Source organism: Peromyscus californicus, unplaced genomic scaffold (assembly GCF_007827085.1).
Source record: "Peromyscus californicus insignis strain IS unplaced genomic scaffold, ASM782708v3 Scaffold_20__1_contigs__length_68692818, whole genome shotgun sequence".
Lineage (NCBI taxonomy): Eukaryota > Metazoa > Chordata > Mammalia > Rodentia > Cricetidae > Peromyscus > Peromyscus californicus.
Window position 1 is genome coordinate 67180980 of NW_026294503.1, and position 56086 is coordinate 67237065.

The following is a 56086-nucleotide window of genomic DNA, read 5'->3' on the forward strand; positions in this document are numbered from 1 at the left end:
GCGCAAAGCTACACAGAGAAACCCTGTCTCGAAAAAAAAAAAAAATCTACCACTCAAGGTACACTCTCAACCCCTAAATGCTAAATACTCTTAATAAATTCAAAGATGATGAGCTGGGGATGTAACTTAGTCAGTCAGTAGACTGCTTGCTTGGCATGCACAAAGCCCTGGGTCTGATCTCCAGGACCACATAAAAACAACCATGTCATAAATAAATACTTTTTTAAAAAAAATTAAGAGGGGGCTTAAGTTTTTTTTTAATGTGTGTTTCTGCTTTGCCTGTATGTATATATTTGCACCACATACATGCAGTGCCCACAGAGAACAGCAGAAGACATTGGACTCCCTGCAACTGGAGAAACAGATGGTTAGGTATCATCATGTGGATGCTGGGAACAGAACCAAGGTCCTCTGCAAGAATGGTAAGTGCTCCTAGCCACTGAGACATCGTCTACCCCCAAATAAATTTTATAACTTTTTTGAGGGGTGGGCAGGAGGAAGTGAGACAGGGTTTCTCTGAGTAACTGCTCTGGCTGTCCTGGAACTCTCTTTGTACACCAGGCTGGCCTCGAACTCACTGACATCTGCCTGCCTCTGCCTCCCGAGTGCTGGGATTAAAGGTGTGTGTCACCACTGTTCAGCATAAATAACTCTTTAAAAAGTAAAACAAAACATGTTAGCCTGGCCTAGTGGTACATGCTTTTAATCGCAGAACTCAGGAAGCAGAAGTAGGTGGGTCACTGTGAATCCAAAGCCATCCTGGTCTAACATTGGAAGATGCAGGCCAGCCAGGGCTACATAGTGAGACCCTATCTCAAAAAACAAACAAACACAAAACACACAAAATGACTGGAGATCAGGAATTCAGGGTCATAAGCGTACTATGCCTTGGCTGCAAAAGACCGTGTCTTAAATCTACAGGACGGCTTGGCGGCGGTGGCGCACACCTGTAATCCCAGCACTCGGGAGGCAGAGGCAGACGGATCTACAGAGCTAGTCCAGGACAGGCTCCAAAGCTACAGAGAAACCCTGTCTCGAAAAACAAAACAAAACAAAACCAAAATAAAAAATCTACAGGATGAAACTAAACCTGGAATATAAAGAAGAATGGGAGGTATGACAACTAAGTACTTAATTAATTTTTGTTTGTTTTTTTCCGCAACAGGCTGAGGCTGACATCTAATTTGCTGGGATCTTCCTGCCTCAGCCTCCTCAGTGCTGAGAATTAAAGACATTGGTGATTAGTTAACCTTGATTGTCAAGCTGGTACACAGTGAACTTAAGAAGCTAGCCTCATATACATAAGACCCCATCTCAAAATAAATAAATAAGAGCCTGGCGGTAGTGGCACATGCCTTTAATCCCAGCACTTGGGAAGCAGAGCCAGGTAGATCTCTGTGAGTTCGAGGCCAGCCTGGTCTACAGAACAAGATCCAGGACAGGCTCCAAAACAACACAGAGAAACCCTGTCTCAAAAAACCGAAAATAAATAATAAATAAGTAGGTAGGTAGATAGATAGATAGATAGATAGATAGATAGATAGATAGATAGATAGACAGACAGACAAATTCGGGCTGGAGAGATGGCTCAGAGGTTAAGAGCTACTAGCTGCTCTTCCAGAGTTCCTGAGTTCAATTCCCAGCAACCACGTGGTGGCTCAATCTGGCGCCCTCTTCTGGCCTGCAAGGACACATGCAGACAGAACACTATACATAATAAATAAATCTTTAATAAATAAATATAAATAGATTCAAAGCTATGTCAGGGCTCAGGCCCCACACCCCAGAGCTCCCAGTCTCACTGAAGAACACAAGAGCAATTATGGAATTCTTCTTGTGTCCTCAGCCTCTGTGTCTGCCTCTCCATTCTAAAAGGAGAGGTTCCCATGTCAGAAGACAAAGACATCCATCCGAAAGGTGCCTGCAAATACGCTTCATCTGAGAAAAGGCAGTTGGTTTGCCTCTATTTTATTTTACTTTATTTCATTGAGACAGGCTCTCACTCTGCAGTCTTGGCTGGCCTGGAGCGCACTGTGGCTGTCTTCAACTCACGGAGATCTGCCTTCCGTGTCCTGAGTCCTGTACCACCACCAGTCCTATACTCCTCAAATGTTAAGGAATGTAGGAGTCTCCTGAGGTTTTTTTTTCCTTTTAACGTTTAATTAAAATGGTTAATGGTGGAGCTGAAGAGAAGCTGGCTCAGCGGTTAAGAGCGACCGGTGCTCTTCCAGAGAACCATAGTTCTGTTCCCACAACTCACATCAGGCAGCTTACAACCACCTGTGACGCCAGCTCCTATGCATAAAATAAAAATACATGAATCTTTAAAAACTTTGCTGGAGCCGGGCGGTGGTGGCGCACGCCTTTAATCCCAGCACTCGGGAGGCAGAGCCAGGCGGATCTCTGTGAGTTCGAGGCCAGCCTGGTCTACAGAGTGAGTTCCAGGAAAGGCGCAAAGCTACACAGAGAAACCCTGTCTCGAAAAACCAAAAAAAAAAAAACTTTGCTGGACATGGTAGTGCACATCCTTAATCCCAGCATTCCAGAGGCAAAGGCAGGCAGATTTCTGTGACTTTGAGGTCAGCTTCATGTACATATTCAGGACACCTAACTAAGGCTACATAGAGAGGCATGTCTCAAAAAAAAAATTAACATTACTTTTATTATTTTTATATGTGTGGATGTTTTGCTTGCATGCAGAAGAGGGGGCAGGATCCCTTAAAACTGGAGTTATAGTTAGCCTGCATATCGGTGCTGGGAATCGAACCCGAGTCCTCTGCAAGAGTAGTAAGAAACTCTTAAGCACTGTGCTCTTTCTCCAGCCCATGAATTTAAAAAAAAAAAAAAAAAAAAGGCAGATTCTAGGTTCCCAGAATTATAGTTCCAGAGAATCCTCGGGTAACTCTGCTCAGACCTTTAATTTTTCTTTCTTTCTTTCTTTCTTTCTTTCTTTCTTTTTTTAAGTATGTAGCCCAAGGTGACTTCACACCTTGTAGCCCAGGCCGACCTTAAACTCCGACGTGCTAGGATTACATGCCTGCATCTTGTTTTAAGTGACCAAACTCTAACCTTTTCCTACTAGGCAGGCTAATCCTTGACAAACCAGTTCTCTGTCATCTGGGAAGTCACTTAACGGGCGCCCGGCTGGGAAAGTTCTCTGAGAGAAGGGCAATGGGTCAGGCTTGAAGAAAAACAGGAATGGACAATTGTCGGATGACCGAGGAGTGCTGAGACAAACCGCGGGCTGCTTTTCTTTGAACCTGCATCACCACCCAACCCCTACCCGAAGACATCATCACCCCTGCCTGCAGTTTCCAGCGCCGTTGGTTGAGGACGCCCCCCACCCCCTTTCCATCCTCAGGTTATGTTATCTGCTCCATGTCTGAGTCAACCTTGAATGCGCCCTGGGATGAAGCTCCAGTGCCATTCTGTCCCGGCTCGGCCTCGCTCAAGCACGGCCCTCCTCTTCCACGCTGCTAACTTAACATTTTTTAGAATCGTTTGTACAATTTGCGGGTTCAGGGGAGGCCAAAGTCCAGGCCTAGCACGCTGCCCGGCTAACTTCACTAGGGGGCGCGACGGCCCCGGCGACGCAGCGACTGTGGCCCAGGGGCCCCCACCCGCTAAGGCCGGAGCCTCTGGCCGTAGGTTCCCGCTGCTGCTCCTCCTACGACCCGAGCGGGAAAGCCCGGGCAGCGCTGGAGCTGCGGCCGGAGACTTCTAAGAGGCCCCCCACACAGTTCGGGAGGCACGGCCCGGGCCTGAGCTCGCTCGCCCTCCTGCGCCGGGCGCCCCGGGCCGGTAACCAGGCGCACATGGTCCGCCCGGCCCTGTTTGTCCTGGCAGCGCGCCGCCGCTATTTGAGGCGGTTTTTATCTCCCAGAAACCAGCAAAACCCCAAGCCGAGTCTAGGAAGATGAAAGGAGCCGAGGGGCCCGGGAGGGGAGGACCGCGAGGCTGCGGCGAGCGGGAGCTGGCACCGGACAGGCGGAGCCCGGGAGGCGACACGGCCAGCCCCTGGGGGGTCCTGTGCGCCACGGGGCCCGGGGTCCGCCCTGGCCCCCCGCCTCGGGCGTGCGCCCCGGCGCCCCCACGTCCTGCCCACTCTCCCGGGTCTCCTGCGACCCAGCCCCCAGCCGGCTCGACACGTCCTCGGGTTTCTTCAAAGCGCCTTTGAAAGCCGCGCGCCGGGCCGGAGGGCTGGGGATCTTGCACCTGGGCCCAGGCGCGCGCGAGCGCGGAGCGGGGTGGGGTCGCCTTCGGGTCCCCGCTCCTCCACCCCGGCGGCGGCGGCGGCGGCGGCGGGCTGGACGGCGGTCCGGGCGCCGCGGCCCGGGGAAGCGTCCCGTGCACCCCCTGAGCCCAGCGGGGGAGCCCCGGGGGCGGGGGCCGCACAAAGCCCTATTGTGGCTTGGGGACGGCCGTCACAGAGTGGCTTTTGTTCCCCCGCTCACTCCGAGGCAGGCACGACTGATTGCAGGCCCCGGGCAGGGGGCGGGTTACGTGCCAGGCGGGTCAGCCCTGCCGGGAGTCTCACCGGCTAATCCATACCGTGACCACAGTTCTGATGATACTCCGGCCCCGGCACCGCCCGGACCACGGTCCGGGGTGCCGACGGAGAAAGAGCCCTGGAAGAAAGCACTCGGCCTTCCTGCACTTGGCGACTAAAATCCCAACTCCAGTAGAGAGTATGGCCGACCACGTTTTCTTTTCTTTCTTTTTTTTTTTTTTTTTGGTTTTTCAAGACAGGGTTTCTCTGTGTAGTTTTGGTGCCTGTCCTGGAACTCACTTGGTAGCCCAGGATGGCCTCGAACTCACAGAGATCCTCCTGGCTCTGCCTCCCGAGTGCTGGGATTAAAGGCATGCGCCACCACCGCCCGGCCTTTTTTTTTTTTTCTTTTTTACTTTGAGCGTGAATGCAACCGTGCCGGATTAAGTATCTCCCACAGGAAGTCCCCGCTTTGCTAAGGAAATGTCCCGTGGGCCATCCATCTCCCTCCTCTTCCCCTTTTCTCACCAGACACAATTTCAAATCGAACTTTTATTTATTAAATTAAAAAAAAAGAAAGACTCCACAAGGGGATGATCCTTTCAACAATGTTATGATGCTCTTCCCAGACTCCACTGGCTTTACCCTTTGTCTTGGGGCCTCGAAGGAGCAGGGACAGAACAGGAAGATCCAATAGTCTCAGGAAAGGCATTCAAAGGCACAAGCGGCTTTTAAAAGTCATTGGAATGGAGTGGAAACTCCTAGACTGGGGGCCTGTGATGTGCCCCAAATCCGTTTAGGGACCTCTGTCCTGCTATAAATTCTTTCTCATGGCTTCTAGGCACCAGGCCTTGCACATAGTAGGCGTTCAATAAATACTTGATGTACTTGGATTTGATCCCAGAGAAAGCCTTTCCCCACCTGTTTCTCAGAAGGGGCACCTCCAAACCAAAGTCCTCCCGTTAGGTGGGCTTCCCCCCAAAGGACATCTTTAACATGGCAGCTGCAAGTTCTCCATAACCATGACAACAGGGGACGAGCCTGATGAGGTCACAGGGTATGAGGAGAGGGTTAGTGGAAGAACCTGCCCTGAGGTCAAGAGAGCTGGGGTACAGTCCAGTCCTCCCCTCCGTACGACTTGGAGTTTCACAGCTTCTGGCGGGGGCTGGGGATCTTAGTGACCTTACTGAGAGGCACCCACATAAACTCAAACAACCCAATTTTAAAAACTCCACTGAAAAAGAAACCACACTGAGACCTCGATGACAGAGATCTATGAACAAGATCTCCACTATCGTTTTGTCTATGCAGAGATGCATTTGACTAGAATTTCCTTAGCCAAAAGAAAGAAAAAAAAAAGATCCCCTTCCCTCTCCAGCTCACTCTACCTGACCCGTCATCATAACTTAGATAAATAGAATTATTATTATTACTATTCTTTACTCCTGGGTGCATAGGGGCTAAGTACTCAAGGCTGGGGGCAGCCTCCCTGACCCTGGGGTCACCCCATCTTTGGGATCCGATCCCCGTTGGTCTGCCCCCTTCTTGGCACTCTGCTCCCGGCCAGGTTACTAACGCCAATCTCCCTAACTCGGCTTCCTAATGAAGAACCACCAGGGGGCAATAAATTATCATCATCATCATTGTGTTCGTTTAAAAAAAAAAAAAAGGCTCAAGGGACTGGAAAGCCCAGGGGAAGTCTGGAACAGCCTGAAGCTGCGGGGGTGGGGTGGGGAGGTGGCAAACAGGGTTGGGAAGCAGAAAAGAAAGAGTGACGGGAAACCGGAGGAAAGTAAGAGAAGCTGTGAGCCGGGCAGGGAGGGGAAAGTTCAGGAAGCCAGAGCACAGGACTAGACACAAGCAGGGGCTTGAGAGGAGTTTGCCTAAGACTCGCGGCAAAGGGAAGCGAGCTAAGGAGACAACCAAGCTAGGAAGGTCCAGGGGAAGGCAGAGAGCCCCAAAGTATAGCATGCATAGGAAAGAGCGGGGGGGGGGGGGCAGCAGTGCTCCCCCACACCAAGAGAGCCTGGCAAGAGGACCCTGGAGCTGGAGACCTTCCTCTACCCAGCTCAGATCTCTAGCAGGTTACTCTGCTCCGGGCTGCCTCCAGGGGCTTTTTCTGGGGGTGCAGGCGAGGTGGAAGATCGGGGAGGCTGACTGGCTTCTTCTTCACCGACGCTACGGCCCTCCCCCAGCTCCTTAGGGCCACTTGGGGGCGGCCCCGGGCCTGGTTCCCCGTGGGTGCGCTGGTGTTTGCTCAAGTGATCGCTCCTGGTAAAGCGCTTGGAGCAGAGCAGGCAGGTGAACTTCTTCTCCCGGGTGTGAGTGCGCACATGGCGCTCCAGCTCGTCCGAGCGGGTGAACCTCTTGCCGCAGAAAAGCCAGTTGCAGACGAAAGGCCTCTCGCCAGTGTGCCAGCGCAGGTGGGCTTTCAGATGTGAAGCCTTGCCGTACACCTTGCCGCAACCAGGGATGTGGCAGCTGTGAATGGGCTTCTTCCGCAGCCCAGCCGCTGCTGCCCCGAGCCGCTCTAGCTCCTGACAATTGGGGCAGTCGCAAGTGGAACGCCCTGCCCCACTGCCGGCATATCCACCACTGCCCCCGGTGCCCGCACCCCGAGGGGGCTTGCCCGCACCACTTCCCTCCAACTGCCCACTATTGCCAACTGCCTTGGGCTTGTAGACATCTTGGGGTAGGACATGCTGGGGCCCTGGTTGCAGGAGGTGGGGCGCTGGGTAGGGTGCTGGATTAAGTGGGGCAAAGTCAGATGGGTACGTAGGCAGCTGGGGGTTCAGTGGAGGCTGAGTAGGGCCTGTGGACAGTGTCCCTTGCAGCCCATCACCCTGGCCCTGCCCTCCACCTAGCCAGTTACCCCCAGGGTGCATGTCCCACCAAGGAGTAGGTGTGTTGCCTGGACCTGGTGAGATACCTGCATGGATGCCTGCCTTGTACCAGGAGCCATAGGGGTGTGCCATGTCCAGAGAGGTGTAGACACTAGGCAGGCAGTCAGAAGAGCCGTGCCCCTTGGGTACCAGTAACCCAGGGTCCTGGGCGCCAGTGGGCCCAGGAAATGAGTGGGGAAAGGGTGGATAGTCATTGGCATAGCCAGAGGCTGGGGCTGGAGGGCTGCCTGCCGGTGAGAGGAGACCGTTGGTGCTGGAAAAGGGAGCTGGGTAGGCATCCCCCATGGCTTTGGGGGCTGAAAGGTCAGAGTATGGCTTCTTTGTGCTTCCTTTTCCCAGTGCCGCTGAGTCCCGCAGAGGGCTGGAGCCGCCAAACTTACTGCAAGCCGCCGTCAGCATGGCCAGGGGACTGGAGCCATAGTGAGCTTCTTCCTGGAGAGAGAGGGAGAGGCACGGCTTAGGAGGACGTGTGAGGAGTGAAGCGCGCAGCAGCTACCTGACTGAGACCCGCAGACACGGAGAACGGAGCACGCACAGAGGCTAGGGAAAGGTGAAAGGGAGAGGCGAACCAGAGGGAAAAGCAATGTGCCAGGGCAGAACTAAGACTGAGTCAGGAAGGGACAGGAGAGGCCCGAACCCCACGCTCTAGTCCAGCAGACCGGAAGAGCCCCCTGTGGAGTCAGTAACAGTGTGCCAGTGTCTGAGGAAGAGCTGCCTGGTTTGTCCTGACCTAGAAAAGTGGATTCGAAGCAGACAGAAGCCAAGCCATGGCCAGGGACTCAAAAAAGATGTTCCTCAAAGAGGACCATGGTCTGAATATGGTGGCTTACACCGTAATCCTAGCACTTAGGAGGTGTAGGTAAGAAAAATCAGAGGCTGGGGTCATCCTCAGCTACATAGCAATTCCAGGCTAGAATAGGCTACATAGACCCTGTCTCAAAAGCAAACAGGTCAGGTGTGGTGGCGCATACCTTTAGGCTTGAACTCTGTAAGCAGAGGCAGGAGGATCTGTATGCATTTGAGGATACGATACCCTGTCTACACAGTAAGTTCCAGTACAGCCAGGGCTATGTAAAGAGATCCTGTCTCGAAAAACCAAAACCAAAGCAAACAAAAAAGGCCTAGCTCCTCAGGATGCTGAGGCAGGAGGGTGACTTGAGCCCAGGAATCTTTGAGATGAGCCGGGTCAGCACAGCAGGGACACCTCCCATACCCTCTCCACAGAAAGCAGTAGGGGGGCACAGAGAGAGGCAACAGTACTGGGACCACATTTGACCCCAATCCAGATTTTCCTGGCTTCACCTCAATTCCTCAATTCCGTTTCCTGTTTCTGCTTCAGCCCCCGACTAAAGAGCCGAGCCTCATCTCCTTGAGGTCAAGTCCACATGTACCTGGTAAGAAATCTCTTGGCATGGACTTTGGAGCTGGGAAGCTGGAGGAAAGGACAGCAGAGACACTGGGACATTGAGAGGGAACAGGGCTGCAGCCAAGCCGAGACTGTGGTGAAGCAAGAATGTCTTTCAAACAGGCATTGGGCGCCTCCTGCTTCTTGGTCCTAGCTAGTATCCCTCTGGGCAATGGAAGAGTCCAAAGTCCTCAGGACTCTCCAAGACGGAGCTGGGTCACAGCCTTACTCCTCTAGGTACATGGGGTTGGTCTGCACCATACCATCCAAGTGCAGCGAATGGAAGAAGACATGAAAGTGGGCTGAGGAAGGTCTTTTAGAAACACAGAGGTAGAGGCCAGCCTGGGCTACAGAGTGAGTTCCAGGACAGGCTCCAAAGCTACACAGAGAAACCCTGTCTCAAAAAAAAAAAAAAAAAAAAAAAAGAAAGAAAGAAAAGAAAAAGAAACACAGAGGTAGCCAGGTGGTGGTGGCGCACGCCTTTGATCCCAGCACTTGGGAGGCCGAGGCAGGTGGATCTCTGTGAGTTCGAGATCAGTCTGGTCTACAGAAAGAGTTCCAGGACAGCCAGGGCTGCACAGAGAAACCTTTTCTTGAAAAACAAACAAACAAAAATCAGGGTTATCTCCTCAATGCCTACCAATCTGCTGTGACCAATCTGGCCACCCTCACGACAATCGTGTCTCGGGAGCGCGTGATACCCCTCCTTAGGTCAGACTCAGAACCTCTTGGGAAAAAATGCACTCCAGCATCCTTGGCTAGTATGTACAAGGTCCTGGGTTCAATCAAATTGCCTCATCAAAAAACAAAAAAAAAAGAGAGAGAGAGAGAGAGAAAATAAAAGACATCCTTCAAAGGCTTGACCACATGGGGCCAGTGAGGTGGCTCAGTGGGTAAGGGCATTTATTACCAAGCCTGGTGACCTAAGCTCAACCCCCAGAACCCACGTGGTAGAAGGAGAGAAGTCCCACAGGTTGTCCTCTGACTTCCACACATGCTATGGCATGGCATTCACATAAATAACCTCTCTCTCCTCTCTCTCTCTCTCTCTCTCTCTCTCTCTCTCTCTCTCTCTCTCTCTCTCTCTCGTGTGTGTGTGTGTGTGTGTGTGTGTGTGTGTGTGTGTGTAACATTTTTTTTTAAAGTTAGTCATTGGGGCTGGAGGGATGGCTTGGCAGTTAAAAGCCCTTATTGTTCTTCCAGAGAACTGGGGTTAGGTTCCCAGCACCCACATGGCAGTTCCAACACCCTCTTCGGGCTCCACAGGCACCAGGAACACTGTGGAGCACATGCATCTATGCAGGCAAAACACCTATACACATAAAATTAAAAAAAAAAGTACTAGTTGTGGTGGCGCACGCCTTTAATCCCAGCACTCGGGAGGCAGAGGCAGGCAGATCTCTGAGTTCAAGGCCAGCCTGGTCTATAGAGCGAGACCCAGGATAGGATAGAAAGAGCTATAGAGAAACCCTGTCTCAGAAAAAAAAAAATAGGAATGGAAGGAAGGAAGGAAGGAAGGGAGAGAGGGAGGGAGGGAGGAAGGGGGGAGAGAGAGAGAGAGAGAGAGAGAGAAAGAAAAAAGAAAGAAAGAGTCAATTGTGTAATAGTCTGGTGTCTTCCTAATAAAACTTACAAAGGCAAGAATCTAGGGTTCTCAGACCTGCCTAGTTGCTCCTGGTTCAGTATGTATGTGTGTGAGATTCGATGCCAAGTCCTATAGGTGAGGCTCGTATCTCAAGGTTTCAACAAAGGAGTTTGCAATCACAACCTCTTCACTGCACCCCTGCCCAGCTCTCTCTTTCTGAGGTCTGTCAATCCTATGGGCTCCCAAATATGAGCCATCAAAAGCCACCCAAATAAACGGTTGCATATTGTCCAACAGTAAACCCCTGGGCTTTCCCAGAAAGGGAATGGTCCAAGCAGAGAGGAGGCTAGGCTGGAGAGCTGGTGGGGCAGGAGTGAAATCCTAGCATGACGGAGGGGTGGCAGCATGGGAGCTCAGAGACACATGGAGATGCATAAACAAGGGGCACAAAGGACACTGTGCCATGCCAAGCTCCATAGGGACAGAGGGGGGGCCATAGAGGGAGATGTTTGCATTAAGAGACAGAAATGGACAGGAAAGTTTAAAAACAAAAGGGTGGGAGAGCGAATAAACCAGAATAAACAAAAGAGAGGTGAAGAGATCCTGGGCCAGGAGAGCTAAGGAAAACACAGGAAAGGACGGGAGAAGGAAGCCGGAGGAGGAGGAGGAGGAGGAGGAGGAGGAGGAGGAGGAGGAGGAGGAGGAGGAGGAGGAGGAGGAGGAGGAGGAGGAGGGAGGCACACGCTTCCTACCTAAGAAAAGCCCACCATGGTGATGGGCCCCAGAAAACCCCGACCAGGCCATTCCTCCCTCCTCCTCCCCCTTAGCTGCTGCCCCCTCCCCCTCTGCCCAGCTCGGCCCTGCTCGGCTCCGGCTCCGGTGGCTTCCCTGCGGTCGGTTTATTTTTAAAAACGCCGACGCGGTCCCCCGCCTGCCCGGCCCTCACACTGTGGCCACAAGGGCCTCAGCCAAGCCCAGGGACCCCACCCAGCTGTGGGGAGGCAGGGAGGGGTAAAGAAGACAGCCAACCCTAGGCTGACATGAGACCCCGACTTTGGGGGCCAACGGGGCCCCTGAAGGCCAGAAAGAAAAAGCAAAGTCCTGGACTGCTCTGGGGGTCCATCACCTCACACCCTCAGTTTCCTTTTCTGGCGGATTGCTCTCCGTGAGAGCTGGGGGAAAGTGTTCAGGATTCTGGGCGGATATATCTCCTATATATCTGATCATATGTATTACCTTGTAGAAACCAAGATACCCGCTTTCCAGTTTCCCTGTGCCCCATCCCTACCCCACCACCCTTGAAAACAAAAGTCTTAGCCAGGTGTGCTGGCTCATGCCCTTAATCCCAGCACTCAGAAGCAGGCAGGTCTCCGGGAGTTTGAGGCCAGCCTGATCTACATAGGGAATTCCAGGACAGTCTACATAGTGAGACCCTGTCTCAAAAAACGAAAATAAACAAACAAAATAAAAGGCTTAAAATACTGAACGAGGGAGGGCTCTCTAAACAAAGCTCATGTTAGGAGCTGTCTCAGCTTTTGTCCTGATGTCAAGTGGAGCAAGGGGACCCCCTCTTTCCAGGTAACTCACACTGGGAACCCTTACTATACATCTGACAGCTGGGACTAGCTACCGAGGCTGAGCACCCAAGGTCCCTGTTCCTAGTTCCTGAGTTTCTCCCAAGTTTCTAAATTCACCCAGCTTTATAAAAATTAAAAAAAAAAAATTCTTGCCAGGCAATGGTGGAGAATGTTTTTAATCCCAGCACTTGGGAGGCAGAAACAAGCGGGTCTCTGTGAGTTCAAGGCCAGCCTGGTCTACAGAGAGGGTTCCAGGACAGCCAGAGCTACACAGAGAAGTCTTGTCTTGAAAAACAAACAAACCAAAAAAAAAAAAAAAAAGTATATTTTCTTTTATTATGAGTATTTTATTTTTATCTTTTGGCATCCTAGGAATTGAACCCAAGGTCTCATCCCTGCTGAGCAAGCACTGTGGCTCTGAGCTATATCTCTACACAAGCTTCCCAACTCCATACCTAGTGGCCTCCCCTCCTCTCCTCTCCCCTCCCCTCTTCTCCTCTGCCCTTCCCTCCTCTCCCCTCCTCTCCTCTCCTCTTCCCTCCCCTCTTCTCCTCTCCTCTCCCCTCCCCTCCTCTCCTCTCCTCTCTTCTCCTCTGCCCTTCCCTCCTCTCCCCTCCTCTCCTCTCCTCTTCCCTCCCCTCTTCTCCTCTCCTCTCCCCTCCCCTCTTCTCCTCTCCCCTCCTCTCTTCTCCTCTGCCCTCCCCTCCTCTCCTCTCCTCTCCCCTCCTCTCTTCTCCTCTGCCCTTCCCTCCTCTCCTCTCCTCTCCCCTCCCCTCTTCTCCTCTCCCCTCCTCTCTTCTCCTCTGCCCTCCCCTCTTCTCCTCTCCTCTCCCCTCCTCTCTTCTCCTCTGCCCTTCCCTCCTCTCCTCTCCTCTCCCCTCCCCTCTTCTCCTCTCCCCCCTCCCCTCCCCTCCTCTCCTCTCCTCTCCCCTCCCCTCTTCTCCTCTCCCCCCCTCCCCTCCTCTCCTCTCCTCTCCCCTCCCCTCTTCTCCTCTGCCCTTCCCTCCCCTCTCCTCCTCTCCCCTTCCCAGCTCCCCTCTCAGTTGGGCTAAGTTTCTTACCCCAGCAGCTGCCTCCCTCTCTGAATCTCAGGTTCCTCCCACTGCTACTCCTGCCAGACAGAGGGATTCCCAGGGCATTACAGAAGAGGTAAAAAAACCTAGGACCCTAAAAACTAGGTAAAAGAAATGGAGAGACTGCCTTATGTGCTGGCCTTTAACCCCAGCACTCGGGAGGCAGAGGCAGGCAGATCTCTGTGAGTTCGAGGCCAGCCTGGGCTACGTAGTAAGTTCCAGGACAGCGAAAACTATGTAGAGAGACCCTGTCTCCAAAAAAAAAAAAAAAAGAGACTGGTGTGTCTTTGGGTTAGGCACCGCCCGTTCATAGGGAGCTGGGGGACCTGCAGGCCTAGCATCCATGACACATTCTTTATGGCCAAATGCTTCCCCAAGTCTGTGTCTTTCCAGAAAGTCTCTGGGCTGCCCCTCCCCCAGGCACAAGTGCCACGCTGGCATGGCTGGGGTGATGTGCGTACCCAGGACACTGTCCCTGCCCTGGGCAGACCCAGGACTTATTACATGCACCTTTTTCCTCCTGCTTCCTCAAAACCATTGTTTCAATGATGGCTCAACATAGAGTCTGTTGAGTAAAAATATGTGCCCGCAGTCATACATAGACATAATAATAAGTAAATAAATTTAGACTCTATTGGGGAAAGGGCCATTTAACAATCTGTACACAATGTAGCCGAGAGCAGATCTCTGTATCTGGGATTCCTATCTGCTTATAGGGTGTGTCCCGCCCTACCTCAAACTCAGTCACAAAGTCGTTATCCCATAGCCTTATGGATACCATTCCTCATTTGGACTAAATACAAAAATAATCCAGTTTATGAGTACACATGCACTCTTGTGTATACACACACACACCTGTACTCACTAAGTCAGCAATATAGGCACTTTAACACTTATACACAGGTCAGTGGACACATAAGTCCACATAAGTCACACACACACACACACACACACACACACACACACACACACACACCCCTCCCACAGGTTTAGCTAGGTGGCTTTCTGATGAGTCAATCACCAAAGACTCATCACTCCTTGGACCTGAGTAAGGGCACCCAGAACAGAGATTCATTTTGTTTGTTTTGTTTTTGAGACAGGGTCTCTCGAGGTAGCTCTGGCTGTCCTGGAGTTCTCCGTGTAGACCGGGTTGGCCTCATACTCACCTGCTTCTGCCTCCCAAGTGTTGGGATTAAAGGTGTGTGCCACCACTTCAGGCTGAGATGGTGGCTTCCGAAGGCCCCAAGAAGAGGGATAATTTGATGCTACTGGAGGGCACTGACATTCAAGGAGGATTATCTCACCCCAAGTTCCTTCAGAGGGACCCTGAAAGCAGCCTAGAGATGGTGATGCAGAAACAGCCTAAGAGATCAGGAAGACCTCAGGCCCTGAGTGGCTGGGGGTCCGCCCTTTCCAGCTCTGTGCCTTGGGTCCCCCAGAAGCCCTGACAAAGTTAGTGATTTCTCAAGATCCTAAATTCATATGGTACCCTAGTTCTCCATCTTCAGAACCAGAGGCAAGGGGTGATGGGGTCCCAGCCTGGAGGGAAGTGGCCCAGTCCTCCCTGGAGCCTCCCACTCCCAAAATAGAGCTTAGTTTGTCTTTGGCTGAAAGCTAAATATTTGTGAGCCGGGCAAGCGGCCTCAGACCCTGTTCCCTCCTCCTTGGTTCCCTCTCAGGCCTGAGCTCAGTTCCCTGGCCAGCCCCCGACAGGCAGGGCTGCCCTCCTCTTCTCTCTCACAACCTACCTCCTCTCCCACACACCAGCTCCCAGGCCAGGCTCCCTCCTCAACACAGACCCGACCAGATCTTGCTTAATGTAGGAGGGAGCCCCAGACATGGGACTCCCCGCAGCCCAAAGAACTGTAGCTGAAGGCTCCTCCATGCCCACTCAGATACCATCTGCTGCCAGCCTACCTGTTTCCCACTGTCCATCTCTTCTCCCTCCGTTCTCCATTGCCTTTTTCGCTCCTCACAGTTAGTACTTAGCTGACCTCAAGAGTCCTCACTTTCTTTTCACCTGATTCTCTCTCCCGCTTCTTTGAGTGCCCTCTGACCCCTGGCCCCGCTTTCCCCTCCCTTTGCTTCTGCCCTCTGCTTGCCCCTCCTGGGACCCTACTCCTCCTCCTCATCAGAAGGACCCTGGAAGTGACAGCCACTGTCTATGTGAGCTGAGGGGGTGGGGTAGGCATGGATTAGGACCGGGAAGAGCGAACCTGGTTTCCTGGGAAGAGGCGGAAACAGTTACCTCAAGCAGAGAGGACGCCATCCTTAGGCTGGGGATCGGGTCCCAAGGAGCCAGGCAGATGGAGAGAATGAGGAGCCAGAGGGAGAGGGAGAGGGGAGAGGGAGGGAGAATGGGAGAAGAGAAGAGATCTAAAGTTAGAAGGGACTGGGGGGTGGGGGTGGGGGGGCTGCTCTCTGTCTGTAGGGATCCACCCTCTAATTACAGCTTTCCCAGCGGAGAAGACTCCGGATCCAATGAGGAGGGCGAGAGAGGGAGGCAGAGGGTCCAAATTTCCTGCTCCATTTGCTGAGCTCCCCAAAGAAGGGATCTGGGAGGGAGAGGAGAAAAGGGGGTGCCCAGGGAAGCGGGTGGGAAGCAGGAATATGGGCAAATTGTCACAGCTTCCTTAAGGGTGCTACAGGGAGAGGTGGAAAGGGTTGGTAGACCCAGGTGTCCTACATACCCCAGAAGTCCAATAGGCATCTGTGGGCAATCCCCCAGGGCTGCTCAGCATCTGTACCTGGAGAGTCTGGGGTTGGCTGTCCCGTCTCCTCTCAAGAGCTCTGGCACGAAGACTACTGGCAATGGGTGGCCCGAGGGCGCTGGGAGGGATCTGCTCCTCTCCCAGGCCAGCTCACTCTTGTTCCCACTCAGATCCAATCCTATAATCCTACTCTGACTCCGAGTCCTTGCAGCTACTCAGTGGCGCGGCAGCAGCTTCTGTTGCCGCCGCCGCTGCTGCTGCTGCTGCCGCCGCCGCTGCTGAGGCTGCTGCTGCCGCCGCCGCTCCTCTGCTGAGGGAAGGAACAGGAGGGAAAAGGAACAAACCCCAAACCACTAATTAGAGATCTGGGGGGGGGGATGGGGGATTGGGGACGACACACAGAGAGACTGGAACACACTGACATACACACTCATGGACAGACACGGGGATGATGCATGCACACGCACATACTGCTACCCACATGGGGACTGTCACGGTGGTGAATGAACACTGACAAACTCACGTAGAGTGAGTATGATGGCACAATGGGGCACCTACACTGCCACCCACCACCCCCAAGGCGGCAACGGAGATGCTTTCGTGTGCTCACAAGATCAGGGTGGCACTGTGCGTGCATGCGTGTGTGTGTGTGTGTGTGTGTGTGTGTGTGTGTGTGTGTGTGTGTGTACGTACATTGTGTGAAATAGGAGGGATACTGGTCTACTGCCCAAACTTTACGTGTCAGTGAGCTGGGCTCTAGAGCCAGCCTGGAGCAAGCGATGGGGCGTGAATAAACATAGCACAGTTTGCAGAGGAGGGTGACCTCAATTTCACTGTTAGGGGATGAGACCTCGGCCCACCTCAGTTTGTAGGGCAGAACCTGGAGCCTGAGGAGACAGATTTAAGGTGAGCAGGAGTGAGGGTCAGAGCAGAAGCCCATTGGGTCAACTCATTCATGCCCACACTTACTTAGCCTCTTGGGATTAATCTCCCCCCAGATTAGTCCCAAGAATTCTCTAGCTTCTCTCCTTCCCTCTGATTTTCCAGTTGCCATTCCTGATGCCCTCTTCCTTCGTCAGGTGGCTCCTCTCAGAAGTCATCATGCTTCCCTGGGTGGGACTTCCTGGCTTCCTTCTCAATGGCCATGTAGCAATTCCCTTTACAGAAAGGACTTACGCTGGTGCTGGACCAGGACTTCCAACTGTGATGGATCCCTCGTAGATGAGAAAGAGAAGGAATGTCGATCAAGTTGAGAGAGCGAAATCTAAAGTACTTATTAACTGATGCCTTGGCCCTAGGATAAGTTCATGGAGAGGACTGGACAGTGGTAAGCATAGCATCTGTCAGGGCTGGAGCGATGGCTCGGTGGTTAAGAGCACTGTCTGCTCTTCCAGAGGACCTGGGTTCAATCCCAGCACCCACATGGCAGCTCACAACTTTCTGTAACTCCAGGGGACCTGCCAACACCCTCACACAGACACATGCAGGCAAAACACCAATGCGCATAAAATAAAAATACATATGTAATTTTTTTTAAATAGCATCTGCCCAGTGAGGGGCCCCATCTGGGAAGGGGGACCTCACAAGTCAGCGCCCCCCCCCCACTCCTCTGTCCTCAACCAGCCTTGCCTGTCCTTTCCTGCTCACTTTACTCTCCAGCAGCCCTCATTTTCTCTTTGTGGGGGGAGAGAACCCACTTTCTTGTTCCTTCTGACCTCACAGCTCTTCAAAGACAAAACGGAGAGAAGGATGGTGAGGGAGGTTCAGGGACATGGCGGTTTGAGCTGCAAGCAGAAACAGAATTCAGGGAGGACTCACGCGTTCTTGGATCCCAACTCCCACATCTGATCTCCCCAGAGAGGGCTGAGGACATAACTCAGTGGTAGAGGGCACGCTAAGGGGTGAGCTGTGTGGCCCTGGGTTTAATTTCATCTCCAGTCTCCTTCTCCTCTCTCTCCCTTTCTCGCTTTTTCTCTAACACATTTCACAAAGGAACCCTGTGAACGAAACATTTAAGGGAATCACTGGGAACCAGGTGGCTGTCGGACAAAGGAGCAAAGCAAAAGAAAAACCAGAAAGCACAGAGGACACAAGAGCACAGGAAATTGTCCATGAGAACCGGAAGAGGGATTAGAGGGCCTAAGAAAGAGAAGAGGAGCCTTTAATCGCAGCACTCGGGAAGCAGAGGCAGGTGGATCTCTGTGAGTTCAAGGCCAGCCTGGTCTACCTGGCAAGTTCTAGGACAGCCAAGGATACATAGTAAGACCATGTCTCAGAATAAATAAAGCTGGATGTGGTGCCACACACCTCTAACCCCAGCACTCAGGAGGCAGAGGCAGGAGGAACTCTGTGAGTTTGAGGCCAGCCTGGTCTACAGAGAGAAACCCTGTCTCAATAAAAAAAGAAAGAAAGAAGAAACAAACACACAGACAAATAGACAGATGCCTGGCTTTGAAAGAGACAAAACGAAACCAAACCCAGAGAAAGCAGAGAGGAAAAGGCAACAACAAAAACCGCCGTAAAAGGAACAAACACAGAGGAACAAAGACAGGCCAGGATGGCTTCAGAGGGCCAAGGGAAAAAAAGCTGGAGGAACAGCCAGGTCTGGAGGAGGTGAAGGGTAAAGCAGCCAGCAGGTGGAGGGCGGGGATGCAGTATAAATAGGGCATAATTGTGTCCGAAGATTACATGGGCCACCCCACCCGTCTGTCTGCCCAAAAGGAAGTGCCCGTGGTGGGACGTTCCTATGACCTCGCAGTCTCCTCCATGGTGGTGGTTGTGGGGGAGTCTAAGGCCGAGTGTTAGTTGAATTTCTAGGGCTTTAACTAAGAAACTGGGAAGAAGAAAAGGAAGCTTAGGCGCACGCCTTTAATCCCAGCACTCGGGAGGCAGAGGCAGGCGGATCTCTGTGAGTTCGAGGCCAGCCTGGTCTCCAAAGAGAGTTCCAGGACAGGCTCCAAAGCTACACAGAAAAAAGAGAGGGAGAGAGAGAGAGAGAAGAAAAAGAAAAAGGAAGCTTTCCAGCAATTACCGTATCATTAGAGAACAGAGGATAGGACAATCAGGAAACTGAGGCTGGAGGAAAATCTAGACTCTAGCAACAAAGTGAGAGAGGGAGTTGGACTCAAACCTGATTGGATAAGAAAGAGAATGAAGCCGGGCGGTGGTGGCGCACGCCTTTAATCCCAGCACTCGGGAGGCAGAGCCAGGCGGATCTCTGTGAGTTCAAGGCCAGCCTGGTCTTCAGCGCGAGATCCAGGAAAGGCGCAAAGCTACACAGAGAAACCCTGTCTCGAAAAACCAAAAAAAAAAAAAAAGAAAGAGAATGAAAGGGTGAGGGATGGATGAAAAGGAGAAAGGAGAGACTCCGCAAGGCGGTAGATGAGGCAAAGGTCAACGCTTCCATTCCCTGTGGGAAGGAAAGTATTTAAATCCAAAGAATGTTATGAAAAGGAGGAGGAGCGAGGTCCCAGGGAGATGCAAGAGCCAGCGCCTGACATAGGAACCCAGGTGTGCAGTCCCTGCACACCAACAAGCCTCCTGGACAAGGACCTGCGTCAGTCAGGTGAGGGGCTGTTATCTTCACCCACTGCCCTCAGGCTCTGGTTTCTGACTTCCCTCACACTCCAATTAAGACAGTATCGCAAGCCAGCTGTGGACCTGGTATTCCTGGGTCCTGCTCCCCACCCACGTCTCCAGTGCCCTCAGGGGCTGGAGGGCAGCAACTGGAATCCCTTCCCAAGGACCTACCTCCACCCTCACAGGCCTCCTTCTGCCCAGCCTCCCAGGGGGTGGGGCAGCCCAGGCAGAGGCGCCATGTGGCAGGGGCGGGTAGAGGCTGCGGCTCTGGCCCTTCCAGTATAAACCCCCTAGGCATCTGGTTTCTATCCACCACCCCCACCACCCTGGGGGCCCCTCAGCCTCCGCCCATGGCCACCCAGACGCTGAGCTCTGAGATGGACGGCTCTGGAAGGGGTGGATGGTGCCTTTCTGATCTCCCAATGCCAGCGCTGGGCTGAACCGCAGGAACCACTCCCTTCCCTCCCTTGAGAGATTCAGGGTGGGCTTCCCTAGACTAGAGAGGGGTTAAATCTGGAACCTGCCTTCTGTTCTAATGATTTTGCTTCTTTTTGGAAGGGTGGAGGGAGAATAAAACTCGGGGAGGATGGGAAATTTTACCCCGTTTCTTGAGGGGAGTTGCCTTCTTCCTCTGCCTGTGCTCACCTGTTCAGGGTTTCTCTCTGAAATCTCTACCCAAGGGGACTCCTAGGCTCTTCCCTTGATGCTGTGATAGATTTGACTGCTTAGAGAGAGACTCACCAGAAAGGAGAAAACAGAACCCTCAAAAGTGACACACCACCCCACAAGCCTGATGAATAACACACTATCAGGTACACATACTAGCGTACTTTCTGGAGAACACAGAACCCATTCACATTACGTAATGTGCAGACATCCACACTAACGCACACCGATTCATAAGTGTGCTATACATACCATGCTTACCTGAAGACTCCCTGATTCCCACTCATACCGGCACAAATACGCACAGGTATACATACACACACACAGATTCAGTGACCCTGATGCCTCTTGTGGACCCACGTAGACTCATATCAACATAGCATCTCCACACAAGCAAATGTCATCATCCCAACACTTGGGAGGTAGAGGTAGAAGAATCACAAGTTTAAAGTTATCCTCAGCTACACGGCGAATTCAAGGCTAGCCTGGGCTACATGAGGCACTGTCTCGAAAAGCAAACAAACAAACCTGAGGATAGACCTGATATGGCCAGCCCTATGTAATGCTCTCTCTGCCTCCTGCTAGGGTAGGAACCACCAGGGACCTTTGATCCCTTCACTACCCACACCCACAGAAGTCAGATACCCAGATGGCCTTAGCAGACTCCTTGGCCCTGGGGAACCCCAGGCATCCCTACCCCCACCCAACTGCCCCCCTGCTCTGTGGCCCTGCTGACTCATCCCTCCCTCTGTGGAGCTCCCCAACCACAGGGGCCTGGAAGAGAAGCTTGGAAAGTTGCGCTCATGTCCCGGGCCCCTAGTCTGGCCACTACCCGCCCCCAAGCACCCAGGCCCAGCCCTCCTCTCCAGTGGTGACTCCGGTGACAGACAATCCTGAGGGGATTAGAAAGAAGAAGGCACCCAGAAACAAGAAAACAGGAGGACACAAGGAGGCAGGCACAAGGGTGTGAGACTATCATCTCAGTTACCAGGAGGCTGAGGCCAGCCTTGATGACACTGTGAAGCCACACCTCAAAGAGAAAAGATGCCAGGTATGCTGGCACATGCATGTAATCCCAGCACTCAGGAAGCTGAGGCAGGAGGATTGCCACAAGTTCTAGACCAGTCTAGGCTCCCGACGGAGTTCTGGTACAATATGAGTTTAATGTGGCATCTGCCTGAAAAACCAAAACAAAGATAAGCCAGACAGTTCAGAAGGGAAAGACAGTTGCTGCCAGTCCTGACACCCCAGGACCCACACAGTGGACAGAAAAGACGGACTCCTGCAGGTTGTCCAGTGACCTCCACATATGGGCTGCGGCCCTTCCTCATAAAGAAGAACTCAAAAAACAAACAGCAACAACAACAAAGGCAGATATATGGTAGGGACGCAGACAAGAATTCTGAGGGGGAACCGCTAATCTGATGGGACCCTTGAAGAGCAACGGACTGGTGACCAGAGAAACAGACTCCCTCACGGGCTCAGAATGTGGACACTGCCTAGCCCGGCAGTTTGATTGGACATGGAGGAGTCTGGAGCTCTAAGAGGCAAATCTGACAGCACAGGAGAGAGACCGCTTGCAAACTCCATCGAGCCGGCGGTGGTGGCACACGCCTTTAATCCCAGCACTTGGGAGGCAGAGCCAGGCGGATCTCTGTGAGTTCAAGGCCAGCCTGGTCTACAGAGCGAGATCCAGGAAAGGCGCAAAGCTACACAGAGAAACCCTGTCTCGAAAAACCGAAAAAAAAAACCTCCATCCGAGACAACTTGGAAAAAGAGACACCACCCCAAGTACTTATACACACCCTGACTTTTAAGAGCTGCAAGGCTCTAGTCTTGTTCCCCCTCTTCTCTGAACCTCAGTTTCCCTGGTTGACATTTGAGCTCTGAAATGAAACAGCAATCTCAGAGGAGACAGATCAGAATCTGAAAGCACTATGGGAAGAAAGAAGCAGGGACAGAAAAGACCATGGGGTGGGGGGCAGGAAAATAGCCTTGGAACACAGGAACCCTCCCTGCTTGGGTATCGATCATGTATGTACAGGTCAGCATTGAACTAAGACCCTATTGGTCTCCAGGAAGGTCTCTTGTTAAAACAGTCCCTGGAGTGTTCCCTTCAGCAGCACCTACATTAAAAATTGGAACAACTCAGAGATCTAAATGGCCCCTGGGCATGGAAGACACACAAATTCATGAAGTGCTCCGTATTTTTATTTTTTAAGTGATTTATTTTTATTTTATGTGCATTGGTGTTCTGTCTGCATGTGTGTCTCTCGGATCCCTGGAACTGGAGTTACAGACAGTTGTGAGCTGCCATGTGGGTGCTGGGAATTGAACCCAGGTCCTCTGGAAGAGCAGCCAGTGCTCTTAACTGCTGAGCCATCTCTCCAGGCCCCATATTTTTATTTTTAGAGAAAAGTATGCCCTGGAATCTTACATGAAATAAATTAGCATCTTTAGGGCTGGAGAGACGTCTCAGTGATTAAGGGCATGCACCGCTCTTTCAGAGGACCTGAGTTCCCACGTCAGGTAGTTGGAGAACACTTATAACTCCAGCTCCAGATCTGATGTCTCTGACCTCTGCAGGGACCTGTTCTCATGGTCACACACACGCACACAGACACAAACCCATAGTTAAAAATAAAATAAACCTTTCTTTTGAGAGGGTTGGCGGGATGGCTCAGTGAGCTAAAGCAAAACCCACCAATCTAAACCCGATCCCAGGACCCACGTAGTAGAAGAAAAAGATTCCTGCAAATTGTCCTTTGGCATCCACACGTGTTGTGACATTCTTGCACCCACACACATACAAACAATAAATAAAAACACATATACCTACATTTTTGTTTTGGTTTATTTCTTTTTTTTTTTTTTTTTGGTTTTTCGAGACAGGGTTTCTCTGTGTAGCTTTGTGCCTTTCCTGGAACTCACTTGGTAGCCCAGGCTGGCCTCGAACTCACAGAGATCCGCCTGGCTCTGCCTCCCAAGTGCTGGGATTAAAGGCGTGCGCGCCACCACTGCCCGGCTTTGGTTTATTTCTTGAGACAGGGTCTCTCTACATAAGTCTGGCTGTCACTCTGTAGACCAGACTGGACTTGAACTCACAGAGAGCACCTGTCTCTTCCTCCTGAGTGCTGAGGTTAAAGAAGTGTGCCACCACCGCCCAACTAAGAAATGACACTTTTGAATAATAAGGACCATATCTTCTATTCCTAGGAACAGGACTAAACAACCCCAAAAACGATCCTTCAAAATCCTGAATACAGGGCTGCAGAGATGGGTTAGCAGTCAGGAGCCCTGGCAGCTCTTCTGAAGGACCCAAGTTTGATTCCCAGCACCCACCTGGCAGCTCACAACCATCTGTAATTCCAGTTTCAAGTAGATCTGACCTTCTGGCCTCTGCAGATACTGAATGCACACAGACACACATGCAGGCAAAACACCCATACATTAAAAATAAGTAAATCTCAAGAAGATTAAATTCTGAATACAAACCAGGCACTCTGGAGACTGAGGCCAAGCTAATGTACGATCATCTTAAATTAAGGTCAGCCTGGACTACTCAGTACGTGAGTTTCATGCCAGTCTAGGTTTCTTGACCTTGAGCTCCAGATGCTCCTTCGAAGTGCTAGGATTCCAAATGTGTATCATGATGTCCGGTCTGTGCAATGCTAGAGCTTTGCACTCATGCCTAGAGCTTCACGAATGCCAAGTAAGGACCCCATCAACTGAGCCACATCCCAGTTTTTACCTTTCTCTTTCTCTGTTTCTTTTTTATCTGTGGTATGGTGAGGGGTTAAACCCAGGATCTCCTGCATGCTGAACAAGCATAACCCTGCTCTAATAGTTGGGATCAGAGATATATGAGATGTGGAATGAGTCTACAGAGCATTGAGTCATTAAGCAAATGTTCAAAGAGCACATAGTTTGTGCAGAGACACAGAGCTAAGCACAAGCCTGGAACCATAAACATGGCTGGTCCAGGCTCTTTGTCTCACAAACTAGTAGCAACTAACAAAAGAAAAGGAATCATTTTAATTAGAGTGAGTATTGGATGCTATAGGAGACAGGGTTAATCTAAATCAGTATTGAAGGAATCAAGGAAGGTTTCTAGAAGAAAAGATGACCGTATAAAGAAACCAAAAAAAGCTGGATGTGGTGACTCATATCTGTGATCCTAGCACTTAGGAGGCCTAAGTAGGAGTACTATGATTTAAAGCTAGCCTGAGCTAGGTAAAGCTAGCCTGAGCTGTGTGGGATGATTCTACGAAAGGAAAGAAGGAAAGAAAAGGAAGGAGGTGATGGAGGGAGGGAGGAAGGGTCAATAAAAATAAGGACTGGTCTGCTGGGCATGGTGGGACACACTGGTAATCCCAACACTTGGGGTGGGAGGCAGAGGCAAGAGAATGGCTTTTAATTCCAGGCCAGGCAGGGCTGCATCCTGAGACTTTTTATCCCCCAAACTAACAACATCAACAAAATAGAAATATTACAATGTGTAGTGTCCCAGGGTAAGAGGACTGAACACCCTTGTGATGCTGTAGTGAATATCACTACAGCATGGAGCCAGGTCTGGTGGCATAAGCCTGTATTCCCAGCTACTCCAGAGGCTGTGGCAGGAGGATCACCTAGGCTCCAGTGTAAGCCCGAGACACTTTAGTGAAACTCTGATCTGTGCTAGGATCACAGATATGAGTCACCACATCCAGCTTTTTTTGGTTTCTTTATACGGTCATCTTTTCTTCTAGAAACCTTCCTTGATTCCTTCAATACTGATTTAGATTAACCCTGTCTCCTATAGCATCCAATACTCACTCTAATGAAAATGATTCCTTTTCTTTTGTTAGTTGCTACTAGTTTGTGAGACAAAGAGCCTGGACCAGCCATGTTTATGGTTCCAGGTGGTGGTGGGTGCTGGGCTGTAGATCAGTGGTAGTGTCTCACAATGGCAACTCCCTTGGGTCCCGCCCCAGTACATGAGAGAGAAAGGCCAGGGTGGAGGGGGGGATGGTGGGAAATGTCTCATCATCCCTGCAAGGTATCTGAATTTGACCCCGAGGACAACATATAGAAATGTTTGTATAGCCGGGCAACATGGCACACGCCTTTAATCCCAGCACTTGGGAAGCAGAGCCAGGTGGATCTCTGTGAGTTCGAGGCCAGCCTGGTCTACAGAGCGAGATCTAGGACAGGCACCAAAACTACACAGAGAAACCCTGTCTGGAAAAACCAAAACCAACCAACCAAACAAACAAAAAACCAGAAATGTTTGTATATCAGAAAGAAGGCCCTGGCTGCAGGGACTGAAATAGGGTCTTAGAGCCAGACATTCTGGGTCAATCAGCCATTTAGTCTGGTGCAAGCTTGGGCCAGCTGCTCAACCTGTGATGCCTAAGATGTCTCTTCTGCAGAAAGGGGAAACAAGACACTAAAGTCCCAGGGTTGTTACAACGATTAGAAATAGGTCTCAGGGGGTCAAGGTACCTGCTGTCAAGACAGAGTTCCTGCCCTTTGACCCACCGACTCCTGAAAGTTATCATCTGACCTCCACACATGCACTGTGGCACAATGCACCCCCCCATAAAAATAACTTTTTTTTTTTTTTTTTTTTTTTTTCGAGACAGGGTTTCTCTGTGTAGCTTTGCGCCTTTCCTGGAACTCACTTGGTAGTCCAGGCTGGCCTCGAACTCACAGAGATCCGCCTGGCTCTGCCTCCCAAGTGCTGGGATTAAAGGCGTGCGCCACCACCGCCCGGCAAAAATAACTTTTAAAAATCCACATAAATTAGAAATGTGTGAACCACCCACCAGGTGCTCAATCCCAGGGTCCTGCAGAAACTAGGCAAGCACTCTACTACGGAACTACACCTTTAAGTCCCACTGGGCTACACCTCTAGCTAGTGTAACTATAAACAGTGTCGGCCACTTAGAATTTGCTTCATGAATGATACCCGTTAGTGTTGTCATAGGCTGATGGAGGGCAAACTGGAGATGAGGAAATGGAGACGTGTCATCAGACCAAGCCGGAGGTGAGATGTGCTCTAAGGAAACAGAACCGTTGCGTCCAAGTGTACGGGGAGGTGATGTGGAAAGAAGAACCAGCCCGGTTGGTCAGGAGGAAGGAGCAGGTCTGCAGGTTTTAAAGTTCAGTTCTGAGAATAGCCCTGGACAGCCGGCAGCTGTGGTCCGCAGAGTGTGGGGGGCGGGAGGGGGCAGCGCCGTCTCTGAGGGGCTTCCCTCAGCATTGCAGCAGGAATCCCCTGAACTCTGCTGGGAGCCCCTCTGAAGAGCCATTTCCCTACCCTTTGACGCCCGTCCCTGCTTCTCCTGTCCCCCCCTTTTCTCCTCTGCCTAGAAACTTTCCCGCTGCTACTGTTAATGAGTCCCACCACTCCCACCTCCACCAGCCTGAGCACGTTATCCCTCTGGATCCTTTTTTTTTTTAATTAAGAAAAACTTTTCATTCATTTTACACACCAATCAATGATCCCCCTCTTTCCTCCTCCCGCCCCCCCCCCAACCTCTGGACTTCAAAGCACTATTCGACTTTTTCCATGTGGAGGCTCGAAGCAAGGTGTACGTGCAATGAGAGTGTCAGAGTGAGTCTCGGCCTCCCGCTAAGGCTGTTGGAGAAACAGATGCAGGCAGGGGACCGCGCGGTGAAATCGGGGTTGGGGCATCAGTGCCCCGGTTCCGCGGGCTGGCGAGGGGCGGGACGCCTGGGGGCGGGGCGCGGGCGGGGCAGGCCGGGCCAGGCGCCCGGGCAGGAGGCAGCTGCATATCTGCGGTCCCGACCACAATTGCTGGGAGTCGCGTCCCGGAGACTGGCGGCGCTGACTCTGCCCGCTGCGGCCGCCGCGCCGATTAGAGCTCGAGAGGGAGCGCCAACCCGGGGAGGGGGGCGGCGGTGGGGGAGTGCCGGTGCCCCTCTCCCTCTGCCCTGGCCAGCATCTCCAGATGCCCAGCCGGGTATTTCTCAGCCTCCGTTATAAACCCAGGAGGAGTCCAGCCTTCCAGCCTTGATCCAGACTGGATCAAAAGCTACCGCTTTGGGACCCTGCAACAACAACCTGACGGTGCTGACATCCTGCAGCCCCGAGGCTGACGGCCTGCCTCTCCTTCTCCCCCAGCACCCACGAAAGAGGACTCGGAACCTACTTTCCTCGGAAGCGCTCTCGGCAGAAGTCGATCCAAGGAGCCCCAGACACAGAGGCCGAGCATTCCGAGGCCAGAGCACCCCCTGCTGGCTGGCTCCAAGCCCCTGCCCCTCCCCCTCCAGCTGTGACCTCCAGCTGTGTTGGTCTGGGAGAGCTGGCCTCTTTGATCTAGGAGCGTGGCCACCCCCTCCAGGCGCCCCATTAACCTCCATTATCCCAATTAGGCATCCCTCCCAGTCCTGGACGCCGGCTTCAAAGCCCCTTTCAGTGTGGTGAGGAGAGGGGCTGACTCTTGCCCCTCTCCAAGCCAAGTCATTTTCAGGCAAGACCCTGGTATCCGGGTCCCCAGTATGTGTTCATGATAATAGAGCTATAAAAAGGATCTCGAGAGAATAAATAGGGAAGGGGACCCTTTTTTCCTCGTCCCCAGTTCTGCATTAAATGATTGAGGTAGTAGCATCCAGCATCCTGGCTGACCCGAGCCTCTCATCAACTTACCCAGTTTTATCCTATCGAGGGGAGCCAAGAGCCACCCTCCTCCATCCTTAATCCTATCTCAACACTCCCAACCCTCCTCCCTCTTGGAACAATTTCCGCTGGGGGAGCCCGAGCAGGGTTCAGCACAGTGGCCGCTTCCTGGAACATTTTCCTGTATCCGAAACCGCGGCTCCCTCCCCAGGGACCCGCTGATCAAGGCCAGATGGGAGCAGGGATGGGGGTGGAGGTAAAGGAGCCAGGCTCTCACCATCACCCCCTCCCAACACATTTGCACACCACAGGGAGCCCCTGCCCTGACACACACACACACACACACACACACACACACACACACACACACACACACCACATGCCACAGTCATACACCCATGGGCATTCATGGCGACACAGGAACCACAGGGCTGAGTCTTGGAGAGCCAACACACCCATAGATATCACCACACACTATCTCCACCCTACCCCACACCCTTCTAACCACTCGTTGGGCCCTCCTTGCCTCAAAAGGAGACCTTAGGGATCCAAAAATACTGGGACAGTGCTGCAGGAAGTTATTAGATCACAAAGGGGACAGATTTGGACAATCTAACGTGCCTACTGCACAGTATCTAGTACCCTATTCCTCTTCTGGACGGCTACTAGGTCTGATCCTTGTCTCCTGGGAAGATGCTTACACGTTCCTGCTTGGGTGCTTCTCTCGGAGCACATTCTAGTTGTTTCCATTCTTACAGAAATGCAAGGTATTCACCAGGTTTATTTAGGACAGCCAGAGTCAAAGAGAGAACAAAAATGAGCAGCTGCAGCCATTCTAGGGTCTGGAGGAGAACACTAGCCTGACTCTCAAGGACAGACAGGAAATCAAGAAACCTCCCTGGTGACAGACCACTCCTCCTTTCTCCCTGCTGCTCCTCTGATACTTATTTATAAGATTTCACTGTGTAGCCCTGGCTGGTCTTACCCTCTCAGAGATCAGCCTGCCTCTACCTCCTGAGTGCTGATATTAAAGGCATGAGTCACCTGGGGCTGGAGAGAGGGCTCACTGGTTAAGAGTACTGGCTGTTCTTCCAGAAGACCAGGCAGGGGTCAATTCCCAGCACCCACGTGGCAGCTTATAGCTGTCTGTAACTCCAGTTCCAGATCTAACAACCTCACACAGACATACACGCAGGTAAAACACCAATGCACATAAAATAAAAATAAATTGCCTGACAGTGGTGGTGCACACCTTTAATCCCACTGGGGAGGTAGAGGCTGGCAGATCTCCATGAGTTCAAAGTCTACAGCCTGGTCTACAGAACGAGTTCCAGGACAGCCAGGGCTACACAGAGAAACCCTGTCTCAAAAATAAAATAAAAAATAAAATAAATAAATATAAATTATAAAAAGAGAAAAGGCATGAACCACAATGTGATATCCAGCTGTTTTGTTGTTTGTTTGGGAAAGGGTCTCTATTATTTAGCTCTGGCTGTCCTAGGACTCACTATGTAGGCCAGGCTGGTTTCAAACTCAGAAATTCATATGCCTCTGCCTCCCAAGTTCTGGGATTAAAGGCATAGACCACCACATGACTTTTTTTTTTTTTGTGGTGGTTGTTTTGACGGGGGGACTGTTTTGTTTTGATACAGAGCCTCCTGTATATATGACTATATGGCTAAGAATGACAATGAACTTCTGATCCTCCAGCCTCCATCAGGTGCTGGGATTACAAAGGTATTCCACCATGCCTTTCATCTGTTTGTCTCTTACAGAGAGAGTGCAGGTTGGCTACAGCTGGATGTGGGGGACCAGCCCCCACATTTATTTACCCTAGGGACTCTTGAGGAATGAGGGATAAGAGACTTAGTTAGAAGTAGAGGGAGATAAAAAAAAAATTAAAAAAAAAAAAAGAAGTAGAGGGAGAGAAACAAAGAGAAAATACAAGATAGTCTCGGGTGGGCCTGGAGCCTTATCCACCGGCCCAGAACTTTATTCTAAAGGTCTATTTATAACAATGCCAAGGGGTGGAACAGAAGCCCTCCCCCTTGCTAGTTACAATCAAGTGTAGACCCTTACAAACACCTGGTACCCAGGCCCGTGGTCCCATCAACCTCCTATGCAGTCCTGCTGGAAACAGCCACTAGGAACCTAGTGGGCTCCAACAGTTGGACAGATTCAGAAAAGCTGAGGCTGGAGATACATAGGTGTCCCAGGCTTTTTCTTTTGGTCCATCAACCCAAATTATTACACAGAGACTTATCAGTTTTGAATGAATGCTTGGCCTTAGCTTAGGCTTGTTTCCGGCTCGCTCTTTTAGCTTAAATTAACCTGTTTCTCTTTATCTGCCTTTTGCCTCAGAGCTTTTTGTTTTTTTCTTTCCTTCTTACTTTCACAGCTTCTAGTGTCTACTGGCTGGCAGCTGCCTGGCTTCTTGCCCTGGGTGTCTCTCCTTACTTCCCCTTCTCTTGTTCCTCCCCTCTTTTTTGAGCCCAGCTTTGCCTCCTACTTATTCTCTCTGCCTGGCAGCCCCACCTATCCCTCTCCTGCTTACCTATTGGCCATTCAGCTTTTTATTAGACCAATCAGGTGCCTCAGGCAGATGTGACACATCTTTACATAATTAAACACACATCCTTACATCGTTAAACAAATACAGTATAAACAAGAGTAACACACCTTTCCACAGTTAAAGTAATAGTCTGCCACAGCATAAACAAATGTAACACATCTTTATCTAGTTAAAGGAATATTCCACAACACATAGTCTTCTGCTTCTTTGAACATCTCATTGGTTCACAGGAAGTATGTGAAACTGGAAGGTTCCAGAATATGTCACTATGGAAGGATGGGGGAAAGAAAAACTGAAACTAATTGAGCTGCCCAAAATACTCATTACACAATTTTGTTTTGGTTTATGTTGGGTTCATTAATATGTTGAACAAGAATATCCAATAGATATTGCAAAGATATTTAATTAAATTCAAGGTGGCTATTCTTCATAAAAGCCTTTAAAGAAACAGAATTGAACAAATAATAGAGATTGTAGCTTTGAGATCTTTCTTAGAGTTGAAGTCATTTTCTTGGAGCTGGGGATACATTCTGATTTGCAAAGAAAAAAATGTTATGGAGACATCCTGGTGTCACAGGCCTATAATCTCAGCACTCAGGAGATGGAGGCTGCAGGATCAGGAATCCAGCCTCATCCAAGGCTATATTGAGTTCAAGGCAGGCCTAAAAAAGAAAGTCAAAGCTGAGTGTGGCTGCTCACACCTTTAATCCCAGTGCTCGCGAGGCAGAAGCAGGCGATCTCTGAGTTCTCTGAGTCTGAGGACAGACAGGACCACACAGAGAAACCTTGTCTTGAAAAACCAAAAGGGGGCTGGAGAGATGGCTTAGCAGTTAGGAACACTGACTGCGCTTCCAGAGGACCTGGGCTCAATTCCCAGTACCCACATGGCAGCTCACAACTGTCTGTAACTCCAGTTCCAGGGGACCTCACACCCTTACACAGACATACATGCAGGCAAAACACCAATGCACATACTATAAAAATAAATCAATTATTTTAAAAAAACAAAATTAAATAAATAAACAAATATAAAATAGAAGAAGAAAGGAAGGAGACCATGGGTGTTCAAGGTAAGCTCACAGACACAGGTATGACAGACTCAGCAAAACTATGACAAGGTAGCCAACTCTTCCTTTCAGGTAAGATACAAAAAAAAAAACCAAAAACATCAGTGCATTGTGGCATATGCCTGTAATTCCAATACTCATGAGGCAAAGAGGATCTTGAGTTGAGGCCAGTCTGAGATACACAATGAAATAATCCTATCTCAAACTCAAAAACAAGAAGCCAGGCTTGGGGGTACATGCCTTTAATCCCAACACTTTGGAGGCAAAGGTAGGCTGACCTCTATGAGTTTGAGTGCATAGGGAGTTCCAGGCCAGTGAAGGCTACATTGTGAGAACCTGTGTCAAAACCAAAATAAAACCCAAACTAAAAACAAGAAGTAGGGCTGGGTGGCACATATCTGCAATCCCAGCACTTGTGAGACTAAGGCAGAAAAATTGCCACAAGTTCACGGCAAAGCTAGACTACAGAGTGACACTCTTTAAAAACCAGAAAGTGTGAGGAGCAGATAGGTCATTACTTTTGGTTATTTAACTGTAGAATCCTAGGCGGCAAGACCAATTCATATGATACTGTAGGCTTATATTACAAATACTCTTTTTTTTGTTATTTGTTTTTTTTTTTTTTTTTTTTTTTTTTTGAGACAGGATTTCTCTGTGTAGCTTTGCGCCTTTCCTGGAACTCACTCTGTAGCCCAGGCTGGCCTTGAACTCACAGAGATCCGCCTGGCTCTGCCTTATAAGTGCTGGGATTAAAGTCGTGTGCCACCACCGCCCGGCCCACGAATATTCTGTGTTCCTGGTGGGGGGCAGTCTATATTGTTGTACCCTCCATAGTATAGTTCCCAGTGGTACCCACCAGTGCTAAAGCTTGAAGAATAATAGCAAGGCAGGAATAATAAAACCACAGAAACTCTTAGAGAAATTACTTGATGTTTCTTTTCTTTCTTTCTTTTTTTCCAGACAAGGTTTCTCTGTGTAGCCTTGGCTGTCCTGGAACTCACTCTGTAGACCTGACTGGCCTCGAACTCACAGTCATCCACCTGCCTCTGCCGCCCAAGCACTGGGATTGAAGGCATGCGCCACCACCACCCAGTTTGACAACTTTGATGCTTCGTTTTAGAAAAAACTATATATATATATATATATATATATATATATATATATATATATATATATATATATATATATTATCAATTTATAATATATCAATTTATTTAGTGTATGTGTGTTTATACCAAGATGCACACGTGCAACTCAGGGTTCAAATCCTGTTCTCTCCTTCGTCCTAAGATCTAACTCAGGTCATCAGACACGGTGGCAAAAGCATGTATACACACACAATACACAAATAAATGTTTAAAAAACAAAACAAAAACATCACTTGATCCAGATAAGCTCAGTGTGTTGGAACGTCAGGAATGTCAAAGTACTCTGTGAGTGAGAATGATAAGGGATTCCATAAAAAGGACGTCCTGAGGAACAGGGCAGTGTGCGAGGAGCTGTTTCCAGAAGCGATCTTCCCATCTAGAGCCCGGGCGAGAAAAGCACCCGCCATGTTGTTCCGCACCAGCAGGTGGCAGCAGCGAGCTGCCCAGAAGCCCCACCTGTAGCACTTGGAACCCCCACCCTCCTCCAGCACATCGCCACTTTTCCGTAACGGGCAAGAGCAGAGTTGTGAGTACTGAGGCAAAGGGTGGGGTGGGGAAAAGCCTGTGGTAATGGTTCTAGCCCTTCTCACAGTCTTGGCCGAGAGACGCACTTGACACAGGTCCAAGGTATCTTGTTCCCTAGGCCAGAATCCGAAGTTTCCATCTATTTCCTACCCCACCTGCTTTTCCTTCTTCAAAAGACATTTCTTGAGGCCCTTATTGTGTGGAGTACCCTAGAAGTGTGGGAGGAAAAGTGTGTAAACTAGTGCAAGACAGCCTGGTAAACAACTATACTTGGATGAGGACAGGTAGGCAGTTTGAATAATGAGTAAGCACACACTACCTTGGGAGTCAGATAACCAGAGTTACTTTACTCGCCCGGACTCTTTGTCCGTAAGATGAGGTCATTTCAACCGGGCGGCAGTGGGGGCGCACGCCTTTAGTCTCAGCACTCGGGAGGCAGAGCCAGGTGGATCTCTGTGAGTTCAAGGCCAGCCTGGTCTATAGAGCGAGATCTAGGACAGGCACCAAAACTACACAGAGATACCCTGTCTCAGAAAAAAAAAAAAAAAAAAAAAAAAGCTGAGCTGAGGGCACTTCCTCCAGTGATGATCAGCGGCTGCAGCTCATGGTAGAGAGCAGCGCTTGCCTAGCATGCAGAAGGCACTGGGTTCACTTCCCGGCACAACCACACACATGTCCTCACCCAGCTCAGTCTTAAAAACTTACCAGAGTGCAGAAGCACCGCACAGAGATTTGAGGAAGAAGTTGAATGTCCTAGAGTTGAGTCCAGGTTTGTCTACATAGCTAGTTCCAGGACAGCCAGGGCTACGTATAGAGAGGTCCTGTGGAGAGAGAAGGAGGCACAGACAGGAAGGAATAAAGCAGATAACTTCAGAGAACAAAGACAAACACTCCCTGCTGCATTACCAACAGGGACAAGGACAAGACTAATTGGAGGCCAGTCTGGTCTGGATTCTTCCCACATATCCACAGGCATTTATCAAGCATCTCCCCGGGTTTCTTTCCAGAGCTGTAAGACATTGGGACTGGTAGAATGATTACCTATAGCACTTCAGGGAGCTCTGGGTTCCAACCCTAGGGCTAATAAAACCCAGTGGGATGGCACTTGCTTGTAATCCTCTGCACTCAGAGAGTCAGGAGGATCAGGAGTTCAAAGCCATCCTGAGTACAAGTACAGTTGGAGCCGGGCAGTGGTGGTGCACGCCTTTAATCCCTGCACTCTGGAGGCAGAGCCAGGCAGATCTCAGTGAGTTTGAGGCCAACCTGGTCTACAGAGTGAGATCCAGAACAGGCACCAAAACTTCACAGGGAAACCCTGTCTCAAAAAACAAAACAACAACAACAAAAAAGTACAGTTTGAGGCTACAAGAGACTCCGTTCTAAAAAAAATCTAAGTGAGTGGAGTGTGGCGGTACATGCCATTAATTCCAGCACTCAAGAGATAAAGGCAGGTGGATCTCTGAATTCAAGGCCAGCCTTGCCTACATAGTAAATTCCAAACCACTAAGAGCTACATGGTGGGAACTTGTCTGAAAAATGTATATAACAGTAAGACAAACAAAAAATACATTTCTCACAGACAACCCCATACTCATGCCCTTGGGGGTGTCTTTCCTTTGGAGTGCCTCCTCTCTCTTTTAACTATCAAGTTTAAAGATCACATTAAGCTATCTTTATTAGGCCTCAACTTGGCTTTAAAAGAAATATATTACCATAAGAAAACATTAATCAAATTGGGTGTGGCAGCCTACACTTAAAATTCAGGGAAGAGGGAAGTAGAATCGAGGAAGGCTGGGAGTTCAAAATCATCCTAGGATACATAGTAAGTTTGAGGCCAACCTGAGATACATGAGGCCTTGTCTTAAAAATAAATTAATATAGCTGGGCAGTGGCACACACTGTTAATTCCAGTATTGGGGATGGGCATCGGGGACTATGGGGGTCCAGCCCCTCGATAGTCCCCTCCCAGGGTCCGGGAAGAATCTACAACCGGCTGATAATTAATTTTTGAAGAAAGGAAATGAATCTATGTACACAAAACTCCTTAGTCCATACACTTTATTATTCTGTCAGTTCTCTCTCTACCAGCTTATACTCTGCTCTCATTTTTAGCTCCTTTCTTGCCCAATTTCTCTTTACATTTATCTGCTGTCCCCTCTAGGTTCTATCTAAATTCCTTCATCTTAGTTCTGCCCCTTCTAGGTTCTCATCCATCTAGTTCTTTTCCATCTCAGCTCCTCTCTCATCTCCTTTCTCTCTCATCTTGTTCTTCCCCATCTGGCTCTTCCTCATCTTCCATCTCGTTCCTCTAGTCCTCTCTTTTAGCCCTTCAATCTAGTTCTTCCCCATCTCAGTTTGTTCCTCTCAAGTTCTTACCCATCTAGTTCTTCCATTCTCTTTCCTCTTCTCCCTCCTCCAGTGCCCTGGGAGTCCTGGTATATATACACTTACAAGCAGTATTCCCTTAGCAGTGCAAAGCCAGGCTTCCAGGGTCAAAGGGAAGGGTGATAAGAATCACATAGGGAGGCAATAACCGTTAATTATCATTTGCAACCCCAAAGGAAGTGACCAATGGGGAAATGAATTAACTAAAGGCTAAATTCGGGTAATATCTAAGAAGAGGGATCTTATGTGCTCACCTATAGTCTTAAACGTGATTGGTAGAAAATGTTAAGAATCTATAAGTTGCTAGGTCAATGGGAGAAAATAAAACTGCCTTCTTTTTTCCTATGGCTCCTATCTGTCCAAGCAATCTGCGGTTTTTCTGCAGGGTGGGGGAAAGTGTGCTCGGTTGCTAGGCAACCTGTGTACAGGTAGATGCCTCTGGTGATAGTTAAAGGGAGATCTGGAACCGGAGGTAAGATTTGGGAAAGGAGGAAGTTAAGCTTAATTGGCACATCTGCCAGGCCTTCTCAAACAGGTAGCCTGGATGCTTAAGTCTGTTCTTAGAGAGTACAGTGGTATCTCTGATAAGGTACTTTTCTCCATCTGGGGATGGACCTGAACAGATGCTGCCAATGATGATAATTACAGGGAGGCTTGAGCTGGGGTTCTGGCTGAGCATAGCTGTCAGTGCAAAAGGTTATCTAAATATTCCTAGAGGTGGTTAGGTAAGGAGTTAGAGGTCTATAAAGTTATTAAGGTTGTAATAAAGCAGGGTCCGAGCTAAATTGTGTAAAGCTATTACTTAACTTCCACCTGACCTAGGCGGTGTCTCCTTGTGGAATTTACCTTAAATCAGGAGACTTGCATGTGGACTGTTATTACTGCTAGTCCTTGAAAGTGGCTAAGGGAGATATCTGATTCCAGAGGAAGCCTTTCCTGAGGCTGTTTTCCAAATACCTGAAATGTGTATGTCCAGAGAGTGATCAGTCCACACTGTTAGCCTTTCCTAGGGAAAAGTCAATTGGGAAAACTATGAAGGCACACATGATTTTCATAACAGAATACAACTGATATATAACAAGCCAATAACACCAAAAGCTCCGTGGAATTTGTCTTCCTCTGGAGGAAATCCTTGATCCCTCCAGGTAGTGAGTTCTTATGATATATTCCTGCAGCCACAGCAGATGGGGTGGGGAAGATCTCTGTGAGTTCCAAGTCAACCTGGTCTAGACAGTGAGTTCTAGGACAGCTGAAGCAACATAATGAGACCCTGTCTCAAAAACAAACAAACAAACAAAATTAACTACTATTTTTAGCAAAGAGGAGGCCAGGGAGATTGGCCCTGCCAGGAACGTCAGATCTTTATCTCTTCGGTTCCTCCCTTCCTTCATGCCTCTGAATTAAATCCTCTGATCACTAAATAAATAGGACAAACAAGAAAAAACGAGGATACTCTTGACAACTCTATGGTGTTAGGGAACTAGTTCTCTACCTCTAAGGGACTACATTTCAAAATTATATATCTGCAGCTATATGAATAAATCCTTATTTTTATTTTATGTGTGGGTGTTTTGCCTGCTTGCAATGGCTAGTGCCCATGGAGGCCAGAAGAAAGTTTCAGATTCCCCGGAACCAGAGTTACAGACAATTGTGAGCAGTCATGTGTTTGCTGGGAATCAAACCCTGTCCCTAAGAATGAGCAGTTCCCCGAAATGCTGAGCCATCTCTTCAGCCCCTAGATAAATCTTAAAGAACGAAATATGAAAAATAAAACAATTAGATGCCTCTCTGGCTCCATATTGTTATGACTTGGTGAGCTTTAAAATAAAAATGTAGAGGTGGGCATGATGGCGCTTGCCTCTAGTCAGTCACACTTGGGAGGCAGAGACCAGGCCCATCTCCGGGAGTTCCAGGTCAACCTGATCTACAGAGGGAGTTCTAGGACAGCCAGGGCTACACAGAGAAACCCTGTATGGAGCTGGAGAGATGGCTCAGTGGTTAAGAGCACTCACTGCTCTTCCAGAGGACCTGAGTTCAATTCCCAGCAACCACATGGTGGCTCACAACCATCTGTAATGAGATCTGGTGCCATCTTCTGGCCTGAAGGGATACACGCAGGCAGAACACTGTATAAATAATAAATAAATCTTTAAAATAAAAAGAGAGAGAGACCCTGTCTCAAACAAAACAAAACAAATAAATAAAATAAAAATGTAGGTGTAGGTGGGGTTGGAGAAATGGCTCTGCTCATAACCACCTGTAACACCAGCTCCAGGGGACTCAAGCCCTCATGTGGCCTCAGCAGGCACTCCCACAAAGGTGACATGCACACACCCACGTACACATAAATAAAATTAAAATAAGTCTTCTAAATCAGACGTAGTGGTGCCTTCTATAATCTTAGCGAGCACTAAAGAGACAGAATCAGGAAGTCCAGGAGTTCAAATAACTGAGACTTTTTATTAATTATGAAAGCTTGGCCTTAGCTTAAGCTTGTTCCTAACTAGTTCTTAAAACTTAGATTACCTTTTTAAAAAAAACTTTATTTATTATATATACAGTGTTCTGTCTGCATGTATGCCTGCACACCAGAAGAGGGCACCAGATCTCATTACAGATGGTTGTGAGCCACCATGTGGTTGCTGGGAATTGAACTCAGGACCTCTGGAAGAACAGCCATTGCTCTTAACCTCTGAGCCATCTCTCCACTCAAATTAACCTTTTTATATTCATCTATGTTTTGCTACATGGCTCGTTCATTACCTCTCCTCATTACCATATGCCTGACATCCTCAGAGTCTGGCTAGCAAAGCTTCCGTGCTTTAGATTCTCTCCCAGAATTCCTATCTTTCCCTGGAAGTCTTGCCTATTCTCTTCTGCCTTGCTATTGGGCATTCAGCTCTTTATTAAACCAATCAGAAGGTTCCTTAGGCAGGTGAGGAAAGTCAGAGACACATATTCACACATTGTACAAAAAGATTATTCCAACAGATCTCTGTGAGTTAAAGACGAGGCTGGTTTAGAGAGTGAGTTTCAAGACAGCCAGAGCTACACAGAGAAACCCTGTCTTGGTTTGAAAAAAAAAGTGCATGTTTTATTTGGTTCTATTCAGACAAGGTTTCACATAGCCCAGGCTTCATATCTAGCATCACTTTTTGTTTTTTCTTCCGGAGCTGAAGAGCTGAGGACCGAACCCAGGGCCTTGCGCTTGCTAGGCAAGCACTCTACCACTGAGCTAAATCCCCAACCCCCTAGCATCACTTTTACAATTACATTTATCATCTAGAAAGCAAACATTCTATAATAACATCATTATAAACATCTCTGATAAACCATACCACAGTCACCACTATGCATCATAAAGCAAGTACAAGACATTTTACATTGTGTCCTATGTCCATAATGATCAAGGTTACAAATTAATTAAGAGCCATTATTTGAAACTCCATTCTAACTTTGCAGCAGAGATTTCTAAAGGATGCAGGATTAGTTATTTTCTGTTGCTGTATAAAACTGTACCTTCTAGCCGGGCGGTGGTGGCGCACGCCTTTAATCCCAGCACTCGGGAGGCAGAGCCAGGCGGATCTCTGTGAGTTCGAGGCCAGCCTGGGCTACCAAGTGAGTCCCAGGAAAGGCGCAAAGCTACACAGAGAAACCCTGTCTCGAAAACCCAAAAAAAAAAAAAAAAAAAAAAAAACTGTACCTTCTAAAGGTTCCGCAATCTTCCCACACAGTCCCACCAACTGGGAACCAATGTTCAAATACTTGAACCCATAGGGGCCATTTCTTTCTTTCTTTTTCTTTTTCTTTTTTTTTGGTTTTTTGAGACAGGGTTTCTCTGTGTAGCTTTTCCTGGAACTCACTTGGTAGCCCAGGCTGGCCTCGAACTCACAGAGATCTGCCTGGCTCTGCCTCCCGAGTGCTGGGATTAAAGGCATGTGCCACCACCGCCCGGCTAGGGGCCATTTCTTATCCCTATCACCACAGATGGTATGACATAACTCTGTAAAACAAACAAACAAGCACTCTTTTGGAAAGGATCTTTCTTTCCCATTAATGGCACAGTTTGAAGTATTCACTCTCCTCACTAAATTAAAAAAAAAACTATGTGGGGCGGGGGGGGGGGGGGGGGGGGGGGGGGGGGTGGGGGGTGGGGGGGGGGTGGGGTGGGGGAGGGTGGGGGGGGTGGGGGGGTGGGGGAGGGTGGGGGGGGAGGGCTGGAGAGATGGCTCAGAGGTTAAGAGCACTGGCTGATCTTCCAGAGCTCCTGAGTTCAGTTCCCGGCAACTACATGGTGGCTCACAACTCTCTGTAACTCCAATTCCAGGGGATCTGGCTCCCTCACAGACATGCAGGCAAAACACCAATGCACATTAAAAAAAATAAATTAATTAAATAAAATAAAACTTTAAAACAAAACAAACAAAAACTATGTGGTGTTTTTATTTTCTGTTTATTATTTATTTTATGTGTATGGCTGTTTTGCCTGCATATATTTCTTCTATGCATCACTCACAAGCAGTACCCACAGAGGTCAAAAGAGGGTGTTAGATCCCCTAGGACTGGAGGTATAGAGAGTTGTGAACCACCTTGTAGGTGCTGAAAATTGAATCTGGGTCCTCAGTGCTCCTAACTGCTGACCCATCTCTCCAGCCCCCATGTGGTAGTTTAAAAGAGAAATGTACCCCATTGCTTAATGTGTTTGAACTCTTGGTCCTCAGTTGGTGGCGCTGTTTGGGGAGGCTTAGGAGGTGTGGCTTTGTTTGAGAAAGTACATTACCATGTGGGGGTGGGGTGGGGCTTTGAGAGTTTATAGCCTTACCTTATTTATCGTTTGCTTTCTCTCTGCTTTTGATTTCAGGGAAGGATACAAGCTCCCAGCCTGCCTTGCTGCCATCATAGACTCCTCGTATCCCTCTGAGTCCATAAGCCAAAATAAACCTTTTCTCAAGTTGTCTTTGGTCATGCTGTTTCACAGCAACAGAAATAGTAACCAATACAAACCATTACTAAAACAACAAACAAATTAAAAAATTAAAAAAAAAAAAAGGTTAAAAAAAAATTGCACCCAAACAAGTTCCACAACCGAGGATTGGATTCCTACATAGATGAATGAGTGGAGGGAAGAAAGCTAAGACATGCAGGCAAAACACCAACGCTCATTTTAAAAAAAAGGAGTGTGGGGGGGGGGTAGAGTGCTTGCCTAGCAAGCACAAGGCCTTGGGTTCAGTCCTCAGCTCCCCGCCCGCGGCCCCCCCCCCCCCCCCCCCCCCCGAAAAAAAGAGCTTCTCTTATTAATTTTTTTTTCATTTATGCGTTTATGTACCTGTATGTTACAGGCCAGCTTGGGCCAAAGAGTTAGAGTTAGAGCCTATTTCAGAAACAAAGTGAACAAAACCAAGAATAACAATCAAGTGGAGAAAATGGCTTTAGTCTGAGGCAGACATGCACGCGATCACCGGGCTGGAAGACAGGGTCTTTGGCACAGGCCTATAAGGCAAGCGCCTGGGACCAGGAGGAACAGGAAGAATTCAAGACCCACCTTAGCACATATCAAGCTTGAAGCCAGTTTGGGCAACATGAGGCTGAAAGGAAAAATACCTGCTCAGGACCCTCAAGACCAAGTTCTCAGCACAAAGGAGATTTATTTGCCCCAGAGGGACAGAGGGCAGGGATAAGAGACAAAAGGAGACAGGGGACAGTGGGGAAGGGAAGGGAACAAGGGAGGGGGCAGGACATTTGTCCCTGACTACCTCTGGACAGAGGGGAGACAGACATGGCGCATAGGTAAATGGCAGCTTATAAAGGTACCTGGGGAAACCCCATGTTAGGATGATGTGTTTAATTTTAATTAGGCATGTTAATTAGGTGAGCCAACAGGGGCTTTTGATTGCTGGACTTCAGTATGTTGATAGCTGGACCTTGATAGTCTTGGGGGGGGGGGAGGAAGTGGCCAAATAAGGGACTAGACCTTAGTGGCTAGCTTTAGGGAGGTGATCTAATGATTTTTAGCAAGGCAGAGGGAATGGGGGAGAAGGCTGCCAGAGCCATGTTTGCCACCCTCCAGCTGGCAGAGGCCCTTCGGAGGCCCTGTCCAAAAAAAAAGCTTTGGTCTGAAGTCTGTCCCAGGGAGGACTCATTATTTTCGAAGTCTTTTCCTTCTCCAGGTTGGCCACAGCATGAAGGGTACCACCAAGAGACAGCTTAAAACGACACCAGGACACAGGCTTTCCCCTTCTGCTTCTCTCCTCAATCCACTGAACCCTGAGGTACATGGCAAGAAGAGGCATGCCTTTGGCACAGTGCCTGCACCGATGTGACAAAGGAAGAGAACTGAAAGGGGGCCAGATTCTAACATCAAGAGAAGCAGGCAGGAGGCAGACCAGCTGCAGGAATGAGAGGCCAAGGGCATTTTAATTATTATTGTTCCATCCAAAAATTCTAACCAGTTTTTGCCAGGTGTGGTGCATGTACATAATCTCAGCCAGAGGGTGGGGCCTGGAAGGTAGCTCAGGCAGGAGGATTAAGGACTGCAGGCATTGTAGGTTGCTAAGCAAGATCTCAAAAAAGGAGCCAGGTGTGCATGTGACCTGTGGTGACCTGTAATTCTAACAGGACTAGGGAAGTAGAGTCAGGAAGACCAAGCCTTAAAAGTTATCCTTCCCTTAATATTGAGTTCACGGCCAGCTTGGGGTACAGAGGACTGTGACAAACAAATCAAAACAAAGAAGGAAATGAACTGAAAATATGTACTAACTTATCACCATGAGCCACAGTTAGGTCAGTTCCGCTTTTTTTTTTGGTTTTGTTTTTCCCTGAGATAGGTTTTCTCTAGGTAGTGTAACCTGGTCTGTACTGGAACTTGCTCAGTAGACCAGGGTGGGCTTGAACTCACAGAGATCCACCTGCCTCTGCCTCCCAAATCCTGGGATTATAGGCATGTACCACCACTGCCTGGCTCAATGTTTTTATTTTATTTTTATTTTTTTAATTATACATCAATTTTTTTAAATTTATTTACTTTTATTTTATGTGCATTGGTGTTTTGCCTGCAGATCTTTGAGTTACAGACAGTTGTTAACTGCCATGTGGGTGCCAGGATTTGAACCCAGATCCTTTGAAAGAGCAGTTAGTGCCCTTAAACACTGAGCCATCTTTCCAGCCCCCAAAATTAAACAAAGGTCTGAGAGCCCAACTATTCTGTTTTTGTTTTTGTTTTTTCCGAGACAGTTTTTGTTGTCTCTCTGTAGCTTTGGAGTCTATGCTGGAACAGCTCTGTAGACCAGACGGGCCTCGAACTCACAGAGATCCCCCTGCCTCTGCCTCTCAAGTGCTGGGACTAAAGGTGTGCGCGACCACCGCCCGGCTGATCTCTGGATTTTCATGATGGGAATGAAATCTCTTATACTAGAGATGCTATAAATCTTTGGGTCTTCCCTTAAAGAGTTAAGGGAAGCCGGGAGGTGGTGGCGCACGCCTTTAATCCCAGCACTCAGGAGGCAGAGCCAGGCGGATCTCTGTGAGTTCGGGGCCAGCCTGGGCTACCAAGTGAGTTCCAGGAAAGGCGCAAAGCTACACAGAGAAACCCTGTCTCAAAAAACCAAAAAAAAAAAAAGAGTTAAGGGAAGTCTTAATTTTATCTCTCCTGCTGGGCGGTGGTGGTACACGCCTTTAATCCTAGCAGAGGAAGCAGAGGCAGGCGGATCTCTTTAAGTTTCAGGCCACTCTGGTCTATAGAGTAAGTTCCAGGACAGGCTTCAAAGCTACGCAGAGACAAAAAAGAAAGAAAGAAAAACAAGAACAACAATTTACCTTCCTTTCTTACAGTCACACTGTCACACCTCCACAGATGGTCCTGCAAGTATTTAGCCCCACCCTCCAGTACTCTCCAAGGCCTGGAAGTCAATGAGTGTGGACACCAGAAGCCGGTTTATGTCACATTTTCAGCCATTAGCAACTAGACCAACTCAATGCCCAGCTTCTAAGGTGATTTTAGGGTCCCAGCTCTTGGGGGGAAAGATGTTACGTCACTAAACAGTGATTAGTAAGTAGTCTTGGGGGCTATTGAGAATGGATATCTCCCTTGTGGTTAGTTTTGGTCCCCACTTCCTGTTTCTCTAGTAAAGTTAGAAAGGGAACGATCACAACGGCCTAGGTGAAGGTTTTAATAGTGTGCAATGCATGGTGTGGAGGTATAAGAGGCCAAAGGGAAAAGCTACTTCCTCCTGGTCAAAAGAATGGAATCTGAGATTGACCTCTGGCCCTGGGTGGAGACATGACATTCTGATCTGCTTCAAAGATTAGAATGTTACACAGGAGTGTCTCCTCCCTTAAGAGTTAATCCAACAGGGCCTAGTCAGGAGTCCAAGGCCTGAGGAAAGTTGATTCATCCAAAGATGCACTAGGAAGAGGGAGGAGTAATTATCCCCTTAATGAAGAATGTACCTGCACTTCCCAGAAGCCCCATGCCCCTCGAAGTTGTTTACAGAGCTCCTGAGAGGAAGTGCTGTAAACCTGCCTTTTGTCTGGGTTCTGACTCCACAAGTGCGGTTGGCAAGATGGTTCTGTGGGTAAAGGCTCTTGCCACCAAGCTTGATGATCAAGCCAAGGACCACCATCGGAGGGGGCATCAGCTGTCAGAATTTATTCTCTGATCTCGACACATATCCTATGGCACTTGTGCATCCACCCTCTCCCCAGGAAATAAAAATAGGAGGGCTGGAGAGATGGGTCAAAGGTTAAGAGTACTTGCTACTCTTGCAGAAGACGTGGTTAGGTTCCCAATACCCACATGAGAGCATGTGCAATGGCTGTATATCCGTCCCAGGAAATCCAACACTCTTTTCTGGCCTCCCTGGGCACCACAGAGAATTTGGTGTACATGCATACATGTAGGCAAACACTCAAACACATCAAATCTTTAAAGCTAGGTGTGGTGGTACATACCTTTAATCTTACCACTTGGGAGGCAGAAGCAGGCGGATCTCTGTGAGTTCGAGACCAGCTTGGTCTACATTCCAAGGCATTCCAGGACAGTCAGCTCTATATAGAGAGACCCTGTCTCAAAATACAAAAACAAGCAACAGTTCAATAGGAATTTTTTAAATTAAAAAGTGTTAATGTTTCCATTCCCTTATCTATTTTTCAGATACCTAGCAAATCCTAAGTATGTTTTCCCTGACACTCTAGAATTCCTCATTGATTTTTCTGAAGACCATGCCGCCTATGCCCACTTAAGAAAGTGTGATTTTTCTCTTCTCCACCTCTTCCCAGCAGTTGCCAGAATTTTCAGCTTCTCAGCCTGTTTTTGAGCATTTTTCTGAATGTTTTTAAGTTCTCTAATGTTTTAAGATTATCGCTGGGCATTGCACTCAGGAGGCAGAGCCAGGCAGATCTCTGTGAGTTTGAGGCCAGCCTGGTCTATAGAGTTAGATCCAGGATAGGCACCAAAAACACCAAAACTACACAGAGAAACCCTGTCTCAAAAAACAAAACCAGAAAAAAAAAGATCATCTATCTATCTATCTATCTACCATCTACGTGTGTGTATGCACGCCATGGTGTGTATTTGGAGTTAGAAGACAACTTACAGGAGTTGTTTTGTTTTTGTTTTTTGTTTGTTTGTTTTGCAGGGTTGTGGTTTTTGAGACAGGGTTTCTCTGAATAGCCTTGGCTGTCCTGGAACTAGCTCTGTAGATGGGGCTAGCCCCGAACTCCCAGAGATCAGCCTGCCTCTGCCTCCAGGGAGTGCTAGGATTAAAGGTGAATGCCACTGCTGCCTGGAACACTAATGAGACCAGGAACCCATGAACATAACCCTGATTTTCCCTGGTAGCCAATTTTGTATTGTTCCTTCTGTTTCTGTCCTCTCTTTTAATTTTTTTTTCCTTTTTTTCTTTCTTTCTTTTTTTTTTTTTTTTTGGTTTCTGTCCTCTCAAGTGCTAGGATCACAGGCTTGTGCCAACAGACCAGATATTGTATTGCTACATTGCTATGGGATGAGCCTAGGACCTCTCCTGTGCTAGGCAGATGTTCTACCACCAGCTATATCCCCAACCCTTTCTTTACTTTCAATGGCCGTATTCTTTTGGCCTCCCTATTTGCTGCAAACTAGATATTAATCCGAAGTCTATATTCCAGCTTAACCGTCTGCAAAGAGTATTTGTCAGGCAAGGCAGAGGTCTTCCTCTTGCATCATAGCAGGGCCACGTCAGACACATAATAATGTCTGATTCAGTTTCTCAAGCTGCTGGAGGTGACTTAGCCTGAGAGGGCGCCTGCAGCCAACCACCTATGAGCCAGAATCTGACCTTTGCTGCCACTGGCCTGTGTGGGCACATGTGGGTTAAAGTCTGAACTGATGTCAGCATCCGGAGTTTCCCTTCAACCAGCTCTGTGCTTAGCAGGGATGAAGAAACCAAACTAAACACCATTTCCCAGGATAGAGATGGAGCCATTAAAAACCTGTTCAGAAAATCTGTCTTACATGCTCCGCAAGGGAAAAATGAAGACCTCCTCTTTAGTTTTGTTTTGTTTTGCTTAAGGTCTCTGTCTCTAGCCAGGGTAGGTATCTTCCTGCTTTATCCACACTTTCCTACAAGTGTGGGATTTCTGGTATAAACCATCACATCTGGCTGAATTTTTTTTAAAGACAGGGGTGATTGGGTTTCTGGCCTCCAGCATGCTAGGAAAGCATCCCACTACAGAACCATAATTGCAGCCCTTTAAAATTTTGTTTTTGAGAAAGTCTCTTATAAAGAGGAGGGGTGGCCGGGCAGTGGTGGCGCACGCTTTTGATCCCAGCACTTGGGAGGCAGAGCCAGGCGGATCTCTGTGAATTCGAGGCCAGCCTGGTCTAGAGAGAGAGAGATCCAGGACAGGCACCAAAACTACACAGAGAAACCCTGTCTTGAAAAACCAAAAAAAAAAAAAAAAAAAAAAAGTGGATTAATTTAAGATATAAGAGCTAGTTGAGCCGGGTGGTGGTGGCATACGCCTTTAATCCCAGCACTTGGGAGGCAGAGCCAGGCGGATCTCTGTGAGTTCGAGGCCAGCCTGGGCTACCAAGTGAGTTTACAGGAAAGGCGCAAAGCTACACAGAGAAAAACCCCTGTCTCGAGAAAAAAAAAAAAGGAACTAGTTGAGACAAGCCTAAGCTAAAGGCTAAGCTTTCATAATTGATAATAAGTTTCAGGTCATTATTTTCAGGCTGGTCATCCAAAGATAAGTTTGACAAGAAAGCTTGCTGCAGAGAACTGACTCCTGCAGATTGTCCTTAGACCTCCACACAGTGGTACACACACATTAGAAAGCACACACAGGAACACAAAACAGACAAAATGTAAGACAAACAGAGAGCATAGTGGAGGTTAACCCACCTTCCTGGAACTTCCTTTCCTCATCCTTCAATAGCTCAGTGTACAACCAGAGGAGATCCCCAGGCTTCAGTCATTTACATTCTACCTTCGTAATTCCTACCATGATCAGGTCCAGCTTGTTCTAAGTACACTGTTAATTTCCTTCCTGCTCACAAACATCTCTTGTGAGATGACAGGTTTGATGTGGTTCTTTTTTCTTAGTCGTTGAACAAACACACACACATAAGCTGGTCAGGTGGCCAGCTCTGCCAAGAGTTCCGGCTGCAAAAGTGACTGATTCAGGAGTTCCAGGCTACGGACTCAGGTAACCAAAAAACACCCCATCTCAAAAGGGTGGGGGCTGGGCTGGAGAGATGGCTCAGAGGTTAAGAGCACTGACTGCTCTTCCAGAGGTCCTGAGTTCAATTCCCAGCACCCATATGGTGGCTCACAACCATCTGTAATGAGATGGCACCCTCTTCTGTATACATAATAAATAAATAAATCTTAAAAAAAAAGGGTGGGGGCTGAAAGACATCGGATAAAGGAGGTGTCCACCAAGCCAGGGTCTGACCCTGGGAACCCACAGGGTGGAAGGAGGGAACGTACTCCACCCTGGAGCCTTGGCGTGCTTTCATGCAGACACACACGCTCTCTAAATAAATAAATGTAAAAGGGGAGAAAGGTAAAGATGGTTCAAGAACCACTGCCAGAGTCCCTGAGGCACAGGCCAGGGGATCCAGCCCTGCTCAAGGGAACCCTTTGAGACACACACACACAAAGGCCAGCCAGGACTGCAGCAGGCCTGGTCTCACATACCCCAAAATAAATGTTGTGAATACACTAGTTAAACACCATGTTTTCCCTTCTTCTTACAACAAATTCACTGGTTTCAGTGGCAGCACCTGGCCAGTTACTTCCCACCTACTTTGGTAATCTGGTCAAGGCGATGTAGGATTTTAGTTTAATCTCGTTTTTTTTTGAAACCAGGTCGTTTCTGTAGCTCTGACTTGCCAGGTACTTGGTATATAGGCCGGTGGGCTCGAATTTAGAGGTCCACCCATCTCTGCTTCTCCAGTGCTGGGAGAAAGGCCTGTGACCACATCTAATTACTAATATTAATTATTCATGTTCATATCACACGTCACAGAGTAAATATAGCTTTCCATATGCACATTTATAGTTAAGGAATGAATGCAAGTTAAAGACGCTGTGCAGAGTTCAAGACGTGGTCAGCCAGGGCCGGGTGTGGTGGCCACAGCTCTAATCCCAGTACTCGAGAGGTAGAGGCAGGTGGATCTCTGAATTAGAGGCTAGCCTGGTCTACAAAGAGAGTTCCAGGACAGCCAGGGTTGCGTGAGACAGTTTCACAAACCAAAACAAAACACAAAATAAAAATAGGGAAGGGGGGCTGGAGAGATGGCTAGTGTTTAAAAGGACGCAGTGCATTCAGGGAGTATGCCTTCCCGGGGCTTCTGATCCCCTTTCCTGACCTCTGTGGGAACTGAACTCACAAGCAGAAACCCATCAGCACCAGATGTGGTGAGGCAGAGCCAAGTCAAACTCTTAAGTTCCAGTCCATTCTGGTCTACAAAGCGAGGCCTGTCTCATGAAATAAAACAAAACCTTTAAAAATGCTGCTGTTGCCGAATTGGGTCAGAGAAGAGCCTGGGTTGAGAGCAAAGATGTAGCAGCCAGCCTTATGGGTTGGCTATGGGGCTGGGCTATGTCTGGGACAGTATTGCCAGCGCCGGGCCCAGATGCAGATGGATGGGCAGATGAGCAGCCGCATCCACAGCAGGGCTGGAGTCCAAACGAAGCCCCAGGGATGGCAGAAGTTCAGTCCTTGATGCCCACACTAGGTGTTAGGTGACAGGCTTGTAGGACCTTCAATTTCAAGTGTGGGTATCCACCACTTCTGGGGGCTCAGGTGAAGGAGTGAGACCTTGTGTAGGTCTCAAAAAACAAAACCCAAACCAAAAGTAAGTAAACACCCTCCCACCCCCACGTTCCCCCAAGTGCAAAACCCCGCACAGACAGCAAAATTCTATCTCTGGTAGTGGAAGTACCCCATGTTTTAGGATAAGCTACAGATGTGTGTAGAGTACAGCCAGGGAGTCTGGAGACCTTGGAAAGACTTGGAACTTCTCAAAGTGCGGAATCTCTCTCATAATCCTGTTTTTTAATTTATTGTTTAATTACATACACTCATGATATTAATTACATTTGTGGTATTCATTGATTACATTCGCAGTATTCATTCAATAATTATATTTATGATATTCATTAATTACATTAATTGTATTGATTTATTACATTCATGATATTATGTCCTGATACTACTTGTCCATTTGTGGGGTTTTTCCATCACACAAAACAGAGATTCTGTACTTAGGAAATCATTGCTCTATATTCCTTTCTTCTCTGCCTTGAGATAAGGTCTAATCTTTCTGTCTCTATGAATTTGTATATTCTATATATTTCATGTAATACAACTCTATAATATTTGTCCCTTTTTTTGAATGTAAAGACATTTTATGTACAACTGCAGGAGAAATAATACTCAGATAGTCTGAACATTAAAAACAGGTTATAATTTAAAAGTCCAGGGTTAAACAGTAAAATATTTTCTCTGTAGAAAATAGTATAAATGCTAACATTTCTCAAAAATCCCTTTTAAGCCAAATGATAGCTGAATTATACATATAAATATCGATTAGATTCTGGGATACAGAAGAGACCTATCTTCATCTGAGAAACAGAGTCTTACTATGAAGTTCTGGCTGTCCTAGACCTGTGTAGATCAGGCTGGTCTTGAACTCAGAGACTCGCCTGCCCCTGCCTCCCCAGGGCTGGGATTAAAGGCGTGCACCACCAGGCCTGGCTCTTCTCTTTCAAATGTAAGGGATGACACAGGATAATGGTCCAGTGAGCGAGTGAAGCCACTCCGGGGGGTCTTTGTCCCGGGGGAGGTCGCCTCTTAGAAAAGGGCGTTGGTCAGTGGAAGCAAAACCATCCGGGTTAGAAGTTCGAGTCGCTCCAGCCCCCGCTCTCCACCAAAATCGCTGAGGAATTCACGTGGCGATCCAGGGCCTTTCCCCTACTGGAACCACCCACAAACTAGTCCAGCTCTGCTCCCTGGGGCTTGTGGAAACTTCCTGCAGAGTCTAGAAGTCAGGTGTCAATCTTCTGCGAAGCTCAGCTGCCTCCAGAAGCCCCGGGGAGGGAGGGTTCCAGGGTTGGGGCGACCAGATGGCCCAGCCCTACCCGGAAATAGGGTGCGCGCCCCGCCCCCAGTCACCCCGCGACCGGACCACAGGCCGTAAACCCCACCCCGTTTTTCTGGCAACTCTTAGCCCAGACGGGTTTGTTTACAGATCCAGCTCCCGCCCAGGGTGGCCCCGGAAGAAGGGGCGCCACGCCAGCCCCTGGCCAGCGCCCCCGGACCTTTCTCCACTACGGATGGACCTGGTGGGGGGTGCCCGCGTTTGCTCTCGGCCCTGGGCTGCTGGAGAGCACTCCGGGCTCTTTGTCCCAGGGGGAAAGGAGAAAGAAACTGAGAAACGGCTCCAATTTTGGTTGAAAGTGGAACTTAAAAAAAAAAAAAAAGCTTCCAGGCAGGACCCATCACCTTCTGGGTGCAGGCCGCGGTGACAGGCTATGCAGAGCGCTACTTCCGCCCTAGGTGTGAGCTCCGTATTTGGGGAAGGAAAACGCTTTGCTTATGTAATAATAACCCTAACCGGAATCCCTGAACAGTCAGATCTAGAAAAGACTTTAAAAAATTATTTGCTCTAATCCTGGTTCGGGCCGTCTCTTACCCTTCTCCCCGGTTCCGCCTCATGGAGTGCAGGCTGTCCTCTACCTCAGTGCATGGGTTTTGCATGATTTTTGGAGTTCTCAAGGATGGGGTGTGTATACAGGGCTTGAGTCTCAGCTGTCAGGAGGCAGAGGTCGGAAGATCTCTTGAGTTCAAGGTCCGGCCTGGTCAACCAAGACTCCATCGGGAGACCCTCTCCCTCCACTTCTGTCTTGCACAGCATACCTCAAGTCTCCGTATTCGTTTTCAGAAACAAGGTCTCTTTATGTAGCCCATGCCAGCAACCAACTGGCTCTCTATCCTGCCTTAATCTGTCAATTGCTGATACGACTGCAGAGCCTGCCAACACAGCCACTTCCTACCTTTTTGTTGTTTTTTGGGGGACAAGGTCTCACATACCCAGCTCTGCTTTTATTTGTTAAAGTTTCTGGCTGCAGAGACCATCTGTGGAGTTTACATCAGGACAGCCTTCTTACAGCTCTTCTCAGAAGAGGCAATATTTGTTTGTGGTTATACCAGAATTCAGCTACAGAAAGAACTAACATTGTGTGGGTTTGTTTTTGTCTCAGCTGGCCTGGAACTTGCTATGTAGACCAGACTGGCCTTGAATTCACTGAGATTACCTCTGACTCTTAGTGAATGGATTACAGGATTAAAGGTGTCTGCCACCATATCCAGTTATGGGTTTTTAATTTTAATTTTTTAAAAAAAATTTTATTTATTTATTTTCTCCGAGACAGGGTTTCTCTGTGTAGCCCTGACTGTCCTGGAACTAGGTCTGTAGACCAGGCTGGGCTCAAACTCACAGGGATATGCCTGCCTCTGCCTCCTGAGGGCTGGGATTAAAGGCATGCACCACCACTGCCTGTCTTTTTAATTTTTTAAGGCAAGCTCTCGTGTACCTCAGACCTGGATCTCCAGAGAGTAGCCATGAACTCCAGATACTCCTACCTCTGACTCCTAAGGAATGGAATTACAGGCAAATGCCACCATGACTGATTTATCAGTGCTGTGGCTGTACCAATGACTGGTTTATACAGTGCTATGGCTCTAACCCAGGGCTTTGTGAATTCTAGCAACACTCTACTGACCACCTGAGCTGCATTCCCTAAATTCTTCTTTTCCTCCCTCCCTCCCTTCCTCCCTCTCTCTCTCTCTCTCTTCTTTCTTCTTTTATCTGGCTGGGGCTTTCATTGTTGGGCCTTGACTGGGCTGGAGTTTACTTTGTAGACCAAGCTGGCCTTGAGCAGTCCCAGTTACCTCTGTCTCTTAGATTAAATAAAGGCTTGTGCTATCATGCTGGACCTTAAATTGTTTTCTTGACCTTGGCTCCCAACACTCCCTGCCCCCAGTCTTTCTTCCTTAGAGAGCTCATCAATACCACCAGAACCACCAGCTAATTGCAGGCCTGAATGCGTGCCTAGTACTAGGTACTACTCACTGTCTAGGCTAGCATGAGTCACAATGCGTCTCTGATAAGAAAACAAAGACAGCAAATGTACAGAGTGGGTCATTTAAAATGATGATGATTGCAGAGACTGTCTGCAGCCGGTCTAGCCAGGGCTCTCATGAGTTCCCCGGGTTCCCAAACTGAAAAGTCTGGTTTGCTTCAGGCCTTTTTATGTTTTTTCTCTCTTCCTTCCTCCTCTTTCTTTCTTTCTCTCTCTCTTTTTTTTTTGTTTTGTTTTTTTTTCGAGACAGGGTTTCTGTGTAGCTTTTGGAGCCTGTCCTGGAACTCACTTTGTAGCCCAGGCTGGCCTTGAACTCACAGAGATTTACCTGCCTCTGCCTCCTGAGTGCTGGGATTAAAGGTGTGTGCCACCACCACCGCCCAGCCCTCCTGTCTCTGTTTGGCTGGAGACAAGGTTTCATTAGCCGAAATTTGCATACCCTGTAGCCCAGTTTGACTTCCAATTCTTTGTCTCTGTCTCTCTTGGTTTTTGGAGTCACAGTCTCACTGTAAGGGCTTGGATGGCCTAGAATCAGCAATATATGTCAGGCTGGCCTTGAACTTGTAGCACACTATCTGCCTTTTCTGTCTCTAGCTTCCAGGTGCTAGCAATACAGGGAATCCATTGCCACCCAGCCTGCAAAGCTCTTTTAAGAGCTGTGTGTGTGTGTGTGTGTGTGTGTGTGTGTGTGTGTGAGAGAGAGAGAGAGAGAGAGAGAGAGAGAGAGACAGAGAGAGACAGAGAGAATTCTAGCACTCCAGAGGCAGAATCATGTAGGCCTGGGAGAAGACGTCTAATCCCAGCACTCTGGGGACAGAAAGTAGGGATCACCACAAATTGTAGGAAAGAAAGCCTGGGCTACAGAGTGAGACCTTTGTCTTAAAAAGAAAGGAAACAAGTTCGAATGCTGATCAACATCATCAGCTTCTCTCCACCCCTTTAGTGAGTGAGTTAGGTGTGGTCTGGTGCCAAATACCCTACACAGCTGTCAGAATCTTCGTCAGAGCTTGCTTTACAAGGATGAGTAATGTAGTCTCTTCTTTCCAGGAAGTGTCTTTGGTCTTGAAGTTTTCTTCTCTCCAGTCTCCCCCCTTTTTCCCTTTAGATTACATTTATTTATTTTGGGGCACAGAAGCCACTGTATGTATGTAGGTCAGAGGGAAGCTTTTTGGGAATTACATTTATTTATTTTGTGGGGGATACAGGTCACTCTCCTGTGTGTGTGTGTGTGTGTGTGTGTGTGTGTGTGTGTGTGTAGGTAGGTGAGAGGGCAGTTTTTGAGAACTCGGAGTCCTCTTACTGAGTGGATTCCTGATATTGAGCTCATGTATTCACACTTGTCTGGCAGGGGTTACCCCGAGGAGAACCATCTCCCTGTCCAGATTTTTTATTTTTTCTCGAGACAGGGATTCTCAAGGATTCTGTGTTAACAGCTCTGGCTGTCTCAGAACTTGCTTTGTAGACCAGGTTCGCCTCAAACTCACAGAGATCCACCTGCATGCCGAGTGCTGAGATTAAAGGCCTACACCACCACCACCTGACTCCCTCTCCAGATTTTGTTTGTTATTTGTTCTAATACTTCCAGTGCTCTGCCTTTAATCCCAACACTTGGGAGACAGAGATTGTCGACCTCTGTAAATTCAAGAACAGCCTGATCTACAAAGGACGTCTCAGGCCAGCCAGGACTATACAGGCAGACACTGTTTCAAAAAAAAATCATTAAATAGCCAGGTGGTGGTGGTGGCACATGCCTTTAAACCAAGCAGTCCAGAGGCAGGCAGATCTCTGGGTGTGAGGCTAGCCTGGTCTACAGAGAGAGTTCCAGGACAGCCAGGGCTACGCAGAAACCCTGTCTCAAAAATAAATAAATAAATAAATAAAATAAAATTTTATGCATGTGTATATTATATGTAATTATTTTAGAAACAAAGCCTGTAGTCCAGGCTAATACTGAACTTAAGATCCTTCCATTTCTGCCACTTCCCAGCATAATGTTGGGGTAGCAGTTGTGTTCTACCAGACTGGTTCTGCCTTTTAAAAAAAAAAGTGCTGATGCCAGTGAGAGTGCTGAGTGTATCAAGATGCTTCCTGTGGACAACACAAGCATAAAGGAGAGCCGACTAACACCCACCTCCTATAGGAATAAAGCAAGGGCCTTCCCCATTGAGGGGCCAGCACTTTAATCCCCCCACTGGAAGGCAGTAAGGGAGATTGCTGTTTCTAGGCCAGCCTGGACTACATAGTAAGACCCTGTTCCTGAGAGACAATTAAAAAAAAAAAAAAAAAAAAAGGCCAGGGGTGGTGGTGGTGAATGCTTTAATCCCTGTACTCAGGCGGTGGAGGCAGGCAGATCTCTGTGAGTTCAAGGCCAGCTCTAGTCTACATGAGGTAGTTCCAGGGCTACACAAAGAAACCACATCTTGAGGGGGAAAAGAAGATTTTGTAGAGAATTATATTTAAAAAAAAATTTGAAGCTCGGGCTAGCCTCAATCTTTCAGCAACCCCAGTGCCTCATCCCCCCAAGTAAAGAATTACAGGAATAGCCACTATGTGTAGCTATAGAGGACTTTATGGGGCACAATTCATTAGCTTTGTGATCTTGGGCATGCTTCTTCCCAGCTTAAAACACATATTTCTGATATTTAATGTTCTTTTTTTTTTTTTTAAATCTTAATTTTCGTTGTTGTTTTGAGAGAGGGTCTTTTTGCATAGGGAACTCACTATTTAGACCAGGCTGGCCTGGAATTCACAGGGATCCTCCTGTTACTGTCTTCCAAGTGGTGGAATTAAAGGTGTGTGCCACCACTGCCCGACCTGAGCTTGCCCTAAGTAGTACTAAACGCCTATCTAACTGGGACATCCAGAACAGATAAGTGAGCTGTCATTTAATTTCTCTTAGGCCATCAAAGCAGCAGCAGCAGCAGCAGCGGCCTCAGTTTCCATCTTTAAAGTGCTTTAAATCGACTCGAGGAGGACTCGGTTCGTTAAGACTCCTGTGTTCAGGAATGCTGAATTGTTGATCCTGCCGCGACACTTTTAATTCCAAGTGCCAAAGGTAGTGACACCCTGTCCCTGACGCACTATCCAGGCCTCCTCCCCTTAAACACCGGTAAAGGAGGCAAAATGGAGGCCAGGGACTCAAGAGCCTCGGGCGAAAATCGTTAACCTTTGTGATTGCAAAAGGAAGTAACCAGGTTACCGTGCTCTGTGCTGGAGCGGCGTTTACGAGTCAAGAGGGGGAAATGGACCCAGCTTCGGGGAGCTTCGCTGCAGGAAGTCCTGCAGCGTTCACCAGCCTCAGAGGGCACTCATGGGGAAAGGAACCCTGGCCCCAGACCTAGGACAGCTAGAGAAGATGGCGTTGGCTGGGGCTGCCCGAGAGCCTTCCATATTGGTCAGCTCAGCGCCGAGCTCTCGGGCGGGCGCCGTCACCGAGCTCTCGTCCCGCCCGCCGCCGCAGGGCTTCCACCCACGGCGAGGGGGAGCCGCCCACCCACCCTGGCGGGGCTGAGACTGGAGGGGCGCCGTGCACCCGCGGGGAGGCGGGAGCTCGGACGGCCCCGCGCGGCCCGGCAGCCCGCGCGCCGCGGCGCCGACACTTGGGGAGCTGCAGGGCTCGGCGGGAGCGGACAGCCTAACGACGTCAGGGCAGTCTCCCGAGCGGGGCCAACATGGCGGCGGACGCCCTTTTGGCACAGCCCGGTTCCCTCCTCACGATGGGCGGCCCTCGAAGCGACCATTGGCCAAGCTAGAGGCGGTGCCAGGGTTCTCTCGCTCCCCCATTGGCCCGAGTATCTGAGGGAGAAGCCAGGTCTCCTCTCCCCATTCCAAGTTCCAGCCTTCCCCTTCTACTCGGCGTTTAATTGGATGTTAGCGCATGTCAATACGAGCCCCGTTCCGGCTCTTGTCGGTGATGGTCCAATCGAAACTTTCCTAACTGCCCGCCTGAATTCTGATTGGCTTAGGTCGCTTGGTCCTCGCCCATTCCGGCCTATTTCTTACTCGACTCCTAAACGGACTTTGCCCAGGCATGCCCAAGATTCTAGTTGGTCGTTGTCCTGCCATTCTTATCTAAGCGCACCCTATCCCCGCCGTTCACGGAGCCCGCCTGGCGGTTCACTGGTCTCTCTCCAAGTCGATCGTCTTCAC

General features: G+C 49.0%; 1 protein-coding gene, 2 long non-coding RNA genes and 1 other non-coding gene across 9 annotated transcripts; 2 read left to right on the forward strand and 2 right to left on the reverse strand.

The window, feature by feature from the left end:
- Positions 1 to 5032: 5032 nt before the first annotated feature.
- On the reverse strand, positions 5033 to 19046 carry Sp7 (Sp7 transcription factor). 6 transcript variants are annotated; one of them, XM_052749079.1, is made up of 3 exons: positions 15780 to 19046; positions 15281 to 15308; positions 5033 to 7824 (listed from the first exon to the last, which is right to left on the reverse strand). In XM_052749079.1, exons 2-3 carry the CDS (start codon positions 15299 to 15301, stop codon positions 6559 to 6561), a joined length of 1287 nt encoding a protein of 428 aa, XP_052605039.1. In that variant the 5' UTR covers positions 15302 to 15308; positions 15780 to 19046; the 3' UTR covers positions 5033 to 6558. The 6 variants fall into 6 exon arrangements, with proteins under 6 accessions (XP_052605039.1, XP_052605040.1, XP_052605038.1 ...); XM_052749080.1 differs by having other exon boundaries at positions 15249 to 15308; XM_052749078.1 differs by having other exon boundaries at positions 15723 to 19046.
- Positions 6797 to 9188, forward strand: LOC128117159 (uncharacterized). Its single transcript, XR_008220721.1, has 3 exons — positions 6797 to 6912; positions 7732 to 7942; positions 8732 to 9188. It is a non-coding gene; the product is annotated as an uncharacterized LOC128117159 (long non-coding RNA).
- A 3049-nt stretch (positions 19047 to 22095) lies between the features above and the next one.
- Positions 22096 to 22200, forward strand: LOC128117293 (U6 spliceosomal RNA). Its single transcript, XR_008220775.1, has one exon. It is a non-coding gene; the product is annotated as a U6 spliceosomal RNA (small nuclear RNA).
- A 7364-nt stretch (positions 22201 to 29564) lies between these two features.
- Positions 29565 to 37255, reverse strand: LOC128117161 (uncharacterized). Its single transcript, XR_008220722.1, has 2 exons — positions 33630 to 37255; positions 29565 to 30846 (listed from the first exon to the last, which is right to left on the reverse strand). It is a non-coding gene; the product is annotated as an uncharacterized LOC128117161 (long non-coding RNA).
- Between the last annotated feature and the right edge of the window lie 18831 nt (positions 37256 to 56086).

Excerpts from the sequence above, each read along its gene's own strand:
- Sp7 (XM_052749078.1), bottom strand. The coding sequence starts at position 15,742 with ATGCCTATTGGACTTCTGGG. Across the intron at positions 15,309-15,722 it reads ATGCCTATTGGACTTCTGGG|CCTAAGGATGGCGTCCTCTC; the intron begins GTATGTAGGACA and ends CCCGATCCCCAG. Across the intron at positions 7,825-15,280 it reads TGGCGTCCTCTCTGCTTGAG|GAAGAAGCTCACTATGGCTC; the intron begins GTAACTGTTTCC and ends CTCTCTCTCCAG.